Below are 72,089 nucleotides of genomic sequence, written 5' to 3' on the forward strand. Positions count from 1 at the left end.
TTCCTAGCTCTCTCTTTAGGTCCTTCCTCGCTAACTTGTGTCCAAAGCTGAGCCTCCATGTCACATCTGCACACCACCCTTCTTGTTTCTCTTGACAAGAGATTCATCTTCATTATTATGCCACAGTTCTTTGTTTGAAAACTTCCTCCCTTTCTGACAGGTACATACTTATCAAGGACACGCAGTTGCTGTTCCTTGAATAAGCTTCATATTTCAATTGTGTCCATCCCCTGCAGTTTCTTTCCCCATCCAATGCATCCTGAATCTTGCTTAAATGCATCCTTATTGCCTTTCCCCCAATTATAAATCTTGCCCTTCGGTATATACCTATCCCTTTCTGTAGCTAAAGTAAACATAACCGAATTGTGGTCACTATCACCAAAGTGCTCACCTTCCTCCAAATCAAGCACCTTGCCAGGTTCATTAACTCGTATCAAATCCAATGCCTCTTGTTTGACTATCCACGTACCTTGTCCGGAATTGTGCCAATATGTGAAAGTTAAAGGCCCAAAATCAACTCTCCTAATATTTTTGCTCTTATCCAGAATCATCTTTGCAACCCTTTCCGCTACATCTCTGGAACGATTCAGAGGTCTTTCGAAAACTCCCAACAGAGTGACCTTTCCTTTCAGTTTCTATTCTCAGCCCATACTCCCTCAGTGGACAAATCCTTATCAAATGTCCTTTGTGCCACCGTAACACTGTCCTTGACTAACAATGCCACACATCTCCCTCTTTTACCATCTTCCCTGTTCTTACAGAAAAGTCTAAATCCAGGAAACTGCAACAAGCATTCCTGTCCCTACTCTCTCCGGGTCTGCAAAATGGCCACAACATCGAAGTCCCAGGTACCAACCCACGCTGCAAGTTTACCTACCTTACTCCGGATGCTCCTGGCGTTGAAGTAGACACACTTTAAACCACCTTCCTGCCTACAGGTGCACTCTTAAGACCTGAAAACCTTATTTACGACCTCAAATCCCTGTGCACTGGAGCCACAATTCAGGTTCCCATTCTCCTGCTGAAATAGTTTTAACCCTCCCAAAGAGCATTAGCAAATATCCCCCCAGGATATTGGTACCTCTCTGGTTCAGGTGTAGACTATTCCAGTTATAAAGGACCCACCTACCTCAGAATGAGCCCCAGTTATCCAGATATCTGAATCCCTCCCTCCTGCACCATTCCTGTTGCCGCATGTTCAACTCCTGTCTCTCCCTACTCCTCGTCTCGCTAGTATGTGGGACGGAACAAGCCAGACATTTTACTGTAAGGTAATCTAGGTCTGTGGGAGCAATGGCCTATCAGGGTCACTCCATCCGAGCAACAGGAGGTGTTGAGCAGGAAGCATCCCCCATCGCCCTTCACTTTCCAAAAGGATGGCAAGTGGTCCATGTAGTGTTTAGGGAACCCATCAACTTGTAGGGAGGAGTCAGGAATGGCAGGGGTGAGACAGGTCTCTATGAAACAGAGCACAGGGCTTGGTGGGGAACTTGAAGTTGGTGGTGTTCCCATATATCTGCTGCCCGAGACCTTCTAGATGGAAGTGGTTGTGGGTTTGGAAGGTGCTGTCTGATGATCTTTGGTGATTTTCTACTTTGCATTTTGTCGATACTACACACTGCTAGTACTGAGTGTCAGAGATGGAGGGAATTGATGCTTGTGCTTATAGTGCCAGTCAAGAGATCCGCTTTGTCCTGGATGGTGTCAAGCCTCTTGAGTATTGCTGGGGCGGCACCCATCTCATGGGTGGGGAGTGTTCCATCACACTGCTGACTTGTGCCTTGGAGATAGTGGATATGTTCTGTGGAGTCAGGGGGTGATTTACTCACCGTGGTATGTCTAGCCTCTGACCTGCTCTTGTGTTTATGTGGCGAGCACAGTGGAATTTCTGGTCTGTGATAACCCCCAGGATGTTGATATTGGGGGATTCAACGATGGTCACACCATTGGGGCAGTGGTTAGATTGTGTCTTATTGGTGATTGTCTTCGTCTGGCAGGTATGTGCTGCGAATGTTACTTGCCACTTGTCAGCCCGAGCCTGGACATTGTCCAGATATTGTTGCATTTGAACACGGACTGCTTCAATATGTAAGGAATCGTTAATGAAGCTGAACTTTGTGAAATCATCGTTGCAAATTCCCATTTCTAACCTTATGAGGGAGGGAAAGTGCTTATGGGGACCTTACGATGAACAGCTGGAGATGTTGGGCCAAGGACACTACCCTGAGCAATTCCTGCAGAGATGTCCTGGAGCTGAGATGACTGACTCCAACATCCACAACCATCTTCCTCTGTGTCTGGTCTGACTCCAACCACCGGAGAGTTTGTCCCCCATTGATTCCCGTTTTGCTCGGACCCCTTGATGCCACACTTGGTCCAATTGGCCTTGATGGCACAGGCTGTCACTCTCCCCTCCCCTCTGGAACTCAGCTCTTTTGTCCATGTTTGAACCAAGGCTGTAATGAGGTCAGGAGCTGGGTGATCCTGGTGGACCCAAACTGGGCGTCACTGAGCAGGTTATTGCTGACTAGGAGCTGCTCAATAGCACTGCCTGATGTCACCTTCCATCACTTTACTGGTGATCGAGAATAGACTGATGGTGCGGGAATTGGCTGTTTTGGATTTGAACTGCTTTTCCTGTACAGGAAATGCCTGGTCAATTTTCCACATTGTCATAGTTGCCTTTGTTGTAACTGTACTCGAACAGCTTGGTAGGTATACGGAAAGTCTTGGAACACAAGTCTGCAGTATTGTGGTTGGAATGTTGTCAGGGCTTATAGTATCTAGTGTCTTAAAACCCTTACGTGATATCATGTGGAATGGTTCGAATTGGCTGAGGACTGGTATCTGTAATGCTGGGGACCACTGGAGGAGGGTGAAATGGATCATCCATTCAGCAGATCTGGCTGAAGATTCCTGCAAACTTGTATCTTTTACACTGACGTGCTGGGCTCTTCCATCATTCAGGATGGGAATGTTTGTGGAGCCTCTTCCTCCAGTGAGGTGTTTGATTGTCCACTACCATTAACGACTGGATGTGGCAGGACTGCAGAGCTCAGATCGGATCCGTTGGTTGTGGGATCATTTAGCTCTGTCCATCACTTGTTGTTTATGCTGATTGGCATGCAATTAGTTCAGCTTAGTGACTGCACCAGGTTGATACCTCACCTTCAGCAATGTCTGGTGTTGGTCCTGGCATGCCCTCCTGCACTCTCTACTGAAACAGAGTTGGTCCCCTGACTTGATGGTCATGGTTGAGTGGGGGATGTGCTGGACCATGAGCTGCTGTTAATGGCCCACAATCACATCATCGATGCCAAGTCTTGAGTTGCTAGATCTGTTTGAAATCTGTCCCATTTAGCACAGTGATACTGCCACATAACACGATGGAGGTTATTCTCAATGTGAAGACAGGGTAGAATTGACTGGGAGAGGAGCCGAGCAGGAAAGACAGTGAGCAGCAATGGCAGGGGTTTCTGGGAGTAATTCAGGAGACACAGCAGAAATTCATCCTGAGAAAAAGGAAGCATGGTACAGGGAGGATGAGGAAACCATGTCTGACTAGGCACGTCAGGGATCGCATAAAAGTAAAAGAGAAAGTATATCATGGGCAAAAGGCAGTGGGAAACCAAAGGATTGGGAAGCTTTAAAAGATCAACAGAGGGCAATAAAAAAGAAATAAGGAGGGAAAAGATTAAATGTGCGATTATATATAAAATATATTAAATATTTAGAAGGCAATAAAGCAAATGATGGGAAATAACAGACTGATTTGACTAACCTCAGCCATGGTTAAGATCCTTGAATCCATTGCGAAGGGTGAGAGTTCTGAATTCTTGTAAGTGTACGGTAAAGTAGGGCAAAGTCAGCATGGTTTCATCAAGGGGATTATCAAATCTGCTTGAATTCTTTGAGGAAGTAACGAGCAGGTTAGATGTTATGTACCTGGATTTCAAGAAGGCCTTTGACAAGGTGCCGCACAGGATGTAAGGGCCATGGTGTTGGAGGCAAGGTGCTGGCATGGATAGAAGCCTGGCTGTCTGGCAGGGAGCTGAGAGTGAGAATGAAAGGCTCCTTCTCAGGATGGCAGCCAGTGACAACTGGGATTCTGCAAGGCTCAGTGTTGGGGCCACAACTTTTCACTTTATACATTAATGATCTTGATGAAGGAACAGAGGGCATTCTGGCTAAGTCTCCAGATGATACAAAAATAGGTGGACAGACAGGCAGCATTGAGGAGGCGGGAAGGCTGCAGAAGGATTTGGACAGATTAGGAGAGTGGGCAAAGAAGTGACAGATGGAGCACAATGTGGGAAAGTGTGAGGTCATGCACTTTGGTAGGAAGAATAGAGGCATGGACTATTGTCTAAATGATGAGAAAATTCAGAAGTCTGAAGTGCAAAGAGACTTGGAAGTTTTAATTCAAGATTCTGTCAAGGTAAACTTGCAGGTTGAGTCAGTAGTTAGGAAGGCAAGTGCAGGAATGGCTTTTATCTTGAATATTAAAGCAGGGATGTACTTCTGAGGCTCGAGAAGTCTCTACTTTTAGAGTATTGTGTGCAGTTTTGGGGCCCATATCTCAGGAAGTATATCCTGTCCCTGGAGTGTATTCAGAGAAGGTTCACGAGAATGGTCCCAGGAGTCAAGGGTCTAGAGTCAAGAGTAGCTTTATTTGTCTTTTCTACCACATACAACCGATACAGGAAAAAGGAGACAGAGTTCCTCCAGGACCAAGGTGCTACATGGACAGCACAAACTACACAGTCATACACAGTTCAGAATAAAGAGCACAAGAAATTCCACACATGCAAGACAGCAGAGTAATTGAAATGAAATGAAAGTTACCAGAAATGAAAAGCTTAACATATGAGGATCATTTGAGGACTCTGAGTCCATACTTGATGGAGTTGAGAAGGATCAGGTTGGATCTAATTCAAACATGGAGAATACTAAATGGTCTGGACAGAGTAGATGTCAGGAAGATGTTTCCATTGGTAGGAGAGACTAGGACAAGAGAGCCAAGGCTTAGAGTAAAAGGAAGACCGTTTAGAATGGAGATAATGAGAACCTTCTTCAGCCAGAGAGTGATAATCTATGGAATTCATTGTTACAGATGGCTGTGGAGACCAGGTCATTGAATGTATTTAAAACTGAGAACGATAGGTTCTTGAGTATCAAAGGGATCAACGGATATGGGGAGAAAGTGGGAGAATAGGGTTGAGAAACGTATCAGCCATGAGTGAATGGCCGAGCAGTCTCATTGTGCTGAATGGCCTAAATTCTGGTCTTTTGTCTTACGGTCTCATAACATTAGTGTTTCTTGCATGTTCTTTCAATTGAGATTTGTTGTCAGATGAGGAGAAAGTGAGGTCTGCAGATGCTGGAGATCAAAGTTGAAACTTTATTGCTGGAACAGCACAGCAGGCCAGGTAGCATCCAGGGAACAGGAGATTCGACGTTTCGGGCACAGGCCCTTCTTCAGGAATGAGCAGAGAGTGTTCAGCAGGAGAAGATAAAAGGTAGGGAGGAGGGACTTGGAGGAGGGGCGTTGGAAATGTGATAGTTGGAAAGAGGTCAAGGTGAGGGTGATAGGTCGGAGTAGGATGGAGGCGGAGAGGTCAAGAAGAAGACTGCAGGTCAGGAAGGCGGTGCCGGGCTGGAGGGATCCGGCTGAGACAAGGTGGGGGGAGGGGGGATGAAGAAACTGGTGAAGTCCAAGTTCATCCCCTGTGGTTGGAGGGTTCCCAGTCGGAAGATAAGACGCTCCTCCTCCGACCGTCGCGTTGTTGTGGTTTGGCGGTGGATGAGCCCAGTGACCTGCATATCCTCGGTGGAGTGGGAGGGGGAGTTGAAATGCTGTGCTACAGGGTGGTTGGGTTGGTTCGTCCGGGTGGCCCAGATGTGCTCTCTGAATCGCTCCGCAAGTAGGCGGCCTGTCTCCCCAATATAGAGGAGGCCACACCGGCTGCAGCGGATGCAGTAGATGATGTGGGTGGAGGTGCAGGTGAATCTGTGGCGGATATGGAAGTTTCCTTTGGGGCCTTGGAGAGAAGTGAGGGGGGAGGTGTGGGCGCAAGTGTTGCACCTCCTGCGGTTGCAAGGGAAGGTGCCAGGAGTGGAGGTTGGGTCAGTGGGGGGTGTGGATCTGACAAGGGAGTTGCGGAGGGAGTGGTCTGTACGGAAAGCTGATAGGGGAGGGGAGGGAAATATATCCTTGGTGCTGGGGTCTGTTTGGAGGTGGCGGAAGTGACGGCGGATGATGCGCTGTACATGGAGATTGGTGGGGTGGTAGGTGAGGACCAGTGGGGTTCTGTCCTGGTGGCGGTTGGAGGGGCGGGGCTCAAGGGCGGAGGAGCGGGAAGTGGAGGAGATGCGGTTGAGGGCACCGTCGACCACGTCGGGGGGGAAATTGCGGTCCTTGAAGAAGGAGGCCATCTGTGTTGTACGTACTTTGAACTGGTCCTCCTGGGAGCAGATGCGGCGGAGACGAAGGAATTGGGAGAATGGGATGGCGTTTTTACAGGGGGCAGGATGGGAGGAGGTGTCGTCCAGGTAGCTGTGGGAGTCGGTTGGTTTGTAGTAGATGTCTGTGTTGATTCGGTCGCCTGAGATAGAAACAGAAAGGTCTAGGAAGGGGAGGGAGGAGTCCGAGACTGTCCAGGTGAATTTGAGGTCGGGGTGGAAGGTGTTAGTGTAGTGGATGAACTGTTCAACCTCCTCGTGGGAGCACGAGGTAGCGCCGATACAGTCATCTATGTAGCGAAGGAAAAGATGGGGGGTGGGGCCAGTGTAGTTGCGGAAGATGGATTGTTCCACATACCCTACGAAGATGAGTCAGATGAGTCAGCTTTACTTAAATGAAACTTAACACAATCCGATATTGTTCACAATTTCATAGTCCTTGTCTTGCCTCATGTATATTCACACTCTGTAAACCCCCTTATCAAACTGACAAAGTATTTGTAGCAGCACATACAACATGTGATTCACCTCACTGTACAATAGTGTGTGGAAGGATGTTCCAGATAACAATGGAGGCAGGCTCATTGATGACTTGTCTGGAAAACTCTTTGCTGACAAGCCATTCAATAGGGATAGAACGTATTGGAAAAGAGGATTAAGTCTGTCGGAAGATCAACCATGAACTATGGCAGATCAGACTCAAGTGCTAACTGACCTGCTCCTCATTCATATTAGTTTTTTCACATGCATCCCAAAGAGAGAGCAGATGAAACTCACTATCTCTTTGTGAAAGATCCTCGAGAGGGCAGATTGTCCCTACTGTATCAGTGTCATGTACTTTGAGTAGAGTAGACTGACCGCACTGTGTCTATACCATTGACCCAGAGATAACAGACCAATCACACTGTGTCTGTAGTAGATCACCAGGACTTCCAACTGAATATACTCAGTCTGTATCACAAAGATTGGAAAGAGCAGGCTCTCCTCACTGTGTCTGTATCACTGACCCCACGGAGAGTGGGTATGGATGGATTCTGAGCCAGAACAAATTTCTAATACCTGAATTCTTCAATCCATCTAATCATTTAGTGAATTTCCCCATTCGAGTAAAAGGGTATTTTACCATGTTCTTCAGCAGTTTCCTGATCGTAGTCTGGGTCACGACAGATGTACAAGTATTTGTGCAGCAACTTAAGAGCTGGAGAATGAATCCAATATCCCGTACAAAATAATGTAGATGTTTGGCCCGATACCTCATTTGACTCATGTGCTTCCACAGAAAGTATTCCATAAACACTGACCATAACAGCATGAAATTCCCTGAGATAATAAACAATGAAATGATATGATTTAGAGATGCCGGTGTTGGACTGGGGTGTACAAAGTTAAAAATCACACAACACCAGGTTATAGTGCAACAGGTTTAATTGGAAGCACTAGCATTCGGAGCGATGCTCCTTCATCAGGTGATTGTGGAGGGCTCGATCGTAACAGAATTTATAGCAAAACTTTACAGTGTGATGTAACTGAAATTATACACTGAAAAATTGATTGTCTGTTAAGACTTTCATCTGTTAGAATACAGTATAGTTTCACTTCTTTCATGTGTAAATCACGAAACCTTTTTTTAAAAAAGTTGTATTCTCAGGTTAGCTGTTAACAATAGTGATAGCTAGAGAATATGTTGAAGATGTTGGCCCCCTGTGTTCTCTGTCTATGCCATGATGTTTAGATTGATTCTAATCTAAAAAGTGAGATAACGGAGTTTTACATAAATTCATGCAGTTTTTTAGCTCAGAGTTCGACAATGCTTGCAAGACGTGTCAGAGTGTGGACATAGATACACCATTACGCGTGGGAACACCTCCCACCTTGTACATGGCAGGTACTCATGTGACTCAGCCAACGTTGTCTATCTTATACGTTGCAGGCAGGGATGCCTGGAGGCATGGTACACTGGGGAAACCGAGCAAAGGCTACGACAACGGATGAATGGGCACCACACAATAATCAACAGACAGGAGGGTTCCCTCCCAGTTGGGGAACACTTCAGTGGTCCAGGACATTCAGCCTCGGACCATCGGGTGACCATCCTCCAAGGTGGCCTTCGGGACAGGCAGCAGAGGAAAGTGGCCGAGCAGAGGCTGATAGCTAAGTTTCGTACCCATAGGGAGGCCATCAACCATGAGTATGGAAAGAGACCCTTCAGTCCAACTCCTCCATGATGACCAGGTATCCGAAATTAATCTACTCCCATTTCCCTGAATTTGTTCCATATCTCTCCAAACTCTTCCTATTCAACTACCCATGCAGATGCCTTTTAAATACTACCTGCCTCCCCCACTTTCTCTGGCAGCTTATTCCATGCACTAACCACCTTCTGCATGAAAACGTTGCCCCTCAGGTTTCTTTTAAATATTTTCCCTCTCACCCTGAACACATGTCCTCTAGTTTGGACTCACCCACCTCAAGAAAAATACATTGTCTGTCCTATCCATGCCCCTCATGGTTTTATAAACCTCGATTAGGTCACCCCCTCAGCCCCCGATGCTCAAGGGTAAACAGCACCAGGCTATACAGCCTCTCCTTATATCTCAAACCCTTCAGTCCTGGCAATGTCCTTGTAAATCTTTTTTGAACCTTTTTAAGTTTCACAACATCCTGCCAAAGGAGGGAGACCAGAGTTGCACACAAGATTCCAAACGTGGCCTAACCAATGTCCTGTACAGCAGCAACATGACTCCCAACTCCTTCTTAAAGAAATATTTTTCTCTCTATCACATTTTGTCTTTCATGACAATTTTTTGTCATTTAATCTCTCCTGTCTTCCACCCAAGTACAGACCTTTCCATGTTCTCCCCAGCCATCTCATTCCCCTGCCTAATTTAAATAAATAGCCCTGACCACTCCCAGTTCTGACTCCAGATCTCTAACCTGAATTCCTGACTCTCCCACTCTCCATGGATGCTGCCTGATCTGTTGAGTACTTTGAGCATTGTGTTTTTATTTCAGATTGGCTGAATTTACTGTATTTTACTCCACACGGGGAGTTAGGTGTTGGATTGGCTGAAAGATTTCCTGACCTGCAAGAGGCCACACAGAATTCAATGACTAAAAATGGTATATTATGTTTGGAAATGAGTCCAATCAATGAAAAATGATCACAATTGCACTTCATTTTAAATTAGGGAAATGGTATATTATGTTTGGATGGAAAGGAATGGTTGAGGATGACATGTGCAGATTCGTTCCAGCAGCCAGTGATGGATTTAATTTTTGATCCCATGTCAAGGATTTGCATTGGTTTAAATGAAACAATCAATTCACTGGAATGAGTGTTTAATGAAACATGGATTTCCTCAGCAGATTGAGAAGTAAATAAACTAACAGAATCATGTTGAATGGAAAGAATAACAGATTAGTAACTATCATCGAGAATTGTAATAATGTTCCAGTGGGCCTTAATCAGCGTTGTGTTGAATAGACATTTTACAGACTGCAGGCTTATCAACATCAGTGCTCCCCTGTTGTTCCACTGGGACTGGTGAGGTACACTCATGGCTCTAACTCTGGGTTATAGGGCAACATTTCAAACTTTGGTGACATGATACGGGGAAATAGACAATGAGGAAGAATGGACTAGAATTCAAAATCCATTGACAGGAAGTGAACGGAGCAAACACATGAGAAATATGTGAGCTAATGCATGTTGTTCTGAAGAATATAGATTGTCTGGGTGCACACACGCCTCATCTTCCGCCTCGGAACACTTCAACCCCAGGGAATCAATGTGGATTTCAACAGTTTCCTCATTTCCCCTTCCCCCACCTCATCCTAGTTTCTAACCTCCAGCAACTCGACTTGTCCGGACTTGTCCGACCTGCCCAGCTCCTTTTCCACCTATCCACTCCACCCTCTCTTCCCTGACCTATCACCTTCATCTCCTTCCCCACTGATCTATTGTACTCTATGCTACTCTCTCCCCACCCCCACCCTCCTCTAGCTTATCTCTCCATGCTTCAGGCTCTCTGCCTTTATTCCTGATGTAGGGCTTTTGCCCGAAACGTCGATTTTGCCTGTCCTCGGATGCTGCCTGAATTGCTGTGCTCTTCCAGCACCACTAATCCAGAATCTGGTTTCCAGCATCTGCAGTCATTGTTTTTACCACATGGTCACAGAGCCCAGCAATAGCTTTGTCAGTGACTAGACTGAGTTCTGAAAGCCCACCATCAGGTTTAGACAGTGGACACTTTTGAACAGTCAAAGGTATTGTTTGGACTGTACCATAGCTGCAGTCCCAGATGGTCTCTGCATTCTCACTGATGTTGGTATCTGCACATAGGGCTTAGCCAGGCTGGAAACAGTGTAAAACACCCACTGTTGCCATGGGAGATGAAAGCGGTTGGGCATGCAGTGCGGTCTACAATGGGGAATGGTTTCAGGTTGATGTTTTCTCCTGTCATTGGTCCTCAGCTCTGACCCATAGCCATAGAATCATACAGCACCGAGACAGAGCTTTCGGTCCAACAGGTCATTACAACCAAGTTTCTGAAACTGAACTTGTCCCATTTGCCTGGATTTGGCCCATGGCCCTCTCAGCCTTTCACATTATTTTGGTTGTTTTCCTTATCCAGAAACTTTTCCAAAATTGTTTTAGATGATGTCATTGTACCGGCCTCTATCACCTCCTCTGGCAGCTCATTCCATACAAGCACCACCCTCTGTGTGAAAAAGATGCCCCTCAGGTCCCCTTTAAACCTTTCCCTTCTCACCTTGAACCCTGTGCCCTCCAGTTTTGAGGAAGTGAGCCAAATGCCTTCTCCGCCTCCCTATCGACCTGATGAGGCCAGTTCCAAGGAACAATGTGCCTGCACCCTCCAGTCTCTCTTTTCAATAACTCTCCCCAGAGCCCTATCATTAACTGTGATGAATCCTTGGTGTGGTTAACTCTTCACGAAACAAATAATACGTCCATGACCAGACATTGACCAGGCAATTAATCATAATTAAGTAACACTTCTATGAAACAAAGCAAGATGCATTCTAAAAATCTCTGGTTTTCAGACAAACTCCAACACCATTCCCTGAGTCTACCTCATGCACAATAGCATTAGTCCTGCCCATCTTATTCCTGTATTTGTTCTCATATTGCTGCAACAAGCCTTTTGGCTGTGTTCATTGCTCCTGAGACAGATAGATTACTCACCTATCCCATTCCTCACGTACTTCCTCATTGTTTAACGTATTTTGAGGAACATCAAACTCCACACCATCTGGATTTGATTTCTCACTCTGCGGGGCAGGAACTAACACCTGTTTCTCCAGATCCTTCTCTCAATGATGATAAGGTTCAAACATATTCACACTGCATGCGGGATTTAGTATTTTTCCTTATCTGACATCTATTCCAGATAGTTTAACTGACTCAACTTTTTCTCAATTTGAGAGGGACCACTAAACCTGGCTTTGAAGGCCTGTCCTCCCACTGGTACAATACTAATATCTCATCACCACTGGAAAACATCCAAATTTCAGAGTTTTATCTGCCGGCTGCTTCATTCTCTGCTGTGCCCTCTTCAGGTGCTGTTTAGCTAACTCACCGACCTGATTTAATCTCTCCCTCACCTCTGATGTATAATATAGTTGTGAGATCTCTGACTTCAGTGCTGTCAATTTTTCTTTATTAATTTCAAAGGCCCTCTCACTTCATGTGCGAATATTAACTGAAAGGGAGTAGTCTGAGTAGATTCATTTGGGGCATCTCTGATGGCAAGCAACACAAATAGAATAGAGTCGATGAGTGTGGTGTTGGAAACTCACAGTCAATCAGGCAGCAACCGAGGAACAGGAGAGTGGACAATTCAAGCATAAGCTCTTCAACAGGAATCGACTCTCCCACTCCTTGGATACTGCCTGACCAGCTGGGATTTTCCAGCACCACATTCTTCCACTCTGACCTCCAGCATCTGCAGTCCTCACTTTCTCCTAACACAAATGGAATACTTTATCCCAGTCATTTGTGTAATCCTGACAGTACGCTCTTAACTTGGTCTTCATGGTCTGATGCCACCTTTCCAAACTCCCTGGCATTCAGGATGAGACACACTCTGATTTAAGGTGCTGTACGCTTAAGTTATCCATGACTTCTTTAAACAGTCTAGCAGAAAAATTAGACCCTTGGTCTAATTGAATCTCTCTGGGTAGCCCATACCACATGAAGAAAGCTATTAACTTTTCTACCATCCTTTTTTGCCTTAATACTCCATAATGGAATTGCCTCCAGAAATCTGGTCGTCACATCCATTATGGTTAGCAGGTACTGGTTCCCAATTTTAGTTCTCGGGAGGTAACCCACACAATCAATCATAATCTGCATGAAAGGCTCTTCGAATGTTGGAGTTGGCAACAAAGGTGCTGGCTTTATTAGGAGAAAGTGGGAACTGCAAATGCTGGAGATCAGAGTCAAAGAGTGTTGTGCTGGAAAAACAACATCCGAGGAGCAGGAGAGTCGATGTTTCCAGTGTAACCTCTTCATCAGAAATGAGGAGGTGGCCCAAGGCATCTGAGAGATGAATGGAAGGTCGGGTAGGGCAGGGGGTAGTTAGCTGGGAAGACAATAGGTAGATGAAGGTGGGGGTGAAGGTGATCGTTCAGAGAGGAGAGTAGAGCAGATAATAGAGCAGGAAGGAAGATGGACAGGTCGGATAGTTCAAGAGGATGGTGCCGAGTTGGAAGGTTGGATCTGGGATAAGGTAAAGGGAGGGTCAATGATTTGATCCCGTGAAATTGGAGGGTCCCAAGGCGGAAGATGAGGCATTCTCCCTCCAGATTCCGTGTGGCTAGAGTTTGGCGGTGGAGGAGATTGATCATCCATTTCATACTTCTAGCTGAAGATTCCTGCAAACGCTTCATCCTTATCATTTGCACGGATGTGCTTGGCTCTTCCACCATTGAGGATGGGAATATTTGTGGAGCCTCCTTCTCCAGTGAGTTGTTTAATTGCCCACCACCATTCATGACTGGATGTGACAGGACTGCAGAGCTTAGATCTGGTCCATTGGTTGAGGAATCGCTAAGCTCTGTCTATCACTTGCTGTTTATGCTGTTTCACATGCAAGTAGTTCAGTCTGGTGCTTTCACCTTCAGCTATGCCTGGTGTTGCTCCTGGCATGCATTTCTGCGCTCTCCATTCAACCAGGGTTGATCCCCTGGCTTGATGGTCATGGCTGAGTGGGGGATGTGCTGGGCCATGAGGTCACAGATTGTGCTGCTGTTAATGGCCCACATCACATCATGGATGCCAAGTCTTGAGTTGTTGGAGTTGTTTGAAGTCTGTCTCATTTAGCACAATGATAGTGCCTCACCACACATTGGAGGTTATTCTCAATATGAAGAAGGGACTTTGTCTCCTTAAGGACTGCGCATTGATTTCTTTTCCCGTTACCGTCATGGACAGATGTATCTGAGCTGGCAGATTGGTAAGGATGACACTGAGTATGTTTTTTCCTCTTGTTGGTTCCCTCACCACCTGCCGCAGACCCAGTCTCACAGATATTTCCTTGAGGACCCAACCAACTCAGTCAGTCGTACTGCTGCCGAGACACTCTTGACGGTGAACATTGAAATCCCCCCCCCCCCCCCCCAGGGTACATGTTGTGTCCTTGTCACCTTCAGTGGTTCCTCCAAGTGTTTTTCAACATGGAGGAGAACTGATTCATCAGCTGAGGGAGGGTGGTACGTGGTAATCAGCAGGAGCTTTCCTTGTTCATGTTTAACCTGAAGCCGTGAGACTTTATGGGGTCCGGAGTTAATATTGAGGACTCACAGGGCAACTCCCTCCCGACTGTATCCCCACTGTGCTGCCTCCTCTGCTGGGTCTGTCAGGACATATCCAGGGATGGTGATGGTGCTGACTGGGACATAGAATGTCAGGGAGGATTCTGTCAGTATGACTATGTCAGATTGTTGCTTGACAAGTCTGTGAGACAGCTCTCCCAATTTTGGCAGTAGCCCCCAGATGTCAGGAAGGAGGACGTTGCAGGATTGACAGGGCTGTTCCTGCATTTTCCGGTGCCGAGCGCGGTGCCAGGTGATCTGTCCAGTTTCATTTCTCTGAGACTTTGTAATGACTGGTACAACTGTGCGGCACGGTGGCACAGCAGTTAGCACTGCTGCCTCACAGCGCCAGAGACCCGTGTTCAATTCCCGCCTCAGGCGACTGACTGTGTGGAGTTTGCACGTTCTCCCCGTGTCTGCGTGGGTTTCCTCCGGGTGCTCCGGTTTCTCCCACAGTCCAAAGATGTGCAGGTCAGGTGAATTTGCCATGCTAAATTGCCCGTAGTGTTAGGTAAGGGGTACATGTAGGGGTATGGGTGGGTTGCGCTTCGGCGGGGCGGTGTGGACTTGTTGGGCCGAAGGGCCTGTTTCCACACTGTAAGTAATCTAAACTGAATGGTTTGCCAGGTCAGATCAGGGGGCAACTGAGAATCAATCACACTGCTGTGGGTCTGGAGTCACATGTCGGCCAGACCAGGTGAGGACAGCATTAGTGAACCAGATGAATTTTTCCCTGGTCATCAGTGAATCTTAATTACAGATGATTGTTTTAGACTGAATTGAATGACTCCATTGCGGGACAGGATTCACTCCTGGGTCCCCAGAGCATTGGCTGAGATTCTGAATTGATAGTCTCGTGATAATACCAGCCAGTATCACCTCCCTTCCCCCAGTGCATGGAGGGGTACAGAGCACTAAATGGAGGTTTATAGCAGACTGCATGGAGGGGTATAGAACACTGCATGGAGGTGTAAAGCAGGCTGCATGGAGTTGTATAGAGGACTGCATGGAGGGGCATAGAGGATTGCATGGATGTATACAGAGGACTGCATGGAGATTAATGGAGAACTGTATGGGCGTGAATGGTGTACTGCATGGAGGTGTATTGAGCCTTGCATGTAGGTGTCGAGTGGACTTCATGGTGGTGTATACAGGAGACTGCGTGGAGTTCTGCAGAGGACTTTGTTGTGGTCAAAATAGGATTGCATGGAGATGTAGAGAGGACTTCATGTACTTCCCAACAATGCCTCTTATTTCTCAGGAGGGTCAGGAAATTCAGCACATTTGGAAGGCCTCTCAGTAACATTTATCGCAGCACCATAGAAAGCATTCTATCTGGGTGCATCACGGTTTGGTACGGTAACAGCTCTCTCCAGGAACATAAGAAACTACAAGAAAGTTCATCAGGAGAGATGAAATGCAGAAGCCCATAACACCGACTCTCCTGTTCCTCAGGTATTGCCCGACCTGCCGTCTTTTTCCAGTGCAACCCTTTTCGACTCTGACTCTCCAACATCCGCGGTCCTCACTTTCTCCTACTCCTCATTCAGATTTGTTTGTTCACATGTATCCCAGAGAGGGCAGATAGTCCTGACTGTGTCTGTATCACTTAGCTTGGGCAGAGCAGACAGATCCCATTGAGTCTATATCATTGACTCAGGGAGCACAGGCTATTTACTCTGCATCTGTAGTAGGTCACCAGGACTGCCAACTGAACATATTCAGTTTGTATCATGAAGATTGGAGAGAGCAGACTCCCCTCACTGTGGCTGTATCACTGACCCCATGGAGAGTGAGTATGGATGGACTCTGAGACAGAACACATTTCTAATCCCTGAATTCTTCAATCCATCTCATCATTTAGTGAGTTTCCCCATTCGCGTAAAAGGGTATCTTACCATGTTCTTCAGCTGTTTCCTGAACTTAGTCTGGGTCACGACATATATACAAGTGTTTGTGCAGCAGCTTAGGAGCTGGAGAATGAATCCGATCTCTCGCACAAAATGATGTAGATGTATGACCCTATATCCCATCCAAAACATGCGTTTCCACAGAGAGTATAGCATAAACACTGACCATAACAGGATGAAATTTCCTGAGATAACAAACAATAAAATGATGGACTTCCTTCGAGTCCCCATTTCTGGGTCACTGGGATTCTCCCCACTGCTGTGAGCCCGAAGTCTCCTGCGGGCTCTGCTGGCCACTAAAATGTGCCTGACACTTAAAGCATTGAGCAGCAGAATCAGGACAAATGGCACTACAGGGTTCAGAATATAATATAGGCACTCGATTGTTCCCCAGACTGGAGATGACAGAATATCAGGTGGTACTGAACAAAACCAGGGGAGACTTCTCAGCAAATACTGAGATGTGAACATAAAGTACCAGAAAATGTTCTTCAAACCACTCAGCACAGTCACTGTTCCCAGAACCACAGCTGCTGTCTTCTCAGTACAAAATTTAATTTGCAGATTTGAGCAGCAAATGGCCACATATCGATCAAAGGTAAAAGTGACGGTAAACCAGACAGAACAGTCGGTGGCTGCATAAAGGAAGACAGCGTGGATATTACAGATGGGGATGGACCGTATGAAAAATAAGTCTGTCTTATAGACAATTGGAATGTGCCTCAATAGCAGATCGAGGACAATAACAAGGATATCTGCTGTTGACATTGCCATCAGGTATTGAGTGATACATTTTGAAAGACCACACTTTCCTTGCGAGAGGATTATAATTGTTATGATGTTAACTGTGAGGAGGAAAAACAAATATGGAAGCAAATCAAACTGGTAGAATAGTTAACAATTTCACAGAGTACTTTATATTATTTGAAAATGTGTCCCTCTTTCTGACAGTGCATTGAAGTATTCATACCTCTGTTCAAGTAATCTGCTGGACCAAAAAAAACATTCAATTAAATCAGCCATTAAGTAAAACTTCATATTTGGTATGAAACAGAAAATGACGAATAGCAGTTTATAAGAGATTATGTGAATGTTGACGCTGGGCTGACAGATTATTTATGTGAAAGCAAGGGAATAAAAGAGAAATCACCAAGACCATGAGAGGTATGTTTTAGTTTCTGCAGTAGAACAGAGTTCAGTGACACTGTAGTAGAGTGGAGGAAACATCCAGGTTCCTGCTCTTTATCTTTCCAGTGTCATTCAAAATTAGTGTGGAAGAATTGGCCCAACTTCCCCTTCACTAGTACCTGGTGACCATGGGGCATATGATCACACATATCCTGCTCTTGATCCTCATTCAATGCAGATGGATTTATGTTATTATATATCAATATATATTATTCATTCTGATACCTACTTCGGGATTTTATGTAATGGAAGAACATTAGTCCTTGATCACCCTCTTATATCATTCATAAAATATGAGTGTTGCTGGTTAGGTCAACATTCAATGCCCATCTCTGATTGTCCCCACAAAGATGCTGCCAAGCTGCCTTCTTCAGCTACTGAAGTCCATGTAATGTAGATATATCCGCAGAGATGTTAGGGAACAAGTTCCAGCTTGTGGCTCTGTGACAGTGAAGGAACAGTAATATGGTCCCAAGATAGTTTCCCTGTGCACCTCATGGTTTGTTGCTTTGAGTAGGTGGAGGTCACAGGTTTGGAAAATGTTGTGAGACGACTCTTAACAAGTTGCTGAAGTGCATCTTTCACATGCCTCACATTGCTGCTGGCATACATTGATGATGGAATCAGGGAATGTTTGTGGATGTGGTGCCAATCAAAGGGTTTGCTATATCTCTTCAGTACTTTGGAGCTAAACTCATTTAAGCAAGTGGGGAGTCTTGCATCACAAACCCACCTTGCCCTTTGTAGATAGTGGACATGCTTTGGGGAGTCCGGAGGTGACGGATGTACCACAAAATCACCAACCTCTAACATGGTCTTGTAACACTGTCATTGACAGAAATGGTCCAGTTCAGTCTGGTAACCCCCCAGCAGATTGAGAGTAGGTAAAGCAGTGATGGTAAAGCAATTAATGACAAGAGAAATGGTTAGATTTGCTCTTTTTGGAGTTACCTGGCACTAGTCAGCCCAAGTCTGAATATTAGTCAGGTGATGCTACATGTGGATATCGAGATTTTCTGTGACCAGCAAAGTGGGAATGGTACTCATGCTTGTGCAACAGTCAACAAACATCCTGAATTCTGACCCCATGATGGAGAGATGGCCAGTGATGAAGCAGCTGAAGATGGTTTAGACTGTACCATTGCTGCATCATCGGATGGTTCCTGCATTCTCGGTGATGTTAGTATCTGCACAGTGGCCTTAGTGAGGCGGGAAACAGTTTAAAACAGCCCACTGTTGCCATGGGAAATGAAAGTGATTGGGCCTGCAGTGGGGTCTACGAAGAGGGAATGGTTTCTGGTCGATGTTTTTTCCTCCCAATCATCCTGCCTGGGATCCTCAGCTTTGGGTCATAGAATTGTGGAATCGTAGAGCATGGAAACAGATCTTTCGATCCAAATAGTCCATGCCAATCAGGTTTCCTAATCTGAACTAGTCCCATATTCCTGTATCTGTCCCATATTCCTCTGATCTTTCATATCCATGGACCTGTCCAAGTTTGTTTTGAATGTTGTCATTGTATCTGCCTCTACCACGTCTTCTGGGAGCTCGTATCATACAAGCACCACCCTCTGTGGGGAAAAGTTGCCGCTCAGGTCCATTTTCCATCTTTCCACTCTCTCCTTAAACCTATGCATTCTGCTTTTGGGCAAGAGTGCCAAATGCCTTCTTTACCACCCTTTCTACCTGTGATGTCACTCTCAGATACTATATACGTGCATCCACTGGTGTCTCTGTTCGACAACTCTCCCCATTGCCCTCCCATTAACTGTGCTGACTCCTTGGTGTGGTTAACTACAGGGGGTGGTGTGGAGGAAGGTGTATTGCAGGTGGGGTTGAACAGGTCATTGAATAAGCTTGTATTGGAGTAGACCTTCTCCAGTACAAATACAGGAACATTCTCTCATGGCCAACAGTCATGGCACTGAGACCCTTGCCTGTTTTTTGATTTTGCCAGATCGGGGTTTGGTCACATTTTGGCAGATTGGACAGAAGAGGGGTCAAGGGTTACATGGAACACAGGAATAGATTGATGCACAAGCAGTGGAATAAATAACACCTTCAGCACCATGCATTGTCCCGGTAAGTTCATTACAATTGAGGGAAACTTTGAAGAAACAATGAAAGGCACATTCTAAAAATCACTAGTTTCACACAGCTCCATTTCTGTGGCAGCCAGTTCTGAGACAGTGTACTTGTTTAATCCTGATAGCGAGGGAATGGCAGAGGATGGGGATCAGGAAATGTTGGTCAGGATGGGGAACTGGGAAAGAGAGTTGAATGTAAAGCTTCCTGTGATGAAATACATTTTGGAAACAGTGGCCACCTGAATCAGTGCCAGGAACGAACACGAGGGTGACCCAACTCAGGGTCAAATGGATCTGTAAGATTCTGAATCCTCTCACTGATCCTCATGAATTGGCCAAGGATGGGTTTGGAGTCAGTGGATCGGGATTGACGTTTATGGTAGGAACGAAAGACAATGACTTTGGTCTTTCCAATTTGAAATGATAAGAACATTTCTACGGTGAAATATGATTTACAGATCTCATGGGGAGACTTTGACACTTAGCAGGAATGCCAGCAACAGCAGCAAGGAGGACAGAGCAACTGGCAGGAAAAGTGATGCAATTAAATAAAGTTTTTAGAATTAATAGCAAGCTAGAGACTTACCAGGAACACCAACAATAACAAGGGTGGGATAGTAAATGCGTTGAATAACCAGGAGTATATAACGGATCCGAGTTGTTAATGACATCAAGTGGTAATTTGCAGAAATATAATCAATTGTTGCTGAGAAACTCCTGCCCATTGTTGTAAAATTCCGATCTTCTGTGTTCAGATTCCAACCCATGGTTGTAAAATTCCAATCTATTGTTCTCAGATTTGAATCTCTCTTCTCCCGAGCTCCCAGTCTCTGGAGCTGCCGGTCCCTGTTAGTGCTGGGGGTGATGCTGGAGGTGATGCTGTCACTGATACTATAGCTTTGTACATTGTCAGTAATTTATAATTAATAGAAGAGAGAAACCCTCCTGGGACACAATTATGGTTCATGGAGTTTGACATTAATTACAGTCACAAAACAAACAGTTAACCCACTTCAATCCAGTACACTATTCCCTGACTGGAATAGATCTTGTACCTACCTTGGACTGCATTATGTGAGTGTTTGAGAGAAGCAGAGATAATGGCTTTGAATATTCTCTGGAGGTATTGATGTGGTTCCAAAGAAATGTATTGTTACAAACATTGCACCCCATGTTCAAAAAAGGCTGGAGAAATCATAGCTGCTCCTCCAGCCAGTCAGTTAGGGCACTCTGCCTCCCGTGTTGAAAGTAAGGGCCACTTCAGTAACATGTTGGCTTAGGCACAGACAGCAGAGAGACATGTTGAAACGCTGTGGTTCAGGGTGAAGGAAGACACATTGATTGATTGATTGATTGACTGGTTGATTGATTGCCATGTTTACCTGAATACAGTGAAAAACGTTCTTTACGAGCAGTACAGGCAGATCCCAGTAAGCAGGGATGTACAAATCATAGTTTGAACAGAAACTTGGACAGAGGCGTACAGGTTACACCCCACAGGGCGTGCACGAGGCAAGATCAACATTAATAAGGTCAGCGTTATTTGAAGTTAGAGATTCCATTCATCAATCTAATAGTGGCTGGGAAGAAACTGTTCCTGAAGCTGCTGGTGCGTGTGTTCAAGCTTCTGTACCTTCTGCCTGAGGGGGGCCAGGTTGTAGGAGATCATTACCGGGGTGGGAGGGGTCTTCAATGATGTTGGCAGCCATTCACCGGCAACGAGCCATGTAAATGGAGTCCATGGATGGAAGGTTGGCTTCCGTGATGGTCTGGGCTGTGCACACAACCCCCTGTAGTTCCTTACCGTGCTGGGCAGAGCGGTTGTTACACCGGGACAGGATGCTCTCTCTGCTGCATCTGTAGAGTTTGGTGAGGGATTTAACGGACAGGCCAAATTCCCAGAGCTGCCTGAAGAAGAAGAGGCGTTGTTGCGACTTCTGGATCAGCCCATTTGTGTGCGAAATCCAGGACAGATTGCTGGATATTGTCACTCCTCGGAACTTGGAGCTCTCCACCCTCTCAGCCTCAGCTCCATTGCTGTAGAAGGAGGCATGTTCTCCTCCTGTCTTTCTGACGTCAATGATCAGTTCTTCAGTTTTGCCGATGCTGAGAGAGAGGGTGTTCTCACTGCACCATGGCACCAAGCCCTCTATCTCCTTCCTGGTGTTTGATATCCATCCTCCCACAATGGGGTCTGCAGCAAACATGGAGATGGTGTTTGTACAGAATTTAGCCACACAGTTGTGGGTGTACAGGGAGTACAGCAGAGGCTGAGAATACATCCATGGGGGGCTCCAGTGTTGAGGGTTATCGTGGAGGAGGTGCTGCTGTCTATCTTCACTGATTGTGGTCTGTGGGTCAGGAAGCTGAGGATCCAGCTGCAGAGGGTGGAACCGAGACTCAGAGTTTCAGAGTTTTGTGATCAGTCTGGAGGGGATAATGGTGTTGGAGGTGAAGATGTACTCGATGAGCAGGAGTCTGAGTAGAAGTGCTAGCGGTCCAGATGTTCCAGGGATGAGGGCAGGGTTAGAAAATGCTGAGGAAGTGTTACATCGGTCGGCAAATTGCAGGGAATCGAGCCAGAGCTGATGTGGGCCATGACCAGCCTCTCGAAACACGACAGCATTATGGAGGTCAGAGTCACTGGGCGGGAGTCATTAAGGCACATTGCATTTGCTTTCTTAGGTACTAGAATGGTGGTGGTCTTCTTGAAGCAATTGGAGTCTTCGACTTGGAGGAGGGAGAGGGTGAAGAATTCAGCTGGTCCGCACAGGATCTGAGTGAACGAGCCAGGGACTCCATCTGGGTCTGTCACTTTCCTTGGATTGACCCGAGGAAGACTGATCTGGCATCAGCAGCAGTGGCAGAGGGAACACGTGCCCCTGGAGCTATCGGGGCAGTTGACACCGCGCTTCTGGCGTTCTGTTTGAACTGAGCATAGAAAGTGTTAAGTGCATCAGGGAGGAATGTGACTTTTGTCTGCTATCATGCTCTGCTTCAGTTGGTATCCCGTTATGTTGTTTAGGCCTTCCCACAGGCAATGGGTGTCTGGACGATTGGTTTGGACATCTAACTTGGTCCTGTATGGCATCTCAGATGGCTTTGCCCAGTGTCTGCGTGGGTTTCCACCGGGTGCTCCGGTTTCCTCACACAGTCCAAAAATGTGCAGGTTAGGTGAATTGGCCAATGCTAAATTGCCCGTATGTAGGGGAATGGGTCTGGGTGGGTTGATCTTCGGAGGGTCGGTGTGGACTTGTTGGGCAGAAGGGCCTGTTTCTACACTGTAAGTAACGTATATCTGGATTTTCTGTATTGGTCTGGGTAACCCAACTTGAATGCTGAGTGCCTGGCTTTTAGGACGGAATGGATTTTCCAGTGTATCCAAGTTTCCCATTTGGGAAACACCCGGAATGACTTTGGAACACACTCCTTCATGGATCTCCTCATGATGAATGCTGACCTGATGAATACTGACCTGATGAAAACTGACCTGATGAATGCTGACCTGATGAAACCTGACCTGATGAAGGCTGACCTGATGAATACTGACCTGATGAATGTTGACCTGATGAATGCTGACCTGATGAATACTGACCTGATGAACACTGACCTGATGAATACTGACATGATGAATACTGTCCTGATGAATACTGACCTGATGAATACTTAACGGATGAATTCTGACCTGATGAATGCTGACCTGATGAATACTGACCTGATGAAGCTGACCTGATAAATACTGACCTGATGAATGCTGACATGATGAATACTGACCTGATGAATGCTGACCTGATGAAGCTGACTTGATGAATACTGACCTGATCAAAGCTGACCTGATGAAAGCTGACCTGATGAATACTGACCTGATGAAAGCTGACATGATGAATGCTGACCTGATGAATACTGACATGATGAATACTGACCGGATGAATGCTGACCTGATGAAGCTGACCTGAAGAATACTGACCTGATGAATACTGACCGGATGAAAGCTGACCTGAATGAATGATGACCTGATGAATACTGACCTGATGAATGCTGACCTGATGAATGCTGACCTGATGAATATTAACCTGATGAATACTGACCTGATGAATACTGACCTGATGAATGCTGACCTGATGAAAGCTGACCTGATGAATACTGACCTGATGAATACTGACCTGATGAATGCTGACCTGATGAAAGCTGAACTGATGAATACTGACCTGATGAATGCTGACCTGATGAAAGCTGACCTGATGAATACTGATCTGATGAATGCTGACCTGATGTATACTGACCTGATGAATACTGACCTGATGAATGCTGACCTGATGAATGCTGATCTGATGAAAGCTGACCTGATGAATGCTGACCTGATGAAAGCTGACCTGATGAATACTGACCTGATGAAAGCTGACATGATGAATGCTGACCTGATGAATACTGACCTGATGAATACTGACCTTATGAATACTGACCTGATGAATGCTGACCTGATGAAAGCTGACATGATGAAGCTGACCTGATGAATACTGACCTGATGAATACGAACCTGATGAATACTGACCTGATGAATGCTGACCTGATGAATGCTGATCTGATGAATACTGACCTGATGAATACTGACCTGATGAATACTGACCTGATGAATGCTGATCTGATGAATACTGACCTGATGAATACTGACCTGATGAAGCTGACCTGATGAATGCTGACCTGATGTATACTGACCTGATGAATGCTGTCCTGATGAATGTTTACCTGATGAATGCTGACCTGATGAACACTGACCTGATGAATGCTGACCTGATGAATATTGCCCTGATGAATACTGACCTGATGAATGCTGACCTGATGAAAGCTGACCTGATGAATGCTGACCTGATGAATCTGACCTGATGAATGCTGACCTGATGAATGCTGACATGATGAATGCTGACCTGATGAATATTAACCTGATGAATACTGACCTGATGAATACTGACCTGATGAATGCTGACCTGATGAAAGCTGACCTGATGAATACTGACATGATGAATACTGACCTGATGAATGCTGACCTGATGAAAGCTGACCTGATGAATACTGACCTGATGAATGCTGACCTGATGAAAGCTGACCTGATGAATACTGACCTGATGAATACTGACCTGATGAAAGCTGACATGATCAATGGTGACCTGATGAAAGCTGACCTGATGAATGCTGACCTGATAAAAGCTGACATGATGAATGCTGACCTGATGAATACTGACCTGATGAACGCTGACCTGATGAATGCTGACCTGATGAATGCTGACCTGATGAATACTGACCTGATAAATACTGACCTGATGAATGCTGACCTGATGAATGCTGACCTGATGATGCTGACCTGATAAATATTGACCTGATGAATAGTGACCTGATGAAAGCTGACCTGATGAATACTGACCTGATGAATACTGACCTGATGAATGCTGACCTGATGAATACTGACCTGATGAAGCTGACCAGAATGAATGCTGACCTGATGAATACTGACATGATGAATACTGACCTGATGAATGCTGACCTGATGAATGCTGTCCTGATGAATACTGACATGATGAATACTGACCTGATGAATGCTGACCTGAATGAATGCTGTCCTGATGAATACTGACCTGATGAAGCTGACCTGAATGAATGCTGACCTGATGAATACTGACCTGATGAATACTGACCTGATGAATACTGACCTGATGAATGCTGACCTGAATGAATGCTGTCCTGATGAATACTGACCTGATGAAAGCTGACCTGATGAATGCTGACCTGATGAATGCTGACCTGATGAAAGCTGACCTGATGAATACTGACATGATGAATACTGACCTGATGAATGCTGACCTGAATGAATGCTCTCCTGATGAATACTGACCTGATGAATGCTGACCTGATGAATACTGACCTGATGAATACTGACCTGATGAATGCTGACCTGATGAATGCTGACCTGATTAAGCTGACCTGATAAATGTTGACCTGATGAATACTGACCTGATGAAAGCTGACCTGATGAATGCTGACCTGATGAATACTGACCTGATGAATGCTGACCTGATGAATACTGACCTGATGAATACTGACCTGATGAATGCTGACCTGAATGAATGCTGTCCTGATGAATACTGACATGATGAATGCTGACCTGATGAATGCTGACCTGATGAATACTGACCTGACGAATGCTGACCTGATGAATGCTGACCTGATGAATACTGACCTGATGAATGCTGACCTGATGAATACTGACCTGATGAAGCTGACCTGATAAATGTTGACCTGAATGAATGCTGACCTGATGAATGCTGACCTGATGAATACTGACCTGATGAAGCTGACCTGATAAATGTTGACCTGATGAATACTGACCTGATGAAAGCTGACCTGATGAATGCTGACCTGATGAATGCTGACCTGATGAAGCTGACCTGATAAATGTTGACCTGATGAATACTGACCTGATGAAAGCTGACCTGATGAATGCTGACCTGATGAATACTGACCTGATGAATGCTGACCTGATGAATACTGACCTGATGAAGCTGACCTGAATGAATGCTGACCTGATGAATACTGACCTGATGAATACTGACCTGATGAATACTGACCTGATGAATGCTGACCTGAATGAATGCTGTCCTGATGAATACTGACCTGATGAAAGCTGACCTGATGAATGCTGACCTGATGAATGCTGACCTGATGAAAGCTGACCTGATGAATACTGACCTGATGAATACTGACCTGATGAATGCTGACCTGATGAATACTGACCTGATGAATGCTGACCTGAATGAATGCTGACCTGATGAATGCTGACCTAATGAAGCTGACCTGATGAATGTTGACCTGATGAATACTGACCTGATGAAAGCTGACCTGATGAATGCTGACCTGATGAATACTGACCTGATGAATGCTGACCTGAATGAATGCTGACCTGATAAATGTTGACCTGATGAATACTGACCTGATGAATGCTGACCTGATGAAAGCTGACCTGATGAATACTGACCTGATGAATACTGACCTGATGAAGCTGACCTGATGAATACAGACCTGAATGAATGCTGACCTGATGAATACTGACCTGATGAATGCTGATCTGATGAATGCTGACCTGATGAATACTGACCTGATGAATACTGACCTGATGAATGCTGACCTGATGAAAGCTGACCTGATGAATGATGACCTGATGATTGCTGACCTGATGAATCTGACCTGATAAATGTTGACCTGATGAATACTGACCTGATGAAAGCTGACCTGATGAATGCTGACCTGATGAATACTGACCTGATGAATGCTGACCTGATGAAAGCTGACCTGATGAATACTGACCTGATGAATGCTGACCTGATGAATGCTGACCTGATGAAAGCTGACCTGATGAATACTGACCTGATGAATGCTGACCTGATGAATGCTGACCTGAATGAATGCTGACCTGATGAAAGCTGACCTGATGAATACTGACCTGATGAATGCTGACCTGATGAATGCTGACCTGATGAATGCTGACCTGATAAATGCTGACCTGATGAATGCTGACCTGATGAATACTGACCTGATGAACGCTGACCTGATGAATGCTGACCTGATGAATACTGACCTGATGAATACTGACCTGATGAAGCTGACCTGGGGAATGCTGACCTGATGAATACTGACCTGATGAATGCTGACCTGATGAAGCTGACCTGATGAATGCTGACCTGATGAATGCTGACCTGATGAATACTGACCTGATGAATGCTGACCTGATGAATACTGACCTGATGAACGCTGACCTGATGACTGCTGAACTGATGAATACTGACCTGAATGAAAGCTGACCTGATGAAGCTAACCTGATAAATGTTGACCTGATGAATACTGACCTGATGAACGCTGACCTGATGAATGCTGACCTGATGAATACTAACCTGATGAACACTGACCTGATGAAGACTGACATGATGAATGCTGACCTGATGAATGCTGACCTGATGAATACTGACCTGATGAACGCTGACCTGATGAATGCTGACCTGATGAATACTGACCTGATGAACACTGACCTGATGAATACTGACATGATGAATGGTGACCTGATGAATGCTGACCTGATGAATGCTGACCTGCTGAATACTGACCTGATGAAGCTGACCTGGTGAATGCTGACCTGATGAATACTGACCTGATGAATACTGACCTGATGAATGCTGACCTGATGAATACTGACCTGATGAAGCTGACCTGGTGAATGCTGACCTGATGAATACTGACATGATGAATGCTGACCTGATGAAGCTGGCCTGATGAATACTGACCTGATGAAGCTGACCTGGTGAATGCTGACCTGATGAATACTGACATGATGAATACAGACCTGATGAATGCTGACCTGATGAATACTGACCTGATGAATACTGACATGATGAACGCTGACCTGATGAATGCTGACCTGATGAATACTAACCTGATGAACACTGACCTGATGAATACTGACCTGATGAATACTGACCTGATGAAGCTGACCTGTTGAATGCTGACCTGATGAATACTGACCTGATGAACACTGACCTGATGAATACTGACCTGCTGAATACTGACCTGATGAACGCTGACCTGATGAATGCTGACCTGATGAATACTGACCTGATGAATACTGACCTGATGAAGCTGACCTGGTGAATGCTGACCTGATGAAAGCTGACCTGATGAATACTGACCTGATGAAAGCTGACATGATGAAAGCTGACCTGATGAATACTGACCTGATGAATACTGACCTTATGAATACTGACCTGATGAATGCTGACCTGATGAAAGCTGACATGATGAAGCTGACCTGATGAATACTGACCTGATGAATACGAACCTGATGAATACTGACCTGATGAATGCTGACCTGATGAATGCTGATCTGATGAATACTGACCTGATGAATACTGACCTGATGAATACTGACCTGATGAATGCTGATCTGATGAATACTGACCTGATGAATACTGACCTGATGAAGCTGACCTGATGAATGCTGACCTGATGTATACTGACCTGATGAATGCTGTCCTGATGAATGTTTACCTGATGAATGCTGACCTGATGAACACTGACCTGATGAATGCTGACCTGATGAATATTGCCCTGATGAATACTGACCTGATGAATGCTGACCTGATGAAAGCTGACCTGATGAATGCTGACCTGATGAATCTGACCTGATGAATGCTGACCTGATGAATGCTGACATGATGAATGCTGACCTGATGAATATTAACCTGATGAATACTGACCTGATGAATACTGACCTGATGAATGCTGACCTGATGAAAGCTGACCTGATGAATACTGACATGATGAATACTGACCTGATGAATGCTGACCTGATGAAAGCTGACCTGATGAATACTGACCTGATGAATGCTGACCTGATGAAAGCTGACCTGATGAATACTGACCTGATGAATACTGACCTGATGAAAGCTGACATGATCAATGGTGACCTGATGAAAGCTGACCTGATGAATGCTGACCTGATAAAAGCTGACATGATGAATGCTGACCTGATGAATACTGACCTGATGAACGCTGACCTGATGAATGCTGACCTGGTGAATGCTGACCTGATGAATGCTGACCTGATGAATACTGACCTGATAAATACTGACCTGATGAATGCTGACCTGATGAATGCTGACCTGATGATGCTGACCTGATAAATATTGACCTGATGAATAGTGACCTGATGAAAGCTGACCTGATGAATACTGACCTGATGAATACTGACCTGATGAATGCTGACCTGATGAATACTGACCTGATGAAGCTGACCAGAATGAATGCTGACCTGATGAATACTGACATGATGAATACTGACCTGATGAATGCTGACCTGATGAATGCTGTCCTGATGAATACTGACATGATGAATACTGACCTGATGAATGCTGACCTGAATGAATGCTGTCCTGATGAATACTGACCTGATGAATACTGACCTGATGAATACTGACCTGATGAATGCTGACCTGATGAATGCTGACCTGATGAAGCTGACCTGATAAATGTTGACCTGATGAATACTGACCTGATGAAAGCTGACCTGATGAATGCTGACCTGATGAATACTGACCTGATGAATGCTGACCTGATGAATACTGACCTGATGAATACTGACCTGATGAATGCTGACCTGAATGAATGCTGTCCTGATGAATACTGACCTGATGAATGCTGACCTGATGAATGCTGACCTGATGAATACTGACCTGACGAATGCTGACCTGATGAATGCTGACCTGATGAATACTGACCTGATGAATGCTGACCTGATGAATACTGACCTGATGAAGCTGACCTGATAAATGTTGACCTGAATGAATGCTGACCTGATGAATGCTGACCTGATGAATACTGACCTGATGAAGCTGACCTGATAAATGTTGACCTGATGAATACTGACCTGATGAAAGCTGACCTGATGAATGCTGACCTGATGAATGCTGACCTGATGAAGCTGACCTGATAAATGTTGACCTGATGAATACTGACCTGATGAAAGCTGACCTGATGAATGCTGACCTGATGAATACTGACCTGATGAATGCTGACCTGATGAATACTGACCTGATGAAGCTGACCTGAATGAATGCTGACCTGATGAATACTGACCTGATGAATACTGACCTGATGAATACTGACCTGATGAATGCTGACCTGAATGAATGCTGTCCTGATGAATACTGACCTGATGAAAGCTGACCTGATGAATGCTGACCTGATGAATGCTGACCTGATGAAAGCTGACCTGATGAATACTGACCTGATGAATACTGACCTGATGAATGCTGACCTGATGAATACTGACCTGATGAATGCTGACCTGAATGAATGCTGACCTGATGAATGCTGACCTGATGAAGCTGACCTGATGAATGTTGACCTGATGAATACTGACCTGATGAAAGCTGACCTGATGAATACAGACCTGAATGAATGCTGACCTGATGAATACTGACCTGATGAAAGCTGACCTGATGAATGCTGACCTGATGAATGCTGACCTGATGAAGCTGACCTGATAAATGTTGACCTGATGAATACTGACCTGATGAAAGCTGACCTGATGAATGCTGACCTGATGAATACTGACCTGATGAATGCTGACCTGATGAATACTGACCTGATGAAGCTGACCTGAATGAATGCTGACCTGATGAATACTGACCTGATGAATACTGACCTGATGAATACTGACCTGATGAATGCTGACCTGAATGAATGCTGTCCTGATGAATACTGACCTGATGAAAGCTGACCTGATGAATGCTGACCTGATGAATGCTGACCTGATGAAAGCTGACCTGATGAATACTGACCTGATGAATACTGACCTGATGAATGCTGACCTGATGAATGCTGACCTGATGAAGCTGACCTGATGAATGTTGACCTGATGAATACTGACCTGATGAAAGCTGACCTGATGAATGCTGACCTGATGAATACTGACCTGATGAATGCTGACCTGAATGAATGCTGACCTGATAAATGTTGACCTGATGAATACTGACCTGATGAATGCTGACCTGATGAAAGCTGACCTGATGAATACTGACCTGATGAATACTGACCTGATGAATACTGACCTGATGAAGCTGACCTGATGAATACAGACCTGAATGAATGCTGACCTGATGAATACTGACCTGATGAATGCTGATCTGATGAATGCTGACCTGATGAATACTGACCTGATGAATACTGACCTGATGAATGCTGACCTGATGAAAGCTGACCTGATGAATGATGACCTGATGATTGCTGACCTGATGAATCTGACCTGATAAATGTTGACCTGATGAATACTGACCTGATGAAAGCTGACCTGATGAATGCTGACCTGATGAATACTGACCTGATGAATGCTGACCTGATGAAAGCTGACCTGATGAATACTGACCTGATGAATGCTGACCTGATGAATGCTGACCTGATGAAAGCTGACCTGATGAATACTGACCTGATGAATGCTGACCTGATGAATGCTGACCTGAATGAATGCTGACCTGATGAAAGCTGACCTGATGAATACTGACCTGATGAATACTGACCTGATGAATGCTGACCTGATGAATGCTGACCTGATGAATGCTGACCTGATGAATACTGACCTGATGAACGCTGACCTGATGAATGCTGACCTGATGAATACTGACCTGATGAATACTGACCTGATGAAGCTGACCTGGGGAATGCTGACCTGATGAATACTGACCTGATGAATGCTGACCTGATGAAGCTGACCTGATGAATGCTGACCTGATGAATACTGACCTGATGAATGCTGACCTGATGAAGCTGACCTGATGAATACTGACATGATGTAAGCTGACCTGATGAATGCTGACCTGATGAATACTGACCTGATGAACGCTGACCTGATGACTGCTGACCTGATGAATACTGACCTGAATGAAAGCTGACCTGATGAAGCTAACCTGATAAATGTTGACCTGATGAATACTGACCTGATGAACGCTGACCTGATGAATGCTGACCTGATGAATACTAACCTGATGAACACTGACCTGATGAAGACTGACATGATGAATGCTGACCTGATGAATGCTGACCTGATGAATACTGACCTGATGAACGCTGACCTGATGAATGCTGACCTGATGAATACTGACCTGATGAACACTGACCTGATGAATACTGACATGATGAATGGTGACCTGATGAATGCTGACCTGATGAATGCTGACCTGCTGAATACTGACCTGATGAAGCTGACCTGGTGAATGCTGACCTGATGAATACTGACCTGATGAAGCTGACCTGGTGAATGCTGACCTGATGAATACTGACATGATGAATGCTGACCTAATGAATGCTGACCTGATGAATACTGACCTGATGAATACTGACATGATGAACGCTGACCTGATGAATGCTGACCTGATGAATACTAACCTGATGAACACTGACCTGATGAATACTGACCTGATGAATACTGACCTGATGAAGCTGACCTGTTGAATGCTGACCTGATGAATACTGACCTGATGAACACTGACCTGATGAATACTGACCTGCTGAATACTGACCTGATGAACGCTGACCTGATGAATGCTGACCTGATGAATACTGACCTGATGAATACTGACCTGATGAAGCTGACCTGGTGAATGCTGACCTGATGAACGCTGACCTGATGAATGCTGACCTGATGAATACTGATCTGATGAATACTGACCTGATGAAGCTGACCTGGGGAATGCTGACCTGATGAATACTGACCTGATGAATGCTGACCTGATGAAGCTGACCTGATGAATGCTGACCTGATGAATACTGACCTGATGAATGCTGACCTGATGAAGCTGACCTGATGAATGCTGACCTGATGAATGCTGACCTGATGAATACTGACCTGATGAACGCTGACCTGATGAATGCTGACCTGATGAATACTGACCTGAATGAAAGCTGACCTGATGAAGCTAACCTGATAAATGTTGACCTGATGAATACTGACTTGATGAACGCTGACCTGATGAATGCTGACCTGATGAATACTAACCTGATGAACACTGACCTGATGAAGACTGACATGATGAATGCTGACCTGATGAATGCTGACCTGATGAATACTGACCTGATGAACGCTGACCTGATGAATGCTGACCTGATGAATACTGACCTGATGAACACTGACCTGATGAATACTGACATGATGAATGGTGACCTGATGAATGCTGACCTGATGAATGCTGACCTGCTGAATACTGACCTGATGAAGCTGACCTGGTGAATGCTGAACTGATGAATACTGACCTGATGAATACTGACCTGATGAAGCTGACCTGGTGAATGCTGACCTGATGAATACTGACCTGATGAATACTGACCTGATGAATGCTGACCTGATGAATACTGACCTGATGAAGCTGACCTGGTGAATGCTGACCTGATGAATACTGACCTGATGAATACGGACCTGATGAAGCTGACCTGGTGAATGCTGACCTGATGAATACTGACCTGATGAATGCTGACCTGATGAATGCTGACCTGATGAATACTAACCTGATGAACACTGACCTGATGAATACTGACATGATGAATGCTGACCTGATGAATGCTGACCTGATGAATACTGACCTGATGAACGCTGACCTGATGAATGCTGACCTGATGAATACTGACCTGATGAATACTGACATGATGAATGCTGACCTGATGAATGCTGACCTGATGAATACTGACCTGATGAACGCTGACCTGATGAATACTGACCTGATGAACACTGACCTGATGAATACTGACATGATGAATGCTGACCTAATGAATGCTGACCTGATGAATACTGACCTGATGAATACTGACATGATGAACGCTGACCTGATGAATGCTGACCTGATGAATACTAACCTGATGAACACTGACCTGATGAATACTGACCTGATGAATACTGACCTGATGAAGCTGACCTGTTGAATGCTGACCTGATGAATACTGACCTGATGAACACTGACCTGATGAATACTGACCTGCTGAATACTGACCTGATGAACGCTGACCTGATGAAAGCTGACCTGATGAATACTGACCTGATGAATACTGACCTGATGAAGCTGACCTGGTGAATGCTGACCTGATGAACGCTGACCTGATGAATGCTGACCTGATGAATACTGACCTGATGAATACTGACCTGATGAAGCTGACCTGGTGAATGCTGACCTGATGAACGCTGACCTGATGAACGCTGACCTGGTGAATACTGACCTGATGAACACTGACCTGATGAATGCTGACCTGATGAATACTGACCTGATGAAGCTGACCTGGTGAATGCTGACCTGATGAATACTGACCTGATGAATACTGACCTGATGAAGCTGACCTGGTGAATGCTGACCTGATGAATACTGACCTGATGAATACTGACCTGATGAATGCTGACCTGATGAATACTGACCTGATGAAGCTGACCTGGTGAATGCTGACCTGATGAATACTGACCTGATGAATACTGACCTGATGAAGCTGACCTGGTGAATGCTGACCTGATGAATACTGATCTGATGAATGCTGACCTGATGAATGCTGACCTGATGAATACTAACCTGATGAACACTGACCTGATGAATACTGACATGATGAATGCTGACCTGGTGAATGCTGACCTGATGAATACTGACCTGATGAATACTGACCTGATGAATACTGACATGATGAATGCTGACCTGATGAATACTGACCTGATGAACGCTGACCTGATGAATACTGACCTGATGAACACTGACCTGATGAATACTGACATGATGAATGCTGACCTAATGAATGCTGACCTGATGAATACTGACCTGATGAAGCTGACCTGATGAATACTGACCTGATGAACACTGACCTGATGAATACTGACATGATGAATGCTGACCTGATGAATACTGACCTGATGAAGCTGACCTGGTGAATGCTGACCTGATGAATACTGACCTGATGAATACGGACCTGATGAAGCTGACCTGGTGAATGCTGACCTGATGAATACTGACCTGATGAATGCTGACCTGATGAATGCTGACCTGATGAATACTAACCTGATGAACACTGACCTGATGAATACTGACATGATGAATGCTGACCTGATGAATGCTGACCTGATGAATACTGACCTGATGAACGCTGACCTGATGAATGCTGACCTGATGAATACTGACCTGATGAATACTGACATGATGAATGCTGACCTGATGAATGCTGACCTGATGAATACTGACCTGATGAACGCTGACCTGATGAATACTGACCTGATGAACACTGACCTGATGAATACTGACATGATGAATGCTGACCTAATGAATGCTGACCTGATGAATACTGACCTGATGAAGCTGACCTGGTGAATGCTGACATGATGAACGCTGACCTGATGAATGCTGACCTGATGAATACTAACCTGATGAACACTGACCTGATGAATACTGACCTGATGAATACTGACCTGATGAAGCTGACCTGTTGAATGCTGACCTGATGAATACTGACCTGATGAACAATGACCTGATGAATACTGACCTGCTGAATACTGACCTGATGAACGCTGACCTGATGAAAGCTGACCTGATGAATACTGACCTGATGAATACTGACCTGATGAAGCTGACCTGGTGAATGCTGACCTGATGAACGCTGACCTGATGAATGCAGACCTGATGAATACTGACCTGATGAATACTGACCTGATGAAGCTGACCTGGTGAATGCTGACCTGATGAACGCTGACCTGATGAACGCTGACCTGGTGAATACTGACCTGATGAACACTGACCTGATGAATGCTGACCTGATGAATACTGACCTGATGAAGCTGACCTGGTGAATGCTGACCTGATGAATACTGACCTGATGAATACTGACCTGATGAAGCTGACCTGGTGAATGCTGACCTGATGAATACTGACCTGATGAATACTGACCTGATGAATGCTGACCTGATGAATACTGACCTGATGAAGCTGACCTGGTGAATGCTGACCTGATGAATACTGACCTGATGAATACTGACCTGATGAAGCTGACCTGGTGAATGCTGACCTGATGAATACTGATCTGATGAATGCTGACCTGATGAATGCTGACCTGATGAATACTAACCTGATGAACACTGACCTGATGAATACTGACATGATGAATGCTGACCTGGTGAATGCTGACCTGATGAATACTGACCTGATGAATACTGACCTGATGAATACTGACATGATGAATGCTGACCTGATGAATGCTGACCTGATGAATACTGACCTGATGAACGCTGACCTGATGAATACTGACCTGATGAACACTGACCTGATGAATACTGACATGATGAATGCTGACCTAATGAATGCTGACCTGATGAATACTGACCTGATGAAGCTGACCTGATGAATACTGACCTGATGAACACTGACCTGATGAATACTGACATGATGAACGCTGACCTGATGAATGCTGACCTGATGAATACTGACCTGATGAACACTGACCTGATGAATACTGACCTGAATGAATACTGACCTGATGAAAGCTGACCTGATGAATGCTGACCTGATGAATACTGACCTGATGAACACTGACCTGATGAATACTGACCTGATGAATACTGACCTGATGAAGCTGACCTGTTGAATGCTGACCTGATGAATACTGGCCTGATGAACACTGACCTGATGAATATTGACCTGATGAATACTGACCTGTTGAACGCTGACCTGATGAACGCTGACCTGATGAATACTGACCTGATGAATACTGACCTGATGAACACTGACCTGATGAATACTGACATGATGAATGCTGACCTGATGAATACTGACCTGATGAATACTGACCTGATGAAGCTGACCTGTTGAATGCTGACCTGATGAATACTGACCTGATGAACACTGACCTGATGAATGCCGACCTGATGAATACTGACCTGATGAAGCTGACCTGGGGAATGCTGACCTGATGAACGCTGACCTGATGAACGCTGACCTGATGAATACTGACCTGATGAATACTGACCTGATGAATGCTGATCTGATGAATACTGACCTGATGAATACTGACCTGATGAAGCTGACCTGATGAATGCTGACCTGATGTATACTGACCTGATGAATGCTGTCCTGATGAATGTTTACCTGATGAATGCTGACCTGATGAACACTGACCTGATGAATGCTGACCTGATGAATATTGCCCTGATGAATACTGACCTGATGAATGCTGACCTGATGAAAGCTGACCTGATGAATGCTGACCTGATGAATCTGACCTGATGAATGCTGACCTGATGAATGCTGACATGATGAATGCTGACCTGATGAATATTAACCTGATGAATACTGACCTGATGAATACTGACCTGATGAATGCTGACCTGATGAAAGCTGACCTGATGAATACTGACATGATGAATACTGACCTGATGAATGCTGACCTGATGAAAGCTGACCTGATGAATACTGACCTGATGAATGCTGACCTGATGAAAGCTGACCTGATGAATACTGACCTGATGAATACTGACCTGATGAAAGCTGACATGATCAATGGTGACCTGATGAAAGCTGACCTGATGAATGCTGACCTGATAAAAGCTGACATGATGAATGCTGACCTGATGAATACTGACCTGATGAACGCTGACCTGATGAATGCTGACCTGATGAATGCTGACCTGATGAATGCTGACCTGATGAATACTGACCTGATAAATACTGACCTGATGAATGCTGACCTGATGAATGCTGACCTGATGATGCTGACCTGATAAATATTGACCTGATGAATAGTGACCTGATGAAAGCTGACCTGATGAATACTGACCTGATGAATACTGACCTGATGAATGCTGACCTGATGAATACTGACCTGATGAAGCTGACCAGAATGAATGCTGACCTGATGAATACTGACATGATGAATACTGACCTGATGAATGCTGACCTGATGAATGCTGTCCTGATGAATACTGACATGATGAATACTGACCTGATGAATGCTGACCTGAATGAATGCTGTCCTGATGAATACTGACCTGATGAATGCTGACCTGATGAATACTGACCTGATGAATACTGACCTGATGAATGCTGACCTGATGAATGCTGACCTGATGAAGCTGACCTGATAAATGTTGACCTGATGAATACTGACCTGATGAAAGCTGACCTGATGAATGCTGACCTGATGAATACTGACCTGATGAATGCTGACCTGATGAATACTGACCTGATGAATACTGACCTGATGAATGCTGACCTGAATGAATGCTGTCCTGATGAATACTGACCTGATGAATGCTGACCTGATGAATGCTGACCTGATGAATACTGACCTGACGAATGCTGACCTGATGAATGCTGACCTGATGAATACTGACCTGATGAATGCTGACCTGATGAATACTGACCTGATGAAGCTGACCTGATAAATTTTGACCTGAATGAATGCTGACCTGATGAATGCTGACCTGATGAATACTGACCTGATGAAGCTGACCTGATAAATGTTGACCTGATGAATACTGACCTGATGAAAGCTGACCTGATGAATGCTGACCTGATGAATGCTGACCTGATGAAGCTGACCTGATAAATGTTGACCTGATGAATACTGACCTGATGAAAGCTGACCTGATGAATGCTGACCTGATGAATACTGACCTGATGAATGCTGACCTGATGAATACTGACCTGATGAAGCTGACCTGAATGAATGCTGACCTGATGAATACTGACCTGATGAATACTGACCTGATGAATACTGACCTGATGAATGCTGACCTGAATGAATGCTGTCCTGATGAATACTGACCTGATGAAAGCTGACCTGATGAATGCTGACCTGATGAATGCTGACCTGATGAAAGCTGACCTGATGAATACTGACCTGATGAATACTGACCTGATGAATGCTGACCTGATGAATACTGACCTGATGAATGCTGACCTGAATGAATGCTGACCTGATGAATGCTGACCTGATGAAGCTGACCTGATGAATGTTGACCTGATGAATACTGACCTGATGAAAGCTGACCTGATGAATGCTGACCTGATGAATACTGACCTGATGAATGCTGACCTGAATGAATGCTGACCTGATAAATGTTGACCTGATGAATACTGACCTGATGAATGCTGACCTGATGAAAGCTGACCTGATGAATACTGACCTGATGAATACTGACCTGATGAATACTGACCTGATGAAGCTGACCTGATGACTACAGACCTGAATGAATGCTGACCTGATGAATACTGACCTGATGAATGCTGATCTGATGAATGCTGACCTGATGAATACTGACCTGATGAATACTGACCTGATGAATGCTGACCTGATGAAAGCTGACCTGATGAATGATGACCTGATGATTGCTGACCTGATGAATCTGACCTGATAAATGTTGACCTGATGAATACTGACCTGATGAAAGCTGACCTGATGAATGCTGACCTGATGAATACTGACCTGATGAATGCTGACCTGATGAAAGCTGACCTGATGAATACTGACCTGATGAATGCTGACCTGATGAATGCTGACCTGATGAAAGCTGACCTGATGAATACTGACCTGATGAATGCTGACCTGATGAATGCTGACCTGAATGAATGCTGACCTGATGAAAGCTGACCTGATGAATACTGACCTGATGAATACTGACCTGATGAATGCTGACCTGATGAATGCTGACCTGATGAATGCTGACCTGATGAATACTGACCTGATGAACGCTGACCTGATGAATGCTGACCTGATGAATACTGACCTGATGAATACTGACCTGATGAAGCTGACCTGGGGAATGCTGACCTGATGAATACTGACCTGATGAATGCTGACCTGATGAAGCTGACCTGATGAATGCTGACCTGATGAATACTGACCTGATGAATGCTGACCTGATGAAGCTGACCTGATGAATACTGACATGATGTAAGCTGACCTGATGAATGCTGACCTGATGAATACTGACCTGATGAACGCTGACCTGATGACTGCTGACCTGATGAATACTGACCTGAATGAAAGCTGACCTGATGAAGCTAACCTGATAAATGTTGACCTGATGAATACTGACCTGATGAACGCTGACCTGATGAATGCTGACCTGATGAATACTAACCTGATGAACACTGACCTGATGAAGACTGACATGATGAATGCTGACCTGATGAATGCTGACCTGATGAATACTGACCTGATGAACGCTGACCTGATGAATGCTGACCTGATGAATACTGACCTGATGAACACTGACCTGATGAATACTGACATGATGAATGGTGACCTGATGAATGCTGACCTGATGAATGCTGACCTGCTGAATACTGACCTGATGAAGCTGACCTGGTGAATGCTGACCTGATGAATACTGACCTGATGAATACTGACCTGATGAATGCTGACCTGATGAATACTGACCTGATGAAGCTGACCTGGTGAATGCTGACCTGATGAATACTGACATGATGAATGCTGACCTAATGAATGCTGACCTGATGAATGCTGACCTGATGAATGCTGACCTGATGAATACTAACCTGATGAACACTGACCTGATGAATACTGACCTGATGAATACTGACCTGATGAAGCTGACCTGTTGAATGCTGACCTGATGAATACTGACCTGATGAACACTGACCTGATGAATACTGACCTGCTGAATACTGACCTGATGAACGCTGACCTGATGAATGCTGACCTGATGAATACTGACCTGATGAAGCTGACCTGATGAATACTGACCTGATGAATACTGACCTGATGAAGCTGACCTGGGGAATGCTGACCTGATGAATACTGACCTGATGAATGCTGACCTGATGAAGCTGACCTGATGAATGCTGACCTGATGAATACTGACCTGATGAATGCTGACCTGATGAAGCTGACCTGATGAATACTGACATGATGTAAGCTGACCTGATGAATGCTGACCTGATGAATACTGACCTGATGAACGCTGACCTGATGAATGCTGACCTGATGAATACTGACCTGAATGAAAGCTGACCTGATGAAGCTAACCTGATAAATGTTGACCTGATGAATACTGACTTGATGAACGCTGACCTGATGAATGCTGACCTGATGAATACTAACCTGATGAACACTGACCTGATGAAGACTGACATGATGAATGCTGACCTGATGAATGCTGACCTGATGAATACTGACCTGATGAACGCTGACCTGATGAATGCTGACCTGATGAATACTGACCTGATGAACACTGACCTGATGAATACTGACATGATGAATGGTGACCTGATGAATGCTGACCTGATGAATGCTGACCTGCTGAATACTGACCTGATGAAGCTGACCTGGTGAATGCTGAACTGATGAATACTGACCTGATGAATACTGACCTGATGAAGCTGACCTGGTGAATGCTGACCTGATGAATACTGACCTGATGAATACTGACCTGATGAATGCTGACCTGATGAATACTGACCTGATGAAGCTGACCTGGTGAATGCTGACCTGATGAATACTGACCTGATGAATACGGACCTGATGAAGCTGACCTGGTGAATGCTGACCTGATGAATACTGACCTGATGAATGCTGACCTGATGAATGCTGACCTGATGAATACTAACCTGATGAACACTGACCTGATGAATACTGACATGATGAATGCTGACCTGATGAATGCTGACCTGATGAATACTGACCTGATGAACGCTGACCTGATGAATGCTGACCTGATGAATACTGACCTGATGAATACTGACATGATGAATGCTGACCTGATGAATGCTGACCTGATGAATACTGACCTGATGAACGCTGACCTGATGAATACTGACCTGATGAATGGTGACCTGATGAATGCTGACCTGATGAATGCTGACCTGCTGAATACTGACCTGATGAAGCTGACCTGGTGAATGCTGAACTGATGAATACTGACCTGATGAATACTGACCTGATGAAGCTGACCTGGTGAATGCTGACCTGATGAATACTGACCTGATGAATACTGACCTGATGAATGCTGACCTGATGAATACTGACCTGATGAAGCTGACCTGGTGAATGCTGACCTGATGAATACTGACCTGATGAATACGGACCTGATGAAGCTGACCTGGTGAATGCTGACCTGATGAATACTGACCTGATGAATGCTGACCTGATGAATGCTGACCTGATGAATACTAACCTGATGAACACTGACCTGATGAATACTGACATGATGAATGCTGACCTGATGAATGCTGACCTGATGAATACTGACCTGATGAACGCTGACCTGATGAATGCTGACCTGATGAATACTGACCTGATGAATACTGACATGATGAATGCTGACCTGATGAATGCTGACCTGATGAATACTGACCTGATGAACGCTGACCTGATGAATACTGACCTGATGAACACTGACCTGATGAATACTGACATGATGAATGCTGACCTAATGAATGCTGACCTGATGAATACTGACCTGATGAATACTGACATGATGAACGCTGACCTGATGAATGCTGACCTGATGAATACTAACCTGATGAACACTGACCTGATGAATACTGACCTGATGAATACTGACCTGATGAAGCTGACCTGTTGAATGCTGACCTGATGAATACTGACCTGATGAACACTGACCTGATGAATACTGACCTGCTGAATACTGACCTGATGAACGCTGACCTGATGAAAGCTGACCTGATGAATACTGACCTGATGAATACTGACCTGATGAAGCTGACCTGGTGAATGCTGACCTGATGAACGCTGACCTGATGAATGCTGACCTGATGAATACTGACCTGATGAATACTGACCTGATGAAGCTGACCTGGTGAATGCTGACCTGATGAACGCTGACCTGATGAACGCTGACCTGGTGAATACTGACCTGATGAACACTGACCTGATGAATGCTGACCTGATGAATACTGACCTGATGAAGCTGACCTGGTGAATGCTGACCTGATGAATACTGACCTGATGAATACTGACCTGATGAAGCTGACCTGGTGAATGCTGACCTGATGAATACTGACCTGATGAATACTGACCTGATGAATGCTGACCTGATGAATACTGACCTGATGAAGCTGACCTGGTGAATGCTGACCTGATGAATACTGACCTGATGAATACTGACCTGATGAAGCTGACCTGGTGAATGCTGACCTGATGAATACTGATCTGATGAATGCTGACCTGATGAATGCTGACCTGATGAATACTAACCTGATGAACACTGACCTGATGAATACTGACATGATGAATGCTGACCTGGTGAATGCTGACCTGATGAATACTGACCTGATGAATACTGACCTGATGAATACTGACATGATGAATGCTGACCTGATGAATGCTGACCTGATGAATACTGACCTGATGAACGCTGACCTGATGAATACTGACCTGATGAACACTGACCTGATGAATACTGACATGATGAATGCTGACCTAATGAATGCTGACCTGATGAATACTGACCTGATGAAGCTGACCTGATGAATACTGACCTGATGAACACTGACCTGATGAATACTGACATGATGAACGCTGACCTGATGAATGCTGACCTGATGAATACTGACCTGATGAACACTGACCTGATGAATACTGACCTGAATGAATACTGACCTGATGAAAGCTGACCTGATGAATGCTGACCTGATGAATACTGACCTGATGAACACTGACCTGATGAATACTGACCTGATGAATACTGACCTGATGAAGCTGACCTGTTGAATGCTGACCTGATGAATACTGGCCTGATGAACACTGACCTGATGAATATTGACCTGATGAATACTGACCTGTTGAACGCTGACCTGATGAACGCTGACCTGATGAATACTGACCTGATGAATACTGACCTGATGAACACTGACCTGATGAATACTGACATGATGAATGCTGACCTGATGAATACTGACCTGATGAATACTGACCTGATGAAGCTGACCTGTTGAATGCTGACCTGATGAATACTGACCTGATGAACACTGACCTGATGAATGCCGACCTGATGAATACTGACCTGATGAAGCTGACCTGGGGAATGCTGACCTGATGAACGCTGACCTGATGAACGCTGACCTGATGAATACTGACCTGATGAACACTGACCTGATGAATGCTGACCTGATGAATACTGACCTGATGAAGCTGCCCTGGTGAATGCTGACCTGATGAATACTGACCTGATGAATACTGACCTGATGAAGCTGACCTGGTGAATGCTGACCTGATGAACGCTGACCTGATGAACGCTGACCTGGTGAATACTGACCTGATGAACACTGACCTGATGAATGCTGACCTGCTGAATACTGACCTGATGAAGCTGACCTGGTGAATGCTGACCTGATGAATACTGACCTGATGAATACTGACCTGATGAAGCTGACCTGGTGAATGCTGACCTGATGAATACTGACCTGATGAATACTGACCTGATGAAGCTGACCTGGTGAATGCTGACCTGATGAATACTGACCTGATGAATACTGACCTGATGAAGCTGACCTGGTGAATGCTGACCTGATGAATACTGACCTGATGAATGCTGACCTGATGAATGCTGACCTGATGAATACTGACCTGATGAATACTGACCTGATGAAGCTGACCTGATGAATACTGACCTGATGAATACTGACCTGATGAATGCTGACCTGAATGCTGCTTGACGGTTTTCAGGAGGGAGTGGATTTCCCAGTCTATCTACGGTTCCCATTTGCGCAACACCCGGAGTGACTTTGGCACACAGTCCTCCATGGATTTGCTGATGTCCTCCGTGACGGTGGTGGTGTATTTGTCCAGAATTTCTGCTGAGCACTTGAGTATAATCCAATTCACTGATTCCAACCAATCCTGGAGATGCTCTTCCACTGCCTCGGACCAACAATGTATTTCTTTCTGTGAAGGATCCTCCTGCTTTAGTTTCTGCTTGTAAGCTGGGACATGGGACACAGCGCTGTGATCTGATTTTCCGATGTGTGCTGCAGGGGGGGGAGCGGTCGGTGTGTTTGATGGTTGTGTTACACTGGTCCAGGACGTTGGGTCCTTTAGTGGGAGCAGGAGATGTGTTGGTGGGACTTTGGCAGAGCCCTCTTGAGGTTGGATCAGTTGAAGTCACCGCCACGATGAGTAAGGCCTCGGGGAATTTTGTCTCAGAATGTTTATGGCGGTGTAAACTTCATCCAGGGCATTCTTCACATCCGCATGGGGTGGGATGTAGACTGCTGTCAGGATGGTGGAGGTGAACTCTCACGGAAGGTAGTTGGGACGGCATTTTACTGCAAGGTATTCTAAGTCAAGGAGAGTAATGGCTTATCAGGGTCATTAGATCTGACTACGCAGAGGCTTAGCCCACCTGCATTATCCTTCCCTGAGGTCTTTGTGTGGTCCATGTGGTGTTTGGAGAACGCGTCACCTTGTAGGGAGCAGTCAGGAATGGCAGGAGTGAGCCACGTCTCTGTGATCCTGAGCACACAACAGCCTCTGAGTTCCCTCCGGTAGGTAAGTCCGGATCTGAGTTCAGCCATTTTGTTTTTGATAGCCTGCATATTTGTGAGGGGTATCCTGGGGAGTAGGGTATTGAAACCATGTTGTTTCAACCTCAACTTCAGGCCAGCAGGTTTCTCCCATTTCTTTGCAGCTTTCTGGACAGTTCCAGGAGTTAGTGGATTGAGTTTGCTGCTCCTGGAGAGAAGTTGAGTTGGTTCTGGTCGGGCAGGCCCTCCTCGGGGTGGAGCAGTCGTGGCATCTGGGAGTGGGCCAAGGCTGGTTGGGGCTCCTCGGGGTCACATAGTTGACAGGGCCGATTCCATTCTGGGTCGAGATCAGGACGCTGCGGGGTCAGGGGTCAGATCATGGCTCCAGGTGTCCACGTGGGTCCTTTGGGAAGACAATTGGTCTTCCCTCGGTCCTACAGGATGACCAGCTTTGAAAATACTCAGGCCTGAGCCACCGTGGGATCCTCAAACCTGTAAGTAGATTAAAAAGAACATTGTTTATAATTCTTATAGAGTTACATTTTATGCTGCCTTGAGTGATAATAGCAAAGACAAGAAATTTGGGGAAGTATGGCAAGAATGAAAGCATTAGATTTTGTTGTGAAAAGTATTTCTAATTTCGCCCTTTCTGGTTTAAACAGCGAATTCAGAATCTCACTAGTGAGGGGTGACCACTTCATTTTCATGCCGTTCTATCTCATTAGGAGCTGGTCTTGCCTCATTTCGATGGAGATTCTAATCCTTCCTTCAGTTCCTATGGAAACCAGATGGTGCCAGTTCCCAACAGGAAAGCCTGGGCAGTTACCTGAAGGCAGGAGCTCACTGTTTGCTTCTCCAGGTCTTCATCCATCTCCACCATCAGCACCATTCCACTGCATGCTCCATCAACACTGTCCTCTCCCACACTTTGTCGGTGTGTGTGGGCATCACCAAACCCCAGCCTCACTACATCATTCTGGCTGCTTTCAGATTAACTCACCCTTCACTGTGGAGCTCAGAGACAATGATGCCGTACCTGCTTCTGCCAGGTTGGTTCACAGTCAGGGGCATGGGCACATTTCATGCAGCGACATAGGATGCATCATCTGGCTCTGAGCTAACTTTCTAAAGGCTCATTCACTTTGTGTTTACTTGTGGGCTGTCAGCTTTATCTCAGAGTCCAGTGCAGAGTGACAGGCATTCACCATGTCACTAGTCAGAGTATCACACAGTGTAGGGTAATGAATTCGGATAGAGGACAGCACGGAGGTGTTTGAAGGACATTGTTTATTCATTGATGGCATCTGGACGTCACTGGCTGGGCCAGTATTTATTGCCTGTCCCTAGTTTCCCCTTGAGAAGGTGGTGGTGAGTCACCTTCTTGAACCGCTGCAGTCCACCTGCTGTGGTTTAACTCACCATGCCATTAGGGAGGGAATTCCAGGATTGTGACTCAGTGACAGTTAAGGAACGGTGATATATTTCGAAGTTAGGATGGTGATGGGCTTGGTGTAGAACTTGAAGCTGGTGGTATTGTGTGTTTGGAAGGTGCTGTCTGATGATCTTTGGTGATTTTCTACTTTGCGTTTTGTAAATACTACACACTGCTACGACTGAGCGTCAGAGATGGAGGGAATGGATGCTTGTGGATGTGGTGCCAATGAAGAGGTCTGCTTTGTCCTGGATGGTGCACAGCTTCTTGAGTATTGTTGGGGCTGCACCCATCCAGGTGGGTGGGGAGTATTCCATCTCACTCCTGACTTGTGACTTTAAGATGGTGGACAGGCTTTGGGGAGTCAGGAGGTGGTTTACTCACCGTGGTATACCTAGCCTCTGACCTACTCTTGTAGTCATTGTGTTTATGTGGTGAGCTCAGTGGAATTTCTGGTAAATGTTAAACCCCCAGGAGGTTGACATTGCGGGATTCCCTGATGGTAACACCATTGAAATTCAAGGAACAGTGGTTAGATTGTATCTTATTGGTGATGGTCTTAGTCTGGCACGTGTGTGCTGCGAATGTTACTTGCCACTGTTCACCCACGCATGGACATTGTCCAGATCTTGTTGCATTTGAACATGGACTGCTTCAGTATCTAAAGAGTCGTGAATGATGCTGAACATTGTGAAATCATTGGTGAACATCCCACTTCTAACCTTATGATGGAGGGAGGGTGCTTATGATAATGTCACTAACTGAGGAACTCCTACAAAGATGTTCTGAAGCTGAGATGACTGACCTCCAACAACCACAACCATCTTCCTCTGTGTCTGGTCTGACTCCAACCACCGGAGAGTTTGTCCCCCATTGATTCCCGTTTTGCTTGGACCCCTTGATGCCACACTTGGTCCAAATGGCCTTGATGTCACAGGCTGTCACTCTCCCCTTCCCTCTGGAACTCAGCTCTTTTGTCCATGTTTGAACCAAGGCTGTAATGAGGTCAGGAGCTGGGTGGTCCTGGTGGAACCCAAACTGGGCGTCACTGAGCAGGTTATAGCTGAGCAGGAGCAGCTCAATAGCACGGCTGATGTCACCTTCCATCACTTTACTGGTGACCGAGAATAGACTGATGGGACGGTAATTGGCCGGGTTGGATTTGTCCTGCTAAATATGTACAGGATATATCTGGGTATTTTTCCACATTGTTGGGTGGATGCCGGTGTTGTAACTGTACTGGACCAGCTTGGCTCGGGGAGCAACAATTTCTCGAAGGCATGTCTTCAGTATTATTGCTGGAATGTTGTCACGGCCTATAGCCATTGCAGTGTCCAGAGTGGAGTGAATTGAATTGGCTGAAGACTGGTATCTGTAAGGCTGGGGCCTATTGGAGGAGGGTGAGATGGATCATTCACTCAGCACTTCTAACTGAAGATCCCTGCAAACGCCTCATTCTTACCTTTTGCACTGATGAGCTGGAATCTTCCATCGTCAGGATGGGAATGTTTGTAGAGTCTCCTTCTCCAGTGAGTTGTTGAATTGTCCACCACCATTCACACCTGGATGTGGCAGGACTATAGAGCTCAGATCTGATCCGTTGATTGTGGGATCACTTGGCTCTGTCTATCACTTGCTGTTTATGCTGATTGGCATGCAAGTAGTCCAGTTTGGTGGCTTTACCAGGTGGACACCTCATCTTCAGCTGTGCCTGGTGTTGTTCCTGGCATGTTCTCCTGCACTCTCCATTAAACCAGGGTTGATCCCCTGGCTTGATGGTCATGGTTGGGTGCGGGACGTGCTGGGCAATGAGGTCACTATTTGTGCTGCTCTTGATGGCCCACATAGCATCATGGATGCCAAGTCTTGAGTTGTTCGATCTGTTTGAAGTCTGTCTCATTTCGCATGGTGATAACATGATGGAGGTTATTCTCAATGTGAAAGTGGGACTTTGTCCCCTTAAGGACTGTACGGTGATCATTCTTCCTTATATTGTCATGGGCAGAAGCTTCTGCAGCCAGCAGATTGGTAAGTGATATGAGCCAGGCCAGAAAGTAACCCAGAACCTAACTTTGCTCATTGTTTATGGGAGATGTAATGCGGATATTCCAGGAGCAATGCAGTTGATCAAACCACGTAGTTTTGAATAAAACAGATTTTTTTTTACAAGATTACTAAATGAAATACATGCAAAGGAGAACAGAATAACAAATACTTTAGCGTATCTGAAAATCCAACAAATTTTCCCAACTTAATGATGCTGTTCCAAATATTTGCAACACTCCCACTTGGCACACAAGGTAAAATCAAACACAGAGACTTCCAGGAGAGATGTCAGAGAGAGAGGTAGATCAGCATGGGCCTGCTCCTTTGGATCCAGCAGCTTGCCAACTGCCTGACTGCTTTCAGTGAATAACCAGACTGCCAAAACCAAACTAGTCTGGCATTAGTGAACCAAATGGGTTTTGCCATGGTCGTCAGTATGTTCTTAATTGCAGAGCTTTCAATAGAATTCAAATTCTATCATCTGCCGTGATAGCATTCAAACCTAGGTCCCCAGACATTGGTTGAATTTCTGGATTGATAGTCTTGTGATAATACCCTGACGCCATCACCTCCCTGCTTCCACTACATGGACATCTCTCGGAGACCACATGGAGGGATGTAGAGGGCTGTATGGAGGTTTATGGGGAACTGAGTGGAGGTGTAAAGAGAACTGTAGAAAGGGATATTGAGGACTGTATGGAGGTATATAGGAGACTGTATGGAGGGGTATAAAGACTGTATAGAAGTTTATAGGGGACTGTGTGGTGGACTGAAGATGACTTTATTGAGGTCTAAAGAGGACTGCATGGAAATGTAGAGAGGACATCTTGGAGTTCACAACAATGACGCTTCTTCCTCAGAAGGCGAAGGAAATTCAGCACAATCATTAGACTCTCACCAACCTTTATAGCTGCACCATAGAAAGCATTCTATCTGGGTGCATTATGGCTTGGTACGGTAACAGCTCTGTCCAGGACCACAAGAAACTATAGAAAGTTATGAGCACAGAACAGACCATGACACAGCCCAACCTTCCATCTATCAACTCCATATATAGTTCTTGATGCCACAGAAAGACAGCGAACACCATCAAAGACCCCTCCCACCCGGTCAGACTCTCTTCCAATCTCTTCCATCAGACAGAAGATGCAGAAGCTTCAACACATATAGCCACAGCTTCTTCCCTGCTGTTCTTAGACTGCTGAATAGATGTCTCTAACTTTGAGCCTAATGCTGATGCTGCGTTTGTGTATCTCCTGTGTAGCTGTAACCCTGTATGTCTCGCTTTTTCGAAATACCCAATGATCTGTCTGTATGTTATGATTCATAGAACGTAGAACATAGAACATTACAGCGCAGTACGGGCACTTCAGCCCTCGATGTTGTGCCGACCTATGAAACCAATGTGAAGCTCACCTAACCTACAGTATTCTGTTATGATCCATATGTTTAGCTCACAATCATTTAAATGCCCTTAAAGTTGGCGAGTCTTCTACAGTTACAGGCAGGACGTTCCAGGCCCTTACTTCTCTCTGAGCAAAGAAACTACCTCTGACATCTATCCTATATCTATCACCCATCAATTTAAAGCTATGTCCCCTCGTGCCAGCCTTCACCATCCGAGAAAAAAAGGCTCTCCCTGTCCAACCTGTCGAACCCTCTGATCATCTTATATGTCTCTATTACGTCACCCTCAACCTTCTTCTTTCCAAAGAAAACAGGCTCAAGTCCCTCGGCCTTTCCTCATCAGACCTTCCCTCCATACCAGGCAACATCCTGGTTCATTTCCTCAGCACCCTTTCCGATGCTTACACATCCTTCCTATAAAGCAGTGACCAAAACTATACACAATACTCCAAGTGCAGCTGCAAAAAATCTTTGTGCAGCAGCAACATGACCTCATGGCTCTAAAACTCAATCCCTTTGCTAATAAAAGCTAACACACCGTGTGTCTTCTTAACAGCCCGATCAACATTGGTGGCTACTTTCAGACAACGTAGAACAGTGACCGTTACAGCGCAGTACAGGCCCTTCCGCCCTCGATGTTGTACTGACCTGTGAAATTAAACTGATGCCCATCTCACCTACACTGTTCCATTATTATCCCTATGTATGTCCAATGCCCATTTAAATGCCCGTAATGTTGGCGAGGTGTTACTGGAAAAGCGCAGCAGGTCAGGCAGCATCCAAGGAACAGGAGAATCGACGTTTCGGGCATAAGCCCTTATTCAGGAATCCTGAAGAAGGGCTTATGCCCGAAACGTCGATTCTGCAGTCCTCACTTTCTCCTCCTTAATGTTGGTGAGTCTACTCCTGTTGCAGACAGTGCATTCCACGCCCCTACTACTCTCTGAGTAAAGAAACTACCTCTGACATCTGTCCTAAATATATCATCTCTCAATGTAAAGCTATGTCCCCTCGTGTTAGCCTTCACCATCCGAGGAAAAAGGATCTCACTGCCCTCCCTACATAACCCTCTGATTATTTTATACGTCTTGGTTAAGTCACCCCTCAACCTTGACTTTAATGAAAACAGCCTAATTACCCTCAGCCTTTCCTCGCAAGACCTTCCCTCTATACCAGGCAACATCCTAGTAAATCTCCTATGAACCCTTTTCAAAGCTTCCACATCCTTCCTATAATGTAGTGACAAGAACTGCATGCGATCCTCCAGGTGCAGCCTTACCTGTGTCTTGTACAGCAGAAGCATGAACTCATGGCTCTGAAACTCAATCCCCCAACCAATAAAAGCCAACACATCATATGCCTTCTTAACAGCCCTATCCGCTAGGTTGGCAACTTTCAGCGATTTATGCACCTGGACATCAAGATCTCTCTGTTCATCTACACTACCAACAGTTTTACCAATTACACAGTTCTCTGCATTCCTGTTACTTCTTCCAAAGTGAACTACCTCACATTTTTCTGCATTAAACTCCATTTACCACGTCTCAGCCCAGCTCTTCATCTTATCTATATCCCTCTGTAGCCCACAATATCTTTCAGCGTTACCCACAACTCTACCTACCTTGGTGACATCTGCAAATTTACTAACCCATCCTTCTACGCCCACCTCCAGATCATTTATAAAAATGGCAAACATTAATGGCCCCAAAACAGATCCTTGTGGCACACCACCGGTAACCGAGCTCCAAGAATACTTCCCATCAACCACTACCCTCTGTCTACTTTCAGCTGGACAATTTCTGATGCAAACTAGTAAATCTCCTTCAATCGCAAAACTCCGTACTTTATGCAATAGCCGACCATGTGGAACCTTATCAAAAACCTTACTGATGTCCATATACACCACATCAACCGCATTATCTTCATCCACCTGTTTTGTCACCTTCTCAAGGAACTCAATAAGGTTAGTGAGGAATGGCCTATCCTTCACAAAACTGTGTTGACTATCTTGAGTCAAATTATTCCTTTCCTATTATCAATCCTATCTTTTATAATCTTTTCGAATACCTTACCCAGGGTCCCAGATTCAATTCCAGCCTCGGGTGACTGTCTGTGTGGAGTTTGCACATTCTCCCTGTGTCTGCGTGGGTTTCCTCCTGGGGCTCCGGTTTCCTCCAACAATCCAAAGATGTGCAGGACAGGTGAATTGGCCATGCTAAATTGCCCATAGTGTTCGGTGCATTAGTCAGAGGGAAATGAGTCTGGGTCGGTTAGTCTTCAGAGCGTCAATGTGGACTTGTTGGGCCGAAGGACCTGTTTCCACATTGTAGGGAATCTAATCTAATTTAAAGAAATCCTTCCTCCTTAAACAAGGGAACACCATTTGCTGTCCTCCAGTCTTCTGGCACCACTCCTGTTGACAATGATGACATAAGAATAGAAGCCAAAGGCTCTGCAGTCTCCTCCCTGGCTTCCCAGTGAATCTGAGGATAAATCCTATCCAGCCCAGGGGTCGTATCTAGTTTCAGATATTCCAAAATTGCTAAAACCTCCTCTTTGTCAACCTCAATCCCATCTCATTTTGAAGCCTGTACCTCTGTATTCTCACTAACATTGCCCTTTTCCAATGTGAGTACTGATGAAAAGTATTCATTAAGCGCTTCCCCATGTCCTCAGGTTCCACACACCACTTTCAACGACTATCTTTGATTGGCCCGAATCTTACTCTATTCAGCCTTTTCTTCCTGATAACCCAACAGAAGGCCTCAGCGTTTTCCTTTATCCTATCTGTCAACAACTTCTCATGTCCCCTCCTGGCTCTTCGTAGCCTCTACTGCCCGCAAAACAAAACTTTTCACCGTACGTAGGTACATGTGACAACATTAAATCACATCAAATGTTGTACATGGGTCTGAAAGGGTTAAAACTGATCGAGTGTAGAAAGGACAACCCACAGTGACCATGACATGGTAGGAGGATCTGGGAGGAATCAAACAAAAGATCAGATCCTTCTAACAGTCTCTGTTACAATGGACAACACACCCTTCTGATGTGTAAATAATCACTGAGAGGCAATGAGCTATCCCCTGTATGGTGTAAGAGATTCACATCCTAGTTAGGGAGCAATTCTCAGGGCCCTCATATACCTAGAAGATTTGAAGTAATTGGAGTTATAGAATTTAATATAAACATGATGCAATCTGGTGTTTTTAGGGAAGCTTTACAAGTATACACATTTTGTTAATCTTACACAAGGGAAAGAGACCAGTATTTCTTTCCAAAATAGTCGACATAAAAGAAGCCACCTTGTAGTCACACAGCCGCAATTATTCCCAGAACAGTCCCACACCAGTCTATGGGTCACAACAAAGCAACTGCATGAGAAACACTTACATTATTCTGGAATTGAAGAACAAATAAAGCGCTTGAGGTGTATTGTCTCAAGGAAGGAAGTGATTTTGTACCCCGGAGTTAGGTTTGATGCCTGTCTGGTATTTATGACAAGGATAACTGGGCAAACGAATGGCTGCAAGGGGATCAGGATTAGGAGCTGAATATTCAAGGATTTACATCCTATTGAAAGGATGGGCAGGTGTGCGGAGAGGGGCGCGTTGCATACTTGTAAGAAATGAAATTACATCAATAGTAAGAAACAAAGGAGGGACAGATGGTGTCGAATCTGTGTGGGGAGAATTGGGGAAATGCAAAGGTTAAAAAACAGAGTTGGAGTTATGCACAGACCTCCAAACAGTATTCAGGAACTGGGACACAAGATACACCAGGAGATAGAAAAGATGCATTGGGAAGGCAAAGTTACAGTGATCATGGGCGATTTCAATATTCAGGTGGACTCGGAAAATCAGTTGGTAGTGGATTGCAAGAAAAGGAATTTGTGGAATGACTACAAGATGGCTTTTTGGAGCAGCTTGTGGTGGAGCCCACGAGGGAATGGGTAAAACCGGACGAGTACAATGAGTCAGACTTGATAAATCAGCTCAAGGTGATGGTACCCTGAGGAGGCAGCGATCATAATATGATTGAAATTACTCTGCAATTTGAGAGGGAGAAAAGTAAATCAGAGATAAAGGTAATACAGCTGAATAAAGGCAGATACAGAGGCATGAGGGAGGAGCTGGGGAGAACTGACTGGGAGAGGAGCCGAGCAGGAAAGACAGTGGAACAACAATGGCAGGAGTTTCTGGGAGTAATGCAGGAGACACAGCAGAGATTCATCCCAAGGGAAAAGGAAGCATGGTACAGGGAGGATGAGGGAACGGCAGCAGACTAAGGAAGTCAGGGATAGCATAAAAGCAAAAGAGAAAGCATGTAATATGGCAAAGAGCAGTGGGAAGCTTACAAAGACCAACAGAGGGCAACAAAAAATGAAATAAGGAGGGAGAAGATTAAATATGTGGGTAAGCTAGCCAGTAATATAAAGGAAGACTGTAAGAGTTTCTTTAGATGCATAAAGAGTAAACGAGACACAAAGTGGACATTAGTATGCTGGAAAATGATGCTGGAGAGATAGTAGTGGGGAACAAGGATATGGCTGAGGGACTAAATAATTACGTCAGTCTTCACAGTGGAAGACAACAGTAATATCCTAAAAATGCAGAGAGTGAGGGGGCGGAGCTCAGTATAGTGGCCATCATCAAGGAGAAGGTGCTAGTAAAACTGAATGGCCTGAAAGTGGATAAATCACCTGGACCAGATGGACTACACACCAGAGTTCTAAAGGAGATGGCTAAAGAGATCGTCAGCATGTTTTCACCAAGGGGAGGTCATGCCTCACAAATTTTCAAGAATTCTTTGAGGAAGTAACAAGCAGGTTAGACCAAGGTGAGCCAATGGATGTTATCTACCTGGACTTCAGTGACAAGGTGCCTCCACTGGAGGCTACTGAGTAAGATAGGGGCCCATGGTGTTGGAGGTAAGGTGCGAGCATGGATAGAAGCCTGGCTGTCTGGCAGAAAGCAGACAGTGGGGATGAAAGGGTTCTTCTCAGGATGGCAGCCAGTGACAATTCATGTTCCGCAAGGCTCAGTGTTGAGAACCCAACTTTTCACTTCATACATTAATGATCTAGATAAAGGAATCAATGGCATTCTGGCTCGGTTTGCAGATGATACAAAGATAGGTAGAGCTTAAAAATGTGTTGCTGGAAAAGCGCAGCAGTTCAGGCAGCATCCAAGGAGAAGGAGAATCGACGTTTCGGGAATAAGCCCTTCTTCAGGAATTAGAAAAAGATAGGTAGAGGGACAGGTAGCATTGAGGGGGCGGGGAGGCTGCAGAAGGATTTGGACAGGTTAGGGGAATGGGCAAAGAAGTGACGGATGGAGTACAATGTGGGAACTTGTGAGGTCATGCGCTTTGGCAGGTAATATCGAGGCATGGACTATTTTCTAAATGGAGAGGAAAATCAGAAATCTGAAGTGCAAAGAGACTCTAGTCCAGGATTTTCTCAACTTAAACTTGCAGGTTGAATCAGTAGCTAGGAAGGGAAATGTGATGATGACACTTATCTTGAGATGACTTGAATATAAAAGCAGGGATGTACTTCTGAGGCTCTATAAGGCTCTGGTCAGACCATATTCAGACAACTGTGTGCAGTTTTGGGCCCCACATCTCAGGAAGGATGTACTGGCCCTGGAGCATGTTCAGAGGATGTTCATGACAATGGTCCCAGGAATGAAAAGCTTCCCATCAGAGGAATCTTTGAGGAGTCTGGGTCTCGCTGGAGTTTAGAAGGATGAGAGAGGATCGAAGAGAAATATGCAGAATACTGAATGGCATGAATTGAGTAGATGATGGGAAGGTATTACCATTGGGTAAGAGAGACTAAGACACGAGGGCACAGCTTTAGAATAAAGGGAAGACCTTTTTGAAATGGAGATAAGGAGAAACTTATTCAGCCAAAGAGTGATGAATCTGTGGAATTTATTGCCACAGAAGGCTGTGGAGGCCAGGTCATTCAGCATATTTAACACTGAGTTAGATAGGGTCTTGGTGCAAAAGTGGGAGAATGGGTTTTAGAAATGTATCAGCCATGATTGACTGGCAGAGCAGACTCATTGGGCTGAATGGCCTAAATTCTGCTCCTCTCTCTGAAGGTCTTATACCATTTGTGCCTCTTGCATGTTCTTTCAATCAAGTTTTGTTGTCAGATGAGTCAGCTTTACTTCATGAAACTTAATGCAATTTGATATTGTTCATTACTCCCACGTCTCCTGTCTTGCATCATGGATACTTCTGCTGAACCTGAAACACTTGAACATCATAGTTTGAAGCAGTTGAGTCCAAGACTCTTATAATCAGTTGAGTTTAAACATATTGAACTCATCCAAACTCTGTAAACTCACTGTTAAAACTGACAAAGTATTTGTGGCAGCACATACAACATGTGTTTTGACTCACTGTACAATAGTGTGTGGAAGGATCTTCCAGTTAAAAGTGGAGGCAGACTCATTGATGACTTGTATGGATGAGTTACATAGACTTTTCTCTAATAAGTCAATTGGGATTGAAAGTAGGTGGAAAAGAGGAAAAAGGCTGTAGCCAGATCCACCATGATCTTATCGAATGGCAGATTAGAATGAAGAGGCTAAATGGCTTACTCCTTTTTAATATTTGTTTGTCCACATAGTCTGTGGAATGATCTTCCAGATAACAATAGAGGCAGGCTCATTAATGACTTGTACGGAAGACTTATGCGAACTCTTCATTAACAAATCAATCAGTGGGGTTGGAAAGTATGTGGAAAAGAATAGAACATAGAACATAGAACATAGAAGAATACAGCGCAGTACAGGCCCTTCGGCCCCCAATGTTGCGCCGATCCAAGCCCACCTAACCTACACTAGCCCACTATCCTCCATATGCCTATCCAATGCCCGCTTAAATGCCCATAATGAGGGAGAGCTGGAAATGTGTTGCTGGAAAAGCGCAGCAGGTCAGGCAGCATCCAGGGAACAGGAGAATCGACGTTTCGGGCATAAGCCCTTCTTCAGGAATGAGGAAAGTTTGTCCAGCGGGCTAAGATAAAAGGTAGGGAGGAGGGACTTGGGGGAGGGGCGTCGGAAATGTGATAGGTGGAAAGAGGTCAAGGTGAGGGTGATAGGTCAGACTGGGGTGGGGGCGGAGAGGTCGGGAAGAAGATCTCAGGTTAGGAAGGCGGTGCTGAATTTGATGGATTTGACTGAGACAGGGTAGGGGGAGGGGAAATGAGGAAACTGGTGAAATCCGAGTTCATCCCTTGTGGTTGGAGGGTTCCTAGCCGGAAGATGAGGCATTCTTCCTCCAACCGTCGTTTTGTTGTGGTCTGACGATGGAGGAGTCCAAAGACCTGCATATCCTTGGTGGAGTGGGAGGGGGAATTGAAATGATGAGCTACAGGGTGGTTGGGTTGGTTGGTCCGGGTGTCCCAGAGGTGTTCTCTGAAACGCTCCACAAGTAGCCGGCCTGTCTCCCCAATATAGAGGAGGCCACATCGGGTGCAGAGGATGCAATAGATGATATGTGTGGAGGTGCAGGTGAATCTGTGGCGGATATGGAAGTTTCCTTTGGGGCCTTGGAGGGAGGTGAGGGGGGAGGTGTGGGCGCAAGTCTTGCACCTCCTGCGGTTGCAGGGGAAGGTGCCGGGAGTGGAGGTTGGGTTGGTGGGGGGTGTGGATCTGACGAGGGAGTCACGGAGGGAGTGGTCTTTACGGAATGCTGATAGGGGAGGGGAGGGAAATATATCCTTGGTGGTGGGGTCCATTTGGAGGTAACGGAAATGACGGCGGATGATGCGCTGTACATGGAGATTGGTGGGGTGGTAGGTGAGGACCAGTGGGGTTCTGTCCTGGTGGCGGTTGGAGGGGCGGGGTTCAAGGGCGGAGGAGCGGGAAGTGGAAGAGATGCGGTGGAGGGCATCGTCGACCACGTCGGGGGGGAAATTGTGGTCCTTGAAGAAGGAGGCCATCTGGGTCGGTCGGACATCTACTACAAACCGACCGACTCCCACGGACATCTACTACAAACCGACCGACTCCCACGGACATCTACTACAAACCGACCGACTCCCACAGCTACCTGGACTACACCTCCTCCCATCCTGCCCCCTGTAAAAACGCCATCCTATTCTCCCAATTCCTTCGACTCCGCCGCATCTGCTCCCAGGAGGACCAGTTCCAAAAACGCACAACCCAGATGGCCTCCTTCTTCAAGGACCGCAATTTCCCCCCCGACGTGGTCGACGATGCCCTCCACCGCATCTCTTCCACTTCCCGCTCCTCCGCCCTTGAACCCCGCCCCTCCAACCGCCACCAGGACAGAACCCCACTGGTCCTCACCTACCACCCCACCAATCTCCATGTACAGCGCATCATCCGCCGTCATTTCCGCTACCTCCAAACGGACCCCACCACCAAGGATATATTTCCCTCCCCTCCCCTATCAGCATTCCGTAAAGACCACTCCCTCCGTGACTCCCTCGTCAGATCCACAACCCCCACCAACCCAACCTCCACTCCCGACACCTTCCCCTGCAACCGCAGGAGGTGAAAGACTTGCGCCCACACTGCCCCCCTCACCTCCCTCCAAGGCCCCAAAGGAAACTTCCATATCCGCCACAGATTCACCTGCACCTCCACACATATCATCTATTGCATCCTCTGCACCCGATGTGGCCTCCTCTATATTGGGGAGACAGGCCGGCTACTTGCGGAGCGTTTCAGAGAACACCTCTGGGACACCCGGACCAACCAACCCAACCACCCTGTAGCTCAACATTTCAATTCCCCCTCCCACTCCACCAAGGATATGCAGGTCTTTGGACTCCTCCATCGTCAGACCACAACAAAACGACGGTTGGAGGAAGAACGCCTCATCTTCCGGCTAGGAACCCTCCAACCACAAGGGATGAACTCGGATTTCACCAGTTTCCTCATTTCCCCTCCCCCCACCTTGTCTCAGTCAAATCCATCAAATTCAGCACCGCCTTCCTAACCTGAGATCTTCTTCCCGACCTCTCCGCCCCCACCCCAGTCTGACCTATCACCCTCACCTTGACCTCTTTCCACCTATCACATTTCCGACGCCCCTCCCCCAAGTCCCTCCTCCCTACCTTTTATCTTAGCCTGCTGGACAAACTTTCCTCATTCCTGAAGAAGGGCTTATGCCCGAAACGTCGATTCTCCTGTTCCCTGGATGCTGCCTGACCTGCTGCGCTTTTCTAGCAACACATTTCCTGCTCTGATCTCCAGCATCTGCAGACAGCACTTTCTCCTCCATAATGAGGGAGAGTCCACCACTGCTACTGGCAGGGCATTCCATGAACTCACGACTCGCTGAGTAAAGAACCTACCCCTAACATCTGTCCTATACCTACCCCCCCTTAATTTAAAGCTATGTCCCCTTGTAATAGCTGACTCCATACGTGGAAACAGATTCTCATTGTCGACCCTATCTAAACCCCTAATCATCTTGTACACTTCTATCAAGTCACCCCTAAACCTTCTTTTCTCCAATGAAAATAACCCCAAGTGCCTCAGCCTTTCCTCATACGATCTTCCTACCATACCAGACAACATCCTGGTAAACCTACTCTGCACCCGTTCCAGTGCCTCCACATCCTTCCTATAGTATGGCGACCAAAACTGCACACGATACTCCAGATGCGGCCGCACCAGAGTCTTATACAACTGCAACATGACCTCAGTACTCCGGAACTCAATTACTCTACCAATAAAAGCCAGCACGCCATATGCCTTCTTCACTGCACTATTTACCTGGGTGGCAACTTTCAAAGATCTGTGTACATGGACACCAAGATCCCTCTGCTCATCCACACTACCAAGTATCCGTCCATTAGCCCAGTACCCCATCTTTTTGTTACTCTTACCAAAGTGAATCACCTCACACTTAGCTACATTGAACTCCATTTGCCACCTTTCTGCCCAGTTCTGCAGCTTATCTATATCCCGCTGAAACCTGCCACGTCCTTCCTCACTGTCTACAACTCCTCCGACTTTCGTATCATCCGCAAACGTGCTCACCCAACCTTCTAACCCCTCCTCCAGGTCATTTATAAAAATGACAAACAACAATGGTCCCAAAACAGATCCTTGCGGAACTCCGCTAGTAACTGCACTCCAAGATGAACCTTTACCATCAACTACTACCCTCTGTCTTCTTCCGGCCAGCCAACTCCTAATCCAAACCTCCAACTCACCCTCAATGCCATACCTCCGTATTTTTTGCAGTGGTCTACCATGGGGAACCTTATCAAACGCCTTACTAAAATCCATATACATCACATCTACCGCTTTCCCCTCATCCACCTCCTTAGTCACCTTCTCAAAGAATTCAATAAGGTTTGTGAGGCACGACCTGCCCTTCACAAAACCATGCTGACTATCCTTGATCACATTATTCCTATCCAGATGTTCATAAATCCTATCCCTTACAATTCTCTCTAAGACTTTGCCCACAACAGAAGTGAGACTCACCGGCCTATAGTTACTAGGGTTATCCCTACTCCCCTTCTTGAACAAGGGAACCACATTTGCTAGCCTCCAATCTTCTGGCACTACTCCTGTAGACAACGAGGACATAAAAATCAAGGCCAATGGCTCTGCCATCTCCTCCCTTGCTTCCCAGAGAATCCTAGGATAAATGCCATCAGGCCCAGGGGACTTATCTATTTTCACTCTTTCCAGAATTTCCAACACCTCTTCTCTACATACCTTAAAGCCATCCATTCTACTTAATTGTGCCTCAGTATTCACATTGACAACAATGTCTTGTTCCTGATTTAATACTGATGAAAAGTATTCATTCAGTGTCTCCCCAATCTCTTCAGCCTCCACACGCAACTTCCCACTACCATCCTTGACTGGACCTATTCCTACCCTAGTCATTCTTTTATTCCTGACATACCTATAGAAAGCCTTAGGGTTTTCCCTAATCCTACCAACTAAGGACCTTTCATGTCCCCTCCTTGCTGCTCTTAGCTCTCTCTTCAGGTCCTTCCTGGCTACCTTATAACTCTCAATCACCCCAATTGAACCTTCATGCCTCATCTTTACATAGGCCGCCCTCTTCCGTTTAACAAGGGATTCCAATTCCTTATTAAACCACGGCTCCCTCACACGACCCTTTCCTCCCTGCCTGAAGGGTACATACTTATCAAGGACACTCAATAGTTGCTCCTTGAACAAGCTCCACATATCAATTACGCCCTTGCCTTGAAGCTTACTTTTCCAAGCCACATATCCTAAGTCATGCCTCACCGCATCATAATTTCCCTGCCTCCAGCTATAACTCTTGCCCTGTAGTGCACACTTATCCCTCTCCATCACTAGAGTAAAAGTCATCGAATTGTGGTCACTGTCCCCAAAGTGCTCACCTACCTCTAATTCTAACACCTGGCCTGGTTCATTACCCAGAACCAAATCCAGTATGGCCTCACCTCTTGTTGGCCTATCTACATATTGTGTCAGGAAACCCTCCTGCACACATTGGACAAACACTGACCCATCTAACGAACTTGAGCTATAGCTTTCCCAATCAATATCAGGAAAGTTAAAGTCCCCCATAACAACCACCCTATTACTTTCACTCTTCTCTTGAATCATCCTCGCAATCCTTTCTTCTACGTTTCTAGGACTATTAGGAGGCCTGTAAAAAACTCCTAACAGGGTGAGCTCACCTTTCCTATTCCTAACCTCAGCACAAACTACCTCAGATGGCGAGTCTTCATCCATCGTCCTTTCCACAGCTGTAATACTATCTTTGACAAGCAATGCCACACCTCCCCCTCTTTTACCCCCACCTCTGACCCTACTAAGACATTTAAAGCCTGGGACCTGCAACAGCCAATCCTGTCCCTGTTCTACCCATGTCTCCGTAATAGCCACAACATCGAAGTCCCAGGTACCAACCCACGCTGCAAGTTCACCTACCTTATTTCGTATACTTCTTGCATTGAAGTATACACACTTCAAGCCACTTTCCTGTTTGCAGGCACCCTCCTTTGAAATTGATGCCATGTTCCTAACCTCCCTACACTCCAGGTCCTGCACCCTAAAGCTACAGTCTGGGTTCCCATGCCCCTGCAGAGTTAGTTTAAACCCCCCCCCCCCCCAAGGGTACTGGTGCCCCTCAGGTTCAGGTGCAGACCATCCTGTTTATAGAGGTCCCACCTTCCCCAGAAAGAACCCCAGTTATCCAAATACCGGAATCCCTCCCTCCTGCACCATCCCTGTAGCCACGCATTTAACTGTTCTCTCTCCCTATTCCTCGACTCTCTATCACGTGGCACGGGTAACAAACCAGAGACAACAACTCTGTTCGTTCTAACTTTGAGCTTCCAACCTAGCTCCCTGAAAGCCTGTCTAACATCCTCAGCGCTCCTCCTACCTATGTCATTGGTGCCAATGTGGACCACGACTTCGGGCTGCTCCCCCTCCCCCTTAAGGACCCGGAAAACACGATCAGAGACATCACGTACCCTTGCACCTGGGAGGCAACATACCAAACGTGAGTCTCTCTCGTTCCCACAAAACCGCCTATCTGTGCCCCGAACTATCGAGTCCCCAATTACTATTGCTCTGCTCTTCTCCACCCTTCCCTTCTGAGTAACGGGGACAGGCTCCGTGCCAGAGGCCTGAGTCCCGTTACTTACCCCTGGTAAGTCATCCCCCCCACAAGTATCCAAAACGGTATACTTGTTCTTGAGGGGAACGGCCGCAGGGGGTCTTTGGAGTTACTACTTCCCTAAAGCTCCGATCTATGACCCCCTCTGCCTCCCGAATGATCCTAAGTTCATCCAACTCCAGCTCCAGTTCCCTAACACGGTCTTGGAGGAGCTGGAGATGGGTGCACTTCCTGCAAGTGTAATCAGCAGGGACGACCATGGCATCCCTCACCTCAAACATGTTGCAAGAGGAACATTGCACTGCCTTCACTGCCATCCCTCTGAAAGTAACCTTTTTTAAAAAAAAACTGGGTCTAAAGAATACAACAAGCAAAATGCAGCACTTACCTACTTGCCACAACGGGTCTTATTATTTAGGTTAGAGGAGGAGGGAGGGTGGGAGACACTACCTCTGTAGTGCCTCGGGTTCCTCTCCTGCGCGCTTTTAAAGGGAAAAGAAAACCTACCCAGCTGCCCCTCTGGTCTTCGTCACTTCCCCCTGCTGCTCCCGCTCTTTCTGTGAAGAGAAAAAAAAAACACCGCTGCCCGCTACCGGTAAGTAATTTTAGAACAAACAGTCTTACCTTAGCTGCTGCTCGCACTCAAAGTGACCGTTGGCGCACTCCCAGGCTTTTCTGTTCTTTTTCAGATTTCTAGCACCAGCAGTATTTTGCTTTAGCTCATTCATTTTATGACTTTCCATTAATAATGGCAGAATGGTACATTTCCTTGAAGTCTCAGGAACTGCTTTGATTGACCTCAATACAACCTGAACACTACAGGCAATATAGCACGGCCAATTCACTCAACCAGCACATCTTTGGACTGTGGGAAGAAACCAAGACACCTGGAAGAAACCAACGCAGACATGGGGACAATGTACCCCAGGGTGGAACCAAACCGGGGTCGCTGGCGCTATGATGCAGCAATGTTAACCACTGAGCCACCATGCTGCAACTTGCATAATAACCAGTAACAACTGTTGACTGCAACAGCCAAAATAATCATGAAGAGGGGCAAGTGCATCGTAGTCTCTCTAATTGGTCATTTTAATAAATAAACAGCAAGGAGAAATGGATTTCAAAACCAGAGTATTATCACGGAAAGGACATGTTGGTAACAAATTAATCAACTGATTGAGTAGACACAGAGCTTTACTCAATATAACACAGAACCAAGTGGCAAACTGTGGATAAAGTAATGGTTTGTAAGGCACTAAACATATGTTTCCACACTGTAAGTAATCTAATCTAATCTAATCTAATCTAATATCCTCGGGAAAGGCAGCGATTGGCTGCAGTTAAGGGACAAAGTTGAGGACGGGTGTTCCATTATGAATGTGACAACTGGCCACTACCCTTTGCTCAGTATCACAACGTTGTGTTTATTGTGTGAAATGTAATCAAGACTATGAAACCTATGAAAATGCTCATTATACTCATGTGCTTATGTAACTAATCTAACTGAAAGTCCCTTTCCATTAGCTCGGGCAACTTGGTGTGTTATTGCAATTGACCTCAGGCTTACAATGACATGGTAGCAAAGGTCAGAAGCTATATCAGTTTAAATCAGACAAAAACCTTTGCAGTAAGGGCAAGAAGGAAAAGATATGATGATTCAAAGCAAACAGAAATGCTGGAAATTCTCAGCAGCTCTGGCAGTGCCTGTGGGGAAACAGAGTTAACATTTCAGGCTGCTAACCCTTTGTCAGAACTGGAAATGTACTGAAACAGGATTTAAACCAGTCATGGAAAGGAAGGAACAACAAATGAAAAGATCTGTGGTAACCCGGGAGACAGGAGACATTAGGTGGGAGAAGGGATGAAAACGAAAAGCAAAATGAGATTGTAACAGGATGAGTAAAGGAACAAAAAAGTATAAATAGGAAAATCCAAAATCATCATCAAAGATGCTTCCCAAAAAATGGGACAACGTTTGTAATTGACAGTGATGTCAGACTAGGAACGTCGACCCATAGTGTTATTGTGGCACAGTGATGATTTTACACTTGTACTTAGAGTCACAGAGTCAAATAGAGATTGGGGCAGTACGGTGATCAGTGGTTCGCACTGTGATTAGCCTCAGTGCGCCAGGGACACGGGTTCGATTCCAACCTCGGGCAACTGTCAGTGTGGAGTCTGTGTGTATATTCTCCCCTTGTCTGCATGGGTTTCCTCTGGGTGCTCGAGTTTCCTCCCAAACACCAAAGATGTGCAGGTTAGATGTGGTCTCCTTCCTATCGGAAAGATGTTGTGAAACTTGAAAGGGTTCAGAAAAGATTTACAAGGATGTTGCCAGGGTTGGAGGATTTGAGCTTTAAGGAGAGGCTGAACAGGTTGGAGCTGTTTTCCCTGGAGTGTCGGAGGTTGAGGGGTGACCTTATAGAGGTTTACAAAATTATGAGGGGCATGGATAGGATAAATAGACAAAGTCTTTTCCCTGGGATCGGGGAGTCCAGAACTAGAGGGCATAGGTTTAAGGTGAGAGGAGAAAGATATAAAAGAGACCTAAGGGGCAACTTTTTCACGCTGAGGGTGGTACGTGTATGGAATGAGCTGACAAAGGATGTGGTGGAGGCTGGTACAATTGCAACATTTAAGAGGCATTTGGATGGGTATATGAATAGGAAGGTTTTGGAGGGATATGGGCAGGGTGCTGGCAGGTGGGACTAGATTGGGTTGGGATATCTGGTCGGCATGGACAGGTTGGACCGAAGGGTCTGTTTCAATGCTGTACATCTCTATGACTCGATGACTCTATGACTACATGGAGGTGTGTAGAGCACTATATGGAGATGTATCGATGACTACATGGAGATGTCTAGCAGTGTACATGGAGGTGTGTAGCAGATTGCATGGAGTTGTTGAGAGGACTGCATGGAGGTTTATAGAGCACTGCATGGAGGTTCATAAAGGACTGAATGGAGGGGTACCACAGAGTGAATGGAGGTGTATAGAGGATTGCATGGAGTTGTATAGAAAACTGCATGAAGGTGTAAAGAGGACTATATGGTGGTGTATAGCAGAGTGCATGGAGGTCTATAGAGGACTGCAAGTAGGTGTATAGATGACTGCAGAGAGGTTTATCGCAGACTGCATGGAGGCGTATAGTGGACTGAATGGAGGTGTACCACAGACTGCATGGAGGCGTATAGCGGACTGAATGGAGGTGTACCACAGACTGCATGGAGGTGCATAAACGATTGCATGGAGTTGTATAGCAGACTGCATGGAGGTGTATATAGCACTGCATTGAGGTGTATAGTAGAGTGCATGGAGACGAACAGAGGACTGCATAGAGGTGTACAGAAGACTGCATGGAGGTGTGCAGCAGAGTACATGGAGGTGCATAGCAGACTGTATGTCGGTGTATAGTGGACTGTATGGAGATGTATAGCAGACTACATGGAGGTTTATAGATGACTGCATGGAGGTGCATATGGGACTGAATGGTGGGGAACCACAGACTGCATTGAAGGGTATATATGAATACATGGAGGTATATAGCAGAGTACAAGGAGGTGTGTCGCAGACTGCATGGAGGCACATAGCAGGCTGCATCAAGGTGTACAGAGGACTGTATCGGGTTGTACAGCAGAGTTCATGGAGTTCTATAGCAGACTGCATGAAGGTGTAACAAGGACTGTATGGAGATGTATACCAGAGTGCATGGAGGTGTTTAGAGGACTGCATGTAGGTGTATAGATGACTGCAGAGGGGTGTATAGCAGACTGCATGGAGGCGTAAAGCGGACTGCATGGAGGCGTAAAGCGGACTGCATGGAGGTGTATAGACGACTGAATGGAGGGATGCCACAGATTGCATGGAAGGGCATAGAGGATTGCATGGAGTTGTATGCAGCACTGCAGTGAGGTTGAGAGCAGAGTGCATGGAGGTGTATACAGGACTGCATAGAAGTGCACAGCAGACTGCATGGAGATGCACAGCAGAGTACATGGAGGTGTATAGCGGACTGCTTATATGTGTACAGAGGACTGTATGGGATGTATAGCAGAGTGCATGGAGGTGCATAGCAGGCTGCATGAAGGTGTACAGAGGACTGTATTGGGGTGTATAGCAGAGTGCATGGAGGTGCATAGCAGGCTGCATGAAGGTGTACAGAGGACTGTATTGGGGTGTATAGCAGAGTGCATGGAGGTGTAAAGCAGACCGCATGGAGGTGTACAGCAGGCTGCATGGGGGTGTATAGAGGACAGCATGGAGGTGTACAGCAGATAACAAGGACTGCATGGAGGCATATAGAGGACTGTATGGAAATGTATAGCAGACTACATGGAGGTGTATAGATGACTACATGGAGGTATATAGATGACTACATGGAGGTGTATAGATGACTACATGGAGGTGTATAGATGACAACATGGAGGTGTATAGATGACTGCATGGAGGTGTATAGATGACTGCATGGAGGTGTATAGATGACTGCATGGAGGTGTATAGATGACTGCATGGAGGTGTATAGATGACTGCATGGAGGTGTTTAGATGACTACATGGAGGTGTATAGATGACTACATGGAGGTGTATAGATGACTACATGGAGGTGTATAGATGACTACATGGAGGTGTATAGATGACTACATGGAGGTGTGTAGATGACTACATGGAGGTGTATAGATGACTACATGGAGGTGTATAGATGACTACATGGAGGTGTGTAGATGACTACATGGAGGTGTATAGATGACTACATGGAGGTGTATAGATGACTACATGGAGGTGTATAGATGACTGCATGGAGGTGTATAGATGACTACATGGAGGTGTGTAGATGACTACATGGAGGTGTATAGATGACCACATGGAGGTGTATAGATGACTACATGGAGGTGTATAGATGACTACATGGAGGTGTATAGATGACTACATGGAGGTGTATAGATGACCACATGGAGGTGTATAGATGACTACATGGAGGTGTATAGATGACTACATGGAGGTATATAGATGACTACATGGAGGTGTTTAGATGACTACATGGAGGTGTATAGATGACTACATGGAGGTGTTTAGATGACTACATGGAGGTGTATAGATGACTACATGGAGGTGTTTAGATGACTACATGGAGGTGTATAGATGACTACATGGAGGTATATAGATGACTACATGGAGGTGTATAGATGACTACATGGAGGTGTATAGATGACTACATAGAGGTGTTTAGATGACTACATGGAGGTGTAAAGATGACCACACGGAGGTGTTTAGATGACTACATGGTGGTGTATAGATGACTACATGGAGGTGTTTAGATGACTACATGGAGGTGTATAGATGATTACATGGATGTGTTTAGATGACTACATGGAGGTGTATAGATGACTACATGGAGGTGTATAGATGACTAGATGGAGGTATATAGATGACTACATGGAGGTGTTTAGATGACTACATGGAGGTGTATAGATGACAACATGGAGGTGTATAGATGACTACATGGAGGTGTATAGATGACTACATGGAGGTGTATAGATGACTACATGGAGGTGTTTAGATGACTACATGGAGGTGTATAGATTACTACATGGAGGTGTATAGATGACTACATGGAGGTGTATAGATGACTGCATGGAGGTGTATAGATGACTACATGGAGGTGTGTAGATGACTACATGGAGGTGTATAGATGACTACATGGAGGTGTGTAGATGACTACATGGAGGTGTATAGATGACTACATGGAGGTGTATAGATGACGACATGGAGGTGTATAGATGACTACATGGAGGTGTATAGATGACTACATGGAGGTGTGTAGATGACTACATGGAGGTGTATAGATGACTACATGGAGGTGTATAGATGACTGCATGGAGGTGTATAGATGACTACATGGAGGTGTATAGATGACTACATGGAGGTGTATAGATGACTACATGGAGGTATATAGATGACTACATGGAGGTGTTTAGATGACTACATGGAGGTGTATAGATGACTACATGGAGGTGTTTAGATGACTACATGGAGGTGGAGAGATGACTACATGGAGGTGTGTAGATGACTACATGGAGGTGTTTAGATGACTACATGGAGGTGTAAAGATGACCACACGGAGGTGTTTAGATGACTACATGGTGGTGTATAGATGACTACATGGAGGTGTTTAGATGACTACATGGAGGTGTATAGATGATTACATGGATGTGTTTAGATGACTACATGGAGGTGTATAGATGACTACATGGAGGTATATAGATGACTACATGGAGGTGTTTAGATGACTACATGGAGGTGTATAGATGACAACATGGAGGTGTATAGATGACTACATGGAGGTGTTTAGATGACTACATGGAGGTGTACAGATGACTACATAGAGGTGTCTAGATGACTACATGGAGGTGTTTAGATGACAACATGGAGGTGTATAGATGACTACATGGAGGTGTATAGATGACTACATGGAGGTGTATAGATGACTACATGGAGGTGTATAGATGACTACATGGAGGTGTTTAGGTGACGACATGGAGGTGTATAGATGACTACATGGAGGTGTATAGATGACTACATGGAGGTGTTTAGATGACTACATGGAGGTGTGTAGATGACTACATGGAGGTGTATAGATGACTACATGGAGGTGTATAGATGACCACATGGAGGTGTTTAGATGACTACATGGAAGTGTATAGATGACCACATGGAGGTGTATAGATGACTACATGGAGGTGTTTAGATGACTACATGGAGGTGTTTAGATGACCACATGGAGGTGTATAGATGACTACATGGAGGTGTATAGATGACGACATGGAGGTGTATAGATGACTACATGGAGGTGTTTAGATGACTACATGGAGGTGTATAGATGACTACATGGAGGTGTATAGATGACTACATGGAGGTGTTTAGATGACTACATGGAGGTGTTTAGATGACCACATGGAGGTGTATAGCGGACTACATGGAGGTGTATAGATGACTACATGGAGGTGTTTAGATGACTACATGGAGGTGTATAGATGACTACATGGAGGTGTATAGATGACCACATGGAGGTGTATAGATGACAACATGGAGATGTTTTGATGACTACATGGAGGTGTATAGATGACTACATGGTGGTGTTTAGATGACTACATGGAGGTGTATAGATGACTACATGGAGGTGTTTAGATGACTACATGGAGGTGTATAGATGACTACATGGAGGTGTGTAGATGACTACATGGAGGTGTATCGATGACTACATGGAGGTGTGTAGATGACTACATGGAGGAGTTTAGATGAGTACATGGAGGTGTATAGATGACTACATGGAGGTGTTTACATGACTACTTGGAGGTATATAGATGACTACATGGAGGTGTATAGATGACTACATGGAGGTGTATAGATGACGACATGGATGTGTTTAGATGACCACATGGAGATGTAAAAATGACTACATGGAGGTGTATAGATGACTACATGAAGGTGTATAGATGACTACATGGAGGTGTGTAGATGACTACATGGAGGTGTTTAGATGACTACATGGAGGTGTATAGATGACTACATGGAGGTGTTTAGATGACTATATGGAGGTGTATAGATGACGACATGGAGGTGTATAGATGACTACATGGAGGTGTATAGATGACTGCATGCAGGTGTTTAGATGACTATATGGAGGTGTATAGATGACTACATGGAGGTGTACAGATGACAACATGGAGGTGTTTAGATGACTATATGGAGGTGTACAGATGACTACATGGAGGTGTATAGATGACTACATGGAGGAGTATAGATGACTACATGGAGGTGTATAGACGACTATATGGAGGTGTTTAGATGACTACATGGAGGTGTATAGATGACTACATGGAGGTGTATAGATGACTACATGGAGGTGTATAGATGACTACATGGAGGTGTATAGATGACGACATGGTGGTGTATAGATGACTACGTGGAGGTGTATAGATGACGACATGGAGGTGGAAAGATGACTACATGTAGGTGTATAGATGACTACATGGAGGTGTATAGATGACGACCTGGAGGTGTGTAGATGACTACATGGAGGTGTATAGATGACGACATGGAGGTGTATAGATGACTACATGGAGGTGTATAGAGGACTACATGGAGGTGTATAGATGACTACATGGAGGTGTATAGATGACTACATGGAGGTTTATAGATGACGACATGGAGGTGTTTAGATGACTACATGGAGGTGTATAGATGACGACATGGAGGTGTACAGATGACTACATGGAGGTGTAGAGATGACGACATGGAGGTGTATAGATGACGACATGGAAGTGTATAGATGACTACATGGAGGTGTATAGAATACGACATGGAGGTGTATAGATGACTATATGGAGGTGTATAGATGACAACATGGAGGTGTATAGATGACGACACGGAGGTGTATAGATGACTACATGGAGGTGTATAGATGACTACATGGAGGTGTATAGATGACGACATGGAGGTGTATAGATGACTACATGGAGGTGTATAGATGACGACATGGAGGTGTATAGATGACTACATGGAGGTGTATAGATGACTACATGGAGTGTATAGATGACGACATGGAGGTGTTTAGATGACTACATGGAGGTGTATAGGTGACGACATGGAGGTGTATAGATGACTACATGGAGGTGTTTAGATGACTACATGGAGGTGTATAGATGACGACATGGAGATGTGTAGGTGACAACATGGAGGTGTATAGATGACTACATGGAGGTGTATAGATGACGACATGGAGGTGTATAGATGACTACATGGAGGTGTATAGATGACGACCTGGAGGTGTGTAGATGACTACATGGAGGTGTATATTTGACGACATGGAGGTGTATAGATGACTACATGGAGGTGTATAGATGACTACATGGAGGTGTATAGATGACGACATGGAGGTGTTTAGATGACTACATGGATGTGTATAGATGACGACATGGAGGTGGAAAGATGACTACATGGAGGTGTAGAGATGACGACCTGGAGGTGTGTAGATG

General features: G+C 45.5%; 1 protein-coding gene across 1 annotated transcript; it reads right to left on the minus strand.

The window, feature by feature from the left end:
* Positions 1-16,154: 16,154 nt before the first annotated feature.
* Positions 16,155-48,696, minus strand: LOC148148634 (putative G protein-coupled receptor 139). Its single transcript, XM_087992352.1, has 3 exons — positions 48,650-48,696; positions 20,070-20,380; positions 16,155-17,053 (listed from the first exon to the last, which is right to left on the minus strand). The coding sequence occupies exons 1-3, from the start codon at positions 48,694-48,696 to the stop codon at positions 16,155-16,157; spliced, it is 1,257 nt and encodes a 418-aa protein (XP_087848478.1).
* Between the last annotated feature and the right edge of the window lie 23,393 nt (positions 48,697-72,089).

This window comes from Chiloscyllium plagiosum, unplaced genomic scaffold (genome assembly GCF_037043375.1).
Source record: "Chiloscyllium plagiosum isolate Xiang-an unplaced genomic scaffold, Cpla_swu_hap1 HiC_scaffold_12, whole genome shotgun sequence".
Classification (NCBI taxonomy): domain Eukaryota; kingdom Metazoa; phylum Chordata; class Chondrichthyes; order Orectolobiformes; family Hemiscylliidae; genus Chiloscyllium; species Chiloscyllium plagiosum.

What these genes read in the sequence shown, in the direction of transcription:
- LOC148148634 (XM_087992352.1), bottom strand. Translation starts at nt 48,696, where the DNA reads ATGCCAGGAACAACACCAGGCACAGCTGAAGATGAGGTGTCCACCTG. An exon ending in GAAGATGAGGTGTCCACCTG is followed by an intron (nt 20,381 to 48,649) that starts GTAAAGCCACCA and finishes CAATGTACAAAG; the next exon opens with CTATAGTATCAGTGACAGCA. An exon ending in TGTTATTGTTGGTGTTCCTG is followed by an intron (nt 17,054 to 20,069) that starts GTAAGTCTCTAG and finishes TCCTCCTCACAG; the next exon opens with TTAACATCATAACAATTATA.